Source organism: Primulina eburnea, chromosome 14, assembly GCF_022965805.1.
Source record: "Primulina eburnea isolate SZY01 chromosome 14, ASM2296580v1, whole genome shotgun sequence".
NCBI lineage: Eukaryota > Viridiplantae > Streptophyta > Magnoliopsida > Lamiales > Gesneriaceae > Primulina > Primulina eburnea.
In genome coordinates this window covers 5,385,100-5,457,188 of record NC_133114.1, presented here as the reverse complement: position 1 = coordinate 5,457,188, position 72,089 = coordinate 5,385,100, and the positions used below count along the sequence as shown (strand labels likewise).

Below are 72,089 nucleotides of genomic sequence, written 5' to 3'. Positions count from 1 at the left end.
TATCTTATCACGGTGAGCAGCCAACGTAGAGGCAAACACAAGACACCCGAAGCTACGTAGAGCGGAGTAATCAAAGGATCTGTGATAGAAAAGTTCATATGGAGCTTTATTTTGGGTCCTCGGTGATGGTACCCTATTGATCAAGAAAGTTGCAGTGAGAACACATTCTCCCCAGAACTTCTTAGGTACACGAGACTCGAAAATGAGTGATATAGCCATGTTGAGAAAGTGTTGATGTTTCCTTTCAACTACCGAGTTTTGTTGGGGTGTTTGCACACATGAATATTGATGTAAAATGACTTTGGCTTGACACAACTCAGTGAATGCAAGTTCTTTGGCATTATCGGTGCGAAAGACTTTGATCCTCTTCTGAAATTGATTCTCAACCATGTTGTAGAACCGGGTAACCACGTGTGAAGCATTAGACTTGTGACTAAGCAGAAATACCCAAGTAAAGCGAGTACAATCATCAACCAAAGTTAAGAAGTAACGATGACCATTGTAAATAGAAATATGATGTGGTGCCCAAATATCACAGTGCACAAGATCAAAAGCATTGGCAGAAATGTTTCGATAGATGCAAATGATAATCGTCGTTGTTTAGCTAAAGGACAAACATAGCAAGGCTTACACAGATCAAGTTTGATAGAACTACAGTTTAAATTATCCTTCAGCATCTCCATGACTTGAATAGATGGATAACCCAATCTCATGTGCCAAGTATAAACTGAAATTTGGTTGACTACAGTAGTATGAGTTTCAGTCCAAGCATAAAGAATATATAGCCCTTCGATTTTTTTACCCTTGCCAATCATCTTCGTGTCAGGGGCTCCTGGATAATGAAGAAATCATGGTAGAAGCATATCACATATCTGTTGTCATCTAGAAGAGAACTCACCGATATTAGATTGAACTTGAATTCTGGACATAAATCACATCCTAAGCACCAAGGAACTGTTAAGTTTAATGTCACCACAATACTTAACCTTTATGGAAGAATGATTTGGTAGTGTGATCATCGAACCATGCACTGTTCTATATGTTTGAAAAAGTGAAGGATTTGAACATATATGTCGAGATGCTCCAGAATCAACAATCCAACAGGTGGGTGAGTATAAGCTGCTGGGTTCAGATATAGACAAGCAAGTACCTGTGGGTTGAACATTGGATGGACTGTCAAGAGAATCAAATGTAGACAGATGTTGAGTAAACATTTCCATCAACTGTTCTACTTGAGCTTTGTTGAAATTCTGAAGCAGATTCTGTGGTGAATTAGTATCAAAACTTGGAGACTTGGACGGTCCAGATAGCTGATTGGCAACTGTAGATGAATATTTGTTTGGAGCTTTCCCTTTCATTTATAACTCGGAGGATATCCATGTATCTTGTAAGAAGTATCAACCAGTATGCCCATGAATGTTGCACTTGGTGCAAAATGGTCTTTCCCTTTGCATAGACAACTGCCCTTTGTTGGTAGTATGTCGCTGGTGTTGTTCATTCTTGATGGCAAATTCCATGCTTCCACCGGAGTTGTGCCCTGTGTATTGTGAACCTATGGACCTCTAACGCTCCTCTTGGACAATTAAGGAGAAAACTTGATTAATAGGTAGAATAGGGCCACGCAGTAAGATTTGGCTCCTGACTTGGGCCAAAGAATCATTGAGACCCATGAGAAATGCCATCGTATAATCCATTTGAAAATATGCTTCAAGTATTTTTACACCTTCACAACTGCACTTTCCACAATTACATACAGGCCGGAAGTTTGTCAATTCTTCCCATAGATCCTTGAGTTTTGTGAAATACACACTGACTGAATCTTGTTCTTGAAGCAAACTAACCAGCTCACGTTTCAATTGAAAAACTCTTGGACCGTTGCTCTAGGTGAAACCGCTCTTTGAGGTCTTGCCAAATGGCTGTTGCCGATTCAGAGAAGAGAATGCTGGCTGAAATTTCTTTGGAGACCGAATTCAAAATCCATGAGCAACGATATTGTTGTTTCGAGTCCAGTAATTGAGGAGATTCGATTTGGTATTCGAAGGTTTAGTTATCGATCCATCGATAAATCCCAAATTATTTTTGACAGAAAGCGCGATTCTCATTGCTCGATCCCAGGAGGTGTAGTTGTCTCCCGTGAGCAACTGAGAGACAATGTGAGCCCTGGAATGTCTGAATGATGTAGGAAATATGGGCTCATCGGGTCATCAATGGCGGACTGGCCAGAGGACCAGGCAGAACCTGTAATATCCAAGCCTGGTGAACAGTACAGTTTAAGATTTCATACGTTTATTGACTAATTGGTCAAGTTTAAGTATAGTTTGGATGTTAAGAGTTTCGATTTATGATTTATAGTATGGTTGGTTATAGATGATGTGTAGTGTTATAGTAGCGACGTTACAATTAAATTCATGATAATTTATATATTGATCCAAATGAGGTGAGGCCACTTCCATTAGAAAGATAAGACATAAGTCTATAACTTTCTTGTTTTGGGTTTTGTTCAAATCATTGTGGAAGATAAGCCAAAAGTGCCCTGAAGTGTGTCTTGTGTTTCGTCGTTCCTCCAGTGACACAAGTTGGGATATTTAGCATAACGTTTTACTCAGACCTTCAAATGACATGATGCCAATTGGAGATGCAAGCCAAGACATATAGCTACAACTTTCCCGTTTAACACTTTTCCTATTTCTGACAGGAAGAGGCGTTTCGGAACCGATCTTTGAAGTGGCTGCACGCAGAGTGCGCCCGAGCGGGAATAAATTTCCGCCCGGGCGGGCGTTGTTCGAAAATATGGTGTTTTGGCCGAGAGTTCCACGCCCGGGCGGAAAAAGATGTTCGCCCGGGCGGCCAGTGATTTTTAAAAACGTGTTTTTGGTGTTTTAAGGTATAAAATCGGTGGAGACTTCACTTTTCTCTTATTTCCCTCATTCCTCTCCACTCTTCTCGGTTATTCATCTCAAGGAGAAGCTAGGGTTCTCAATTTCTCTCTTTTCTTCCTTTTATTCAAGCTTATTGTTGGATTATTGAAGTGAGAACAAGGTTCTTTTGGGTTCAAGGAGCTAAGGTAAGCTTGTGGGTTTGGTTATTCTTGGATTATGGTGTTGAGAAATTATGAGATTCTTTATTGTGTTGATTTTATGGATTTTATGGTATGGTTGTTTGATTATTGGGTTGTTGATGGTGCAATTCATGGTTTATTGTTGTAGGAATTGTACCAAGAGATTAGAATCAAGATTCTTATTGGTTGTAAGTGGAATTCATTTCCTTGTGCTCACATGAAAGTATATGTATTGTATTTCAATGGTGTTACATGCTATTCCCTTCCATTTGATTCATATTATGTATAGATACACTTTGTTGTATATTAGAGACTTTTATATGTCTCAAATGTGAAAAAGGGAAAACAAAAGAAAAGAGTATGCAAAGTGTTTGTTTTAATGTCCAAGAGAGGGTTTAAATGCTTTATTAGATTGATAAATAGATAGTCAGAGATTGCATGCAATTAGTTGTTCAAAGACCATAAGCTTATATCCCAACAGAGTATCGATTTATATCGATGGGATATAGGTACAGAGACAGAGATACTATTTAAATATCAATCCACCAGAGAAAAGAGAAATACCATCGTTATTGTTATACTATACCATGTTATTCATGTTTCAAGAGTTGGATGGTATTTAATTTTCAAATTCATGTTTTACAGAGTATGATATATGTAGATTGTTATGTAAGAGTTCCACTTGCTGAGTTTTATACTCATTCCAGTTATTTCATGTGATGCAGATAAGAGTGACGGGCCAGGACGTTGATTGGAGCCGAGGTCATATGCATAGAAGATGGAAGGAAGAAGGCTATTTTGTTAGCATTTGACATGATCAAAAATGATATTTTGTATTTTGATGCAACACTTGATTGATCATGTATATACTTTTGATTGTAAATGATTTTTATGTCAAGAAAATTTTAAATCCTTCCTCCCTCTAAGTAAAATTTTTAATTTCCGCTGTTATTTTACGAAATCGGTCAGAGGTATTACAGAACCAGAGACATTCACAGGGGCCATAAATTAATTGATACAACAATGATGAGAAGCAACTGGGATCAAGAATTTACGAGAGAATGATAATCTCGGGTTCCGATCGACGTTGAATCAAGGAAATACCGGAGAAGTTTGAGTTCTGATCGAAGTTCGGTGCCGCGCGAAAGCAGCTCTGATACCATATTACAGAAGCGGAATTGTGAACGAGCAAAATTGTTCTTTTCTCATTAACTGTCAAAACCAAATTTCTAACTACTTATATTCGCTACTAATGTACGCTACTAATTAGCTCATCATTCTAATTAGCTCATTATTGCTTAGTATCTAATAACTCGGGATCGGAGGGGTTGAGTCCCCTCCTATCCCTAGTTTAGGATACTCCAAGAAAAAAAAGAAAGATATATAGATATAAAGTACTTTTATATGTATATAATTTCACTAGCATTAAAATTATTATATATTTGGCTTTGCACATGCCCGAAGTTGGATCATGTGGTGATTTCACGAGTCCACTTAAAATGACCGTATGGTGGAAGACTTGAGACTACGAATGATATTGATGCAGATGTTCTATATTAGACGGGGGCGGTCGGTGAGTGTGGTGGTCAAAAATTGAAGACAAAAAAATGTGTGAAAATAAAAATTGGTTATTTCACTAGTAGAATTTTTGGTTTTTACTTCATCACTAATTATTTCAGCGATTGTTAATTATAAAGTAGTAAATACCAATCAACTTCGGTAATAACATCGGCGAAGTAAAACATTAATTTTTACTTCACAATTTAAAAAACACGGGCTTCACTTCTAATTTTTTGTAACATTTTACTTCAAAAGAGTAGTTTTGATGAAGTAAAAACTTAAAAAAAATTTGAAATTTATATTTAGTGAAGTAAAAAAAAATGAACCATAATTTTAATTAATCTCCCTTAAGTTATCTCTTAATCCATCGATATCCTCATTGAAAAAAAATCGAGATTTGCGGATATATTCTTGTGGATTCATGGATATATACTTTTAGATTTGTGGATATACATTTGTGGATTCGTGGTATATATACTTGTGGTGTAAGGTCCAAAATTAAGACGACATAAACCAACTACATGCAAATCTAAGGAATATGGGAAACGGTTAATTAATTGATTTTAATTGCCGCTAAATTGATTATGTGACTTTTTATATGATGTTTTAGTACTTTTTCTACTTATATGCATTAAAATGTATTTTTAGGGGTTATTCGAGTTGCGATCGAGGAACGGAGACCGAGGGCTGAAAACTGGAAAATAATTTTATTAAATAATTATTTTTAATTATTTAAAATATTGTTGATGTTTTTCTTATTTTTGAAAATAACGAGTTTTGAGATGATTTTATACGTCGGGGCGTAATTTTTATTGGTGTTGAATTTTTAACAAAAATACGAACTTTTTGACATCCCGGTTAATAAATTCACAAATTTTATTAAGCAAAGATTTTAATTAAGCACTAATGGGCCTAATTAACCTTCTCAATGTGCCTAAGCTTGATTAGTATTTTAATTAACTATTTAATATACAAAACCTACCCTAACCCCATACCATTCACATGCACGCCCCTTCCCCAACAAATCCAAACACTTTTCTTGAAATACAACACACGGCACACACAAGAAATTGAGAGAAAAGTGTCGAGACTTTTTCATAGTTTGTCAAGCCAAGGTTTTTCTCGTCGTCGTTCTTCAATCGTCAACGTCATTTCGTGCGTAAATCACGCAAAGACACGCCATATTATTCTTTTAATCATCTATCACACCATAATAATGGTTTGAAAACGTTTTGCATGAAAAAACAAGTTGCATCATGTTTTGTTTTTGTGTAAACATCTTATGTGATTTTAAAGCTTGTATTTTCATCCAAAATCATGTTTAATATGATCTTAAGGGGCTGCCATGATTAGGGTATGGATCAAGGGTTGTTTTACACAAGTTTAAGGAGTCTAAGTCATCACAAATGTTGCACAACATGAATAGAACACAAGCTGGAACCATCTTTTCTGTCATGGTGTTTGTAAGGCTCGGCTTTTAGGGATTTGTGGCTATGCTTGGTCGCGGCTGGGGCCAGGGCTATCTAGGGTACGTGAGGGGTCAGGGAAGGAGTCCTAGCCATGATAGGACTTGAGTCGAGGGCTGGGGAGGAGTACCGAGAGCACATGCAGTCGCGCAGGTGTGCAGCTTGCGCAGGGAAGGTTGGCTCTGGCAAGGGGCTTTGGGCTGGGCTAGGTTGACTCACTAGGGTCCTAAGAAGGTGCACAATGGGCTGGTTCAGGGTCTGGTTCGGTTGGCTAGGTCCTAGGATCACAAATGAAGACTCCATGCCAATAAGGGTTCTCGGTCATGAGCTTGCAGCTGGGGTTGGGGCTTGCGGTTGGGGCTAGGGTCAGGTTCTTTGGGTGCTTAGGGTCCAGTAGGGTCCAAGGGATGGATGGCTCGATCATGGCTCAGGTCGGCTCGAGCTTGGCTCGAGAAAAACATGAAGGTGGCTCGAAGGGGCTTGGGTCGAGGGACTAGGGTTTTCTCCTTTGAAAATTAATTTGAAACATGGCTCATTGGGGTCGAGTCATGGTTCAAGAGGGCTTAAATAATATAAAAAGTCAAAATTTTTAATTCAGCAATTTTATGTTAAAGTTTGAATTAATTTGAGATTAAAATGCATTAAAAATGAATAATTAATGATTAATTGAAAAGTCTATAATTTAAGCTAAATAAAATATGAGAAATTTAATTTAAACTTAAATAATTATTTGGGACATGTTAGAGTCAATGAAATTAAGAAAAAATCAAATTCGAGGATTTGTACGTCTAGAGGTAAAACGGTAATTTTACACTTAGAAATTAGTAAACGTCATGCCAGTACTCTGAATGTTGTTTTATATATTAAAATAATTATTTTAAATGTTTATGGATTTTTATGATTTAATATGGACAATTAAAAGATATGTTGCAAGCTTGGTTTAAAAATAAAAATGATATTTTTATGCATGATTTTTGTAATGTTATGATAATATGAAACGTTGGAGTAGGTGAAGTAATTGTGACTATTATGATTATATGATTGGAGATATCGTGAAGGAAAAGGCTCCATAGGGAGCCTATTTACGGGAGAAGTCCCAGATGGAGCCTATTCGTGGGAGAAAGTCCCAGAGGGAGCCCGTCTATGGGAGAAGGCTCCGGAGGTAGCCCGACGATCGTACTTCCATATGATGATGATAGGCCAAGGCTCAGTTGACGGATGAAAGTGTCGATGATCTCCCTGCCGCCTAGTACTGTGGTTACATGATAAATGGATTCATCGACCTTATGATGATACGAAAGTCATAATTAACAATCCAAATTCAATCAAAGGAAAATGTATATGATTATGATGAAAAAAAGAAAATGTTTATGATAAAATGATGAATGATATGGATTGATGAAAAGGAAAATGTTTATGTTTAAGTCTATGCATCTTCATGACAATGTTAGTTTACGTAAAAGTATTTTCACTGTTGCATATGATTTTATACGTAGTATTTGTTATCAAGAATATGTTGTGTTGAGTCTTTAGACTCAGTAGGTGTGATCGATGCAGGTGAGTTTGATGTTGAGGGTAGTAGAGGTCTTGATGGATGATCTGACTGGACTGAATGTGCACATAACCCGAGGGCCTGCGCTTTTAGTCTTCCGCATTTACGTTTATGATTTATGTTAAAGATTTTTACGACATTTTATTTATGTGTTGAGTGGTTTTTGAGAGGTGCTAGTATGGGCTATACTTTTCAAATATTATTTTTAAGTTTGGTAAAATGTTGGATGATTTTATGTTCTGAGATATTTCCTCTTATTTTAATATATTATTTGGTTGGTTTTATTTTAAAACTGGTGTCAAAATATTTTATGCATGTGTATGTGATTCGGCTGATTCTTAGAGGTTTCAAAAAATCTAGTACTTTTAAAGAACACGAGTAGTGGACGTTTCAGTTGGTATCAGAGCAATAGTTCTATAAAGGGTTGTGCCACCATCAGTGCCGGGAATCTCAGTCGTCAAGCCTCAAAATCTGTAAGTTTACATGCTTTATATGATTTATATTATGCTACCTGCATGATTACATGAATTATATGTTTACATCGCATCTTTAATAGCTTTACGAGAGTACATGTTTTATATGTTTAAAAATTGCTAAAATGAATTAGGATATAATGCTTGATTAGAAAACTTAGATTTAAATGCATGTTGGATAAGGTAGAATTTGGAAAATGTTCAGATAAAATGCATCCCTGACGTGCCCCTGTTATTGAGAATCAGGCTGAGAATAATGAGAACTGTCAAGAGAATCCACCCCACCTCCGGATGGGGATGTTGTTGTTCGTGCACTTGAGGGCATGACCCATTTCTTTGAGCAGTTTCAGCATGCTCCTAAGCACAGCACGATGTTTATGATCAGTTCCGGAGGCTAGCACCTAAGGAATTTTCTTGCACCACCGATCCCTTTGTTGTTGAGGTTTGGATTCGTGCAATTGAGGTGCAATTTTGTTATCTGAATATGAAGGATACTGACCGTGTGAGGTGTGCCACTTACATGTTTAGGGATGATGATTCTTTATGGTGGGAAGGATCCGAGCATGGTATTGACATCGCTACTCTTACTTGGGTTCGATTCAAAGAGATATTCTATGAGAAGTATTTTACTGCTGATGTTAGATGGAGACTGAAGAGGGAGTTTATGAGCCTCCGTCGGGGAGACTCGACTGTTGCTGAGTTTGTAAGAAAATTTGATAGGGGTTGTCATTTTGTACCCCTTATTGCGAGGGATGCTGCGGAGAAGCTTAGACACTTCATGGATGGTCTACGACCTACCATACGACATGACGTGATGATGATACATCCCTTAGTTTGCACAATAGTTTACCATTTCGGATAAATACTGTCAGCTAAATAATATCTAGTGTCATATTCTTTTGTTCCAATTGTATAATGAGCTAGAGGAGCAATTCCTTAAGCAAGATTGGAAAATAGACCGGAAGATTCTAAAACATTTATATCATATTGGTTCCCGACATACCGAAATATGCATGTCATATCCAAAGATCTTAATCAGCTACCGCTTCTAAAATGATTGTTGGACAACCACTACGACCTGCATATTGCCCCGCCCAAGTCGTGGGGAAATTTTTTTGCATCCAATGTATACAGTCGAGACTTCCCAACATTCTAGGAAAGCCTAGTTGTTTGCCAATATAGAGAAGCCTAGCAACATCATTGGCAGTAGGTGATCTCAAGTACTGCTCTGAAAAAACTTCCACTATAGCTCGACAAAAGCATTGCATATACTGAATTGCTGTAGATTATCTTATTTGGATGTATTCATCAGTAGCATCCGCAGGTAAGCCATATGCTAGAATTCTCAATTAACAGTTGCTTTTCGATTAGCCGATTGCACGAGCCGTCCCAAACTATCACTTCTTTGTGTGAAATAAATATTGTGATTCTTTACGACATTTACTATCCGAAGGAAAAGATTTCGAGACATCCGAAATCTTCATCATAACATTGCTTCATTATAGACTAAATTCTCAGCAAAATAGTCGTTAAACAACTTATGATCAGCAATTTCACGTTCGCGTCGAATGAATACGTGACTTGGAATGGACCCTTCATGTGTGACTTGTTGCTCTTGTTGGATGATGTAGGCAGCAACTAAATCTTGTGATGGATCGTGTGTGTTAGCGCCTTCGAAGGCATTTCGCACACAACAACCTTCAATGAGCTTCAATAGCTCGTGTTCTAAGAATATTAACACCAATGAATTAAATCGAGTTTTGGTTTAAACCAAGCGGAAGAAACTCGAAGTAATCCTTCGTAAAGAAAACTGAAATGTTAGAAAATATTTTGACCTGTGTAAACTAACTAACTAAAAGAACACATATTACTTTTTGCATTCTTGTATTTCAGTTATGGTAACAAGTGAACACACGAACACTCTAACTAATCAAAACAATTTTAAAGCGATAGTTAATCAGTTAAATACACAAGATATGTTTATAGATCTTTAGAGACTTCAACTGCTCCTACGTCACCCCTTCTATCTGCACGGATAGGATACACTAGAATACTTTGATTTATACAACTACGTGTACAAGTCCACTCAGCTAGGACTTATCTACTGCCTAAACTGAACTCCTAGCTACGGCTGAAAACAACACTTTAAGTCAACACTTATTTAACGGCTATGTGAGAAAGACTATATACACAATTTTAACGTCTTTGTGCAAGACTGTATTTGGGTGGTTTTGAGAGTGAATGTGTGTGAGAACTGAACAGGAACGCTCTCACAAACTGAGGGATAAAAGGCTTCTAAACTAAGAAGATATCACGATGAATAATTCCCTCTGGGCTTAAATGCTTCGATAAGCTGATTTGCAACTGAACGTGCCCTTCTATGTTTTTCTTTTCACTCTCAAGAATGTCTCACCACTATATGTATCGTTTTTTTTGTTGAGTCTTCACTGATCCTCTCTTTATACAGCCGAAAGAGGCTGATCGTACAGTGAGACTCATTAATTGTATCTGTTGCATTTGAATCGTCTTCTTGGACTATGTGTCTCGTCTTTTTGACTGTCCATCTGAAGCGTTTTGTCTTTAATGCTCTGATGTAACATCCATTATTGTCCTTTGACTGGACTATGGCTTTGTACCTTCTCGCACAGCTGGAATCCACTCGAAGGAATCTATCATCGTCCATAACTGAAGGATTGTAACTGATGATTCGAACTGGTCAGTTTGAACTGATCTTTCAGTTGGGCTGGTGAAATCAGTTGACTCGTCAGTTGAACTGATTTCACACTCGTTCAGTTGGACTGATCAACTAGGTTTCTTCATCAGTTGAACACTCTTTTGGCTGGCCAGGCTTCTGAGATTTTCCTGCTGAATTACCTATCAACTGGTCAATCAACTGTACTGCTCAAATGACGTAGCCAGTTGAACTGATTCATTTGAGCGATTAGTTGGGTCTTCAGTTTTGCGATGTAAACAACTCGTAGGTGATCCTAGATGCTGCACAACTAAGGTAGATTATTAGTAACACAACTAACAAGTTTTGTTACCATCAAAATCAAGATTGCGAACTTGAAAAATTCCAACATCTTGTTCTCGACCTATAGATGATAGTATTGCTCTTCTTATATTTCAAATTTTTCAACATATTGAATATCATTTTCATTATCTGACAATGAATATGAGCTAGATGAGTTTGCATCAAATAGAGAATACGGATTCATTTTTAATTTAGAAAGAAGGTAAAATCTGTATGAAAGTATGATAATATAGTTACATTATATAGATGTCTTGTAGATGTATTTTAGATGGTAGATGAGTTTTGATTGGTGGATGAGTTTGAACTGCTATATAACTTTTGACTTGTAGATACGTTTTTATCGGTAGATGAGTATGGACTAGTAGATGAGTTTTGACTAGTAGATACGTTTGGACTAGTAGAGGAGTTTTGACTAGTAGATACGTTTTGAATGGTAGATGGGTTTTGACTGTTAGATATGTTTGGACTGGTAGATGAGTTTTGAGTGGTAGATATGTTTTGCCTGGTAGATGAGTTTTGAGTGGTAAGTGAGTTTTGACTGGTAGATGCACTTTTGACTAGTAGGTCACCTTCCCTCTATAAATAAACTTTTTGTTGGTTGATTAAATCATAAATATTACAATCTACAGCCAAAAAATCTCTTTGTTCAAAGAAATTCAATGGACTCCACTTTCGAACAACTAATTACGCTATTGAAGAAGATAAACTCATGTGTCATGTTTATCTTGACGTTTCGCAAAATCCTATCAGTGGTATAAACAAATCCAAAGAACGATTTTGGAGTCGGATTGAATAAGCTTTCAATGCCGGAAAATCGAATAACATGCAAGTATGCAATATCAAATAATTGGAATGTCACATGCAATTTATCCTCCGCATGTTAGAAAATTACGTGGATGTGTTAGTATAATTGAAAAGCTGAAGCCGAGTGGCGCATCTGAAGAAGATATTGTAAGTATTTATTATTATATTTACATGAATACTCTAAGTCTATTTTTTATACGAGTAATATATTTCTCTGCAGTTGAACATGGCAAAAGATTTAATGATGCATGATAAAAATTTCACTAACGGATTCAAGTTTGATCATGTTTGGCCTATAATGAAAGATAAGGAGAAATTTTCGGCCAACGACAGTGCACTAATGCCAGTATCCAAACAACATGTCACAAATTTGGATTCATCACAGTCAGATACTCAAGAACCAGAATATCCAATATCAGGTTCCTTGCAGTAAATTCATTTCAATTAATTTAAGCAGTAATGAAAATGCAGGGGGGAACTTCATCTCAACAACCTCTTGGAGTGAAAAAATCCAAATTAAAGAAAAAAAGAGAAGAAAATGTTTCGGAATTAATTTCTACGATGAAGGAAGGACATCGCGAGCTTATCAATGTATTGCAAAAGGGATCTACCGATATGCAACAAAATTATAATATTAAGCTGTTAGCATTGCAAACTGAGCAAAAAAAAACTAGAAATTCGTCAACAACAAATAGAATTGGCTAAAATTCAGGAGGAGAATAAAGTTTTGTACATTGATCTAAGCACAATTAGCCATCCAGAAATGCGTCAAATTGTTCAAGATGAACGAGCAAGAATTATACAAAAAGAGATGCATAAAGTTGTAAACATGATGGCAGCGCATTTGAAAAATATTTTGATGATTTTGGAGGATCTGTATCTGGATCCGATTTTTCAAATTATCGATGATTTAGTTTATTTATCTTTTTATTATATTTGCATTTAAATTATCTGAATTCGAATTCGTATTTGTATTTTAACTGCGTGCTTGAATGTTTAAATATTATTCGATAAATTTTTATCTTAGATGTTTTTTTTAAAAGAAGGCTTCCCCTGCGCCAATTTGGCGCAGGGGTTCCCTTGGTGCAGAGGGAAATGGAGCTGCGCTATTTTGCAGCTCCCGTTGAAGAAGACCCCTGCGCCAAATTTATGTCATTTTGGCGTATGAGTTAGAGATGCCCATAAAGTAATTTTAATATGTTTTTTTTACCTCTTCTATTTTTTTCGCTGGAAAAATTAAATTCATGTTTCTTATATTGATTTTGATTTAAATTTTTCAAATTTTATTTTTTATTTAACAAGAATGCTTGTATAAAAGAAATTGATTATATAAGCTCACAATGCATATAGAAAGACATAAATATATGAGTATGTCAAATATGAGATGATTTCATTGATCTATCTAGATAATCGACTCAGTCCGTACATGGAGCGAAAAATAATATTTTTTTTTATAAAAAGTAATATTTTTCATGGATTAGGTCGGATAGGAGAATTTTTTTATAAAATTGATCTGTGAGACAATTTTAATAGGAGCTTTTGTGTTAAGATATATAGATTTGGTTTTTAGATCAGTATTTGGAAAATCGAAAGCAAACCAATCCAATCCAATCCGAAGAATCGGACCAAAGTGAGTTGGACCCTAAATATAAATTTTGGGTTTGAATTATTGACTTATCCCGACTCATTTAGTAACACACTTCAATGAAGGTTACAGCCTTACAGGCCTTGATACGACCTAACCCAACTCAAATGGGTGTTAATCAAAGGTCCAGAGTTTTATATTTTTAATGGGCCAAGAAATTAAATTGCTAAGTAGGCCCACAGTCTTTCCTAAATGAGTCGCGGGCCCATAACCTACCCCAGCTGCTTTTCGTCTCGAGCAAGTTCGATCCCAGCATAGAGTTCAAATTCCTTATTCGGAGCAATATCGGCGCTAATCGCAGTAGCACACGTGAAGAACAGTGACAAATGGCGCGCTACGACAGAGCTATAACGGTGTTCTCGCCGGACGGACACCTTTTCCAGGTGGAATACGCCCTCGAAGCCGTTCGTAAAGGTAACGCCGTTGTAGGTGTTCGAGGCGTTGACACCATCGTACTTGCCATCGAGAAAAAGTCTACTCCGAAGCTTCAGGATTCTAGGTCATATGATTTAATTTTCACAGATTTTTCAAACAATTTTGGGTTATAAGTTTGATTTTTTTTTTGTTCCTGGTGATTTTGTGGTTTAAATTATACTAACAAAATGTGTATGCTTAAGATTTTAGGCGTCTGGTGGTGGAAATTATGTGTTTAGGGTGATTTGCTGCGACTTTCCCATTCGAAATTAACCGTAAAATGGTAATATTGTTGAAAGAATTAAATCCTCTACGAGGGCACCTTTTTAAATTAGCCAGGCTCTTGAGAAAGTAATGAGAAGTAGTGAAATTGACATAACGCGTGAAGTTACTAGTTACTTTAAACTGCCCCGTAGCTTCATCCAATTTTTCGAAATATTTTTAGAGAATATATGACACAAAAATATTTTTCTTAACTCATCATGCTTCACCTCCCAAGTCTCAGCTTATATGTAACTCAAATGGCTTCTTTTTCTTGATTATGACCATTAAATAATCTCTGAAGTTCTTTAATTTATCTTATTTGTCGTCATTGATGGAGAATTGCTACCCCTGTGCTTTGAAGCGTATAAGATTGAAAGTTCTTTTTCTGCTTGCATCTTTCAGATCTGAGAGGAAGATTGTGAATTTAGATGATCACATTGCGTTGGCATGCGCTGGACTTAAAGCAGATGCTCGTGTCCTCATCAACAGGGCGCGTATCGAATGCCAGAGCCATAAGCTTACTATTGAGGATCCTGTGACAGTCGAATACATCACTCGGTACATTGCTGGGCTTCAGCAAAAGTACACACAAAGTGGTGGTGTGAGACCTTTTGGCCTCTCAACATTGATTATTGGGTTTGATCCACACACAGCTACTCCATCACTCTATCAGACAGATCCATCTGGGACATTTTCTGCATGGAAAGCAAATGCCACTGGGAGGAACTCAAACTCTATACGGGAGTTCTTGGAGAAGAATTACAAGGAAACATCTGGGCAAGAGACGGTGAAGTTAGCCATTCGTGCTTTACTAGAGGTAAATTATTCATTTTGGCATGAATTCATATTTATAATCTTACAGTCTTCTGTTCATATTCGTTATTTAGGCTCGATTGTGTTATACTTGCTACTTTTTCCAATCTTTGATAGTTTTTATGGATTCATTCTATTACTACTGTCTAATACAGCGTCGAGCTTCGTCAATTTTTTTCCTTAAAGTTTCTAAGTGTGGCATCCTATATTCTATGAGATTATCGGATAGGTCTTATACTTGTGTTTCCAACAGCAGGGATAATTTAAATCCACTCTAGTTTGAAGAACCCCATTGAAACAGCTGTAGGGTGCAAATTAATCCATTTTTTATCCCATAGAATTTTGTGGCACTGCATATGGTTCATCTGTTAACAGGATTTGGTTTTGCAAGAACCATCTCCACAGAACTATTTATCTATATGTTTGGAGGATATCTTGTACCTCCTTTAAATCGCACTGTCAAGGTTGAATTTTCGATTTTCCTCAACAACGGATGGCGTAATAGATTTGGGAGATTCTATTTCTAACTATTTGTTCCATGAGTATTGCTAGGAATGTCTTCACTATAAACTGCCTTGAAAATAGGTTACGAAGCTTGATGATCTTCCTCGTCTGTGAAGATTGTTATCGTAGAAAGAACCTGACGAGCACTTGACAGCTTCTATAGCGAGTCGCATACCCATTACGTTGTTTCCAATTAGTTTGGTGGTCTTGTATGATCGATCCCCTGCTAAATTTCTTGGGCTTTGCTTGTATCATTTATTCTACTCAAATAATACTGTGTGTGAATGCATATTTTACTGTATTTTATTTTATTTTTTGATAGGAAACGATGATGCTACTCTATTTATACCGGTGTGAATGCTTTCTGCTACTTGATTCTGTGAAACACGGCTTTTGCTCTGTTTGTTTTGGAGTGTAATTCCCTATTTTTTGGGCATAAATAGATCGTTGGTTAACAATCTTTATTATGGGATTGAAGGTTGTCGAGAGTGGTGGAAAAAACATTGAAGTGGCGGTGATGACTAAAGAAACGGGACTGCGGCAGCTTGAAGAAGCTGAAATTGATGCCATTGTTGCCGAAATTGAAGCTGAAAAAGCCGCTGCTGAGGCTGCTAAGAAAGCCCCTTCGACAAAGGAAACTTAGCACCTGTACACTTTTATGACTTCAATCTCGGATTGTGATGTTGTTGCATGTAACAAAAACGATTGAGGCCATTGGTTGTCAACTATGGTTTTTCTCCATTCCTTGCCAATTTTTATGTTATTTCATAAAATAGATCAGGTGAGGTGAGAATCACCGTGTATTATATCATGAAAAGAGTCGAGCGATGAATTTCAAATAAAAATTTTCTTGGGTGGATTTGACAAAATTTATTGAAATTGCATATAATTTGATATTGAGTGAATTTAAATTTTATTTCAAATTTATCCATCTAAGCAAATAAAATATCATCATCTCATATCATCCATACACGAACTAATGATTGTTGGTTTGAAAAGTCACAAAACACCAAAAGTTAGAAATTAGATTAACTCTCTGTTAAAACGTTAAAATATATATTTAATATTTCCAATATACAGTAGCTTTTGAGAAATGTTTAGAAATCATATTAGTAACCGATGTGTTTTATCATTTAATGTTCTGAAAACGAGTCCAGTCATTGACAATCAATGACTCCTGGAGGGTATTATTCGCATTATCACAGTATCATATGAGTAGTGTCATTATCTACCCAATACATGTGTGTTGAGTGAATAAATCACGATCACTCATTCAACCATCATAATATATAAATGTATTGTCATGGTTCATTATTCAAAATACATATCAAACATCAATCATATGAGTATCACTCTACCAACAAACCATAAATGAGAAGCTGGTCCGAATCGACTCTCTTTAGTTTTTGTTATAGGAGTAATGATCGTATGCTTCGGGCCTATGAAGCGGTGATAGTCCGGAAATCCATTACCATGTAAGGCCACATTTGGTATTTGGGACTAGGGTAGGATTACACTTTTAGTTAAGTGTTTGGTACGTTTTTCACTCAACCACTAGTAACCATGGGCCTGGGAAATGTGCATTGTTCAACCGTGAAAAAGCAAGAATTATATCCCAAATTGAAGAAGGTATTCTCCGTCCTCATTTCCACAGTACGATAGACAACTTCTTTCTTTTCCAAAAATATCCTTCTCCCTACTTTAAACGAAACTTCCCATTTCTCACATATTTGTTCTCTTGTCCTGAAAATGGCCGCCGTCGTCATTGGATGAGGTTTATGACAGAATGTCCATTGAAGTCCACTTCCACCTCGCAAACTGTCTCTGAATTCCTTACTATTACCAGGTAAATTTTGTATTGAAGAAAATATTATTAACTTATCGACGAAATTTTTTTATTTGTTACAAGTTAATTACCTTTCGAACTTATTTTGAAACAAAATGTAGTGAGCTCACCTTTTCTTCAAGTTGTGTTTTAGCTATTGAACTCCGTCAGCGACTTTTAAATGCAATCCAACATTTCATTCTTCAATCGTAGATTAAAAGTTTTATGTGATAATACATTAGTTAGAGAGATTGTCAAAGGCACGACGAAGAGGACGGCCACAGAGCATTACTCCCCTACTGTTTTTTTTTTAAATTTCTTACTTCTCGATTGCGATTTTCATAAATTTTTTTGATAAATTGTACTGCATAATTTAGTTTTGTTCAATTGTAATCAAATGCATATGATTCCTCATATCCCTCAAAGTGCATAGTTGGCAAACACGCTTTCCCTTGAGTAACTGTGGTTTTATTCATGTTTTCTTCATATTCCTTTTTTGTGCGACTAAATTTGAATGTGTTGTCGTTTGTTGAGTGTTGTGGCAAGATGGACATGAAACGTAGAAACCTTCTACTGGTTGTAATGGTACAACAACTATTGTTTAGAAATTTATTGATGTTATGTCTTCTAATCCGACCACGTCCGAGAATGGTTGCCCGTCGACATCGTGCCACTCGTAATACACATGTTTCGTACAGCATGACACAAAGAATCAATGCTCAATTTAGCCATTTGAATATGATTATTGATGCGGGTGATGTTCAATAGTGTGTTGAACTTGAGAATGAATCGAAATGCATTTGGAAGTTGTGCTATCTTTTAATGCACATAGGAGGACTAACAGATTCTCGATATGTCCGCGTCCAAGAAAAGGTTGCAATGTTTTTGTCTATATTGGCACACCATAAGAAAAATCGGGTAACCAGTCACGATTACATGCGTAGTGAACAGACAGTCAGCGCACATTTTCATGAAGTTATGCGTGCTTTGTTGAAGTTGTATACGTTACTTCTTGTGAAGCCTACCCCTGTGAATGAGACATGTGACAGCGATCCTTGGAAATAGTTTGAGGTATTATTTTGTTCGAAAATTGTATTGGTTTTTATATTGTCGATCAAATATGTTTGAGTTAAAGTAAGTTTAGTTAACTCTTATTTACCTCATATCATATTTGTTAAAGGGTTGTCTAGGTGCATTGGATGACACTCATATCGGCGTACACGTTCGTGCCAGAGACAAAGCGAAATATAGAACCATAAAAGGAACTATTGCGGTTAACGTGTTGGGGGTTTGTAATCGAAATACGAACTTTATTTACGCTCTTACTGGTTGGGAGGGATCTGCCACTGATGCCAGAGTTTTAAGAGATGCATTAACTCGGGATGATGCATTCAAGGTTCCAAGAGGTTATCTGTGAATAAATTTCTTGTCTACATGTCTTTATTGTTTAGCTATGCGAACTTTTTTATTTCACCATTAATGGTTTCTCGTGAGTCTCTACTTCATTCATACTTAATCATTGTGCATGTTGTTATTATCTTTGTGACATGGATACGCTAATGTGGAGGGTTTCTTGACATCGTACAGACGAGTAAGATATCATAGGGATGCTTGGGGGAATCGTGCATCCGCACCACAAGATCACAAGGAGTTATTCAAGGCATTCACAAGCAAGAAACATTATTGAAAGAGCATTTGGTTTGTTGAAAAAGAGATGGGCTATCCTTCGAGATCCTTCATTCTACCCCTTGCATGTTGAAAACCAAATAATTTTTGCTTGCATTTTATTACAGAATTTCATCCTTGATCAAATGCCCGACAATCCTTTAGAGGAATACGAAGAAGAAGTTGGCAGTTCCATTCATGATACACATAATGAGTACATACGCAGTTTTGAGTCGTCGAACGATTGGGTTAATTGGCGAGATCAGTGTGCAATGTCCATGTGGAACACCTACAATTGACGTCTTTTTATTGTAATAATTTTGGATATGGAGTTGCACATATTTATATATTGTATCTAAATGTGCTGTTGTAATTGTTTTCATAGTCAGCAGTGTGATTTCCAGAACTTTGTTTCCAGCACATTGAATGTGCAACAGTTATTAATGTCATAGTTTGGGCTTTATTTTGTAACAATCGAAATTATTCAATGACTACTACTACTACATGTACTTATATAATGTTTATTTCGTGACAGAATTACTCCACGCAGCTTTCATCTAATCATCTGGTAGCGGCACTGCGAGGTGCAAGAAACCAGACAAGACACGGCGAAGTTGGAGTGGCCGTGATGAAGATGTGTTAATACAGTCACTGAAAGAAGTTATGACAAAGGGTTGGAAAAGTGAGAACGGTTTTAAAGAAGGTTACTTAACTTTGTTGGAGAATGCAATGCAGACGACAATACCAGGAACAAATATACGTGGGAATCCTCATATAAATTCAAAAATACATGTGTGGAAGAAAACATATAGTAGTTTGGTGACGTTGTTATCCAAGAGTGGAGTTGGTTGGAATGATACTGATAACACGATCGATGCTACAAACGAGACTTGGGAATCAATTGTGAAGGTATATATTGTCCTGTACTTTGACCTGAATTTAAACAAGTGTACCGATTACTCCTTCCCTTCATGATTGATGCAGCATGACCCAAGTTTTAGAGCAATGCGGCATAAGCAGTGAACGCATTTCAATGATTGGGCTGAAATCTTCGGAAACGATCAAGCTGCTGGAGAGCATTCAAAAACTTTTGAGAATGCTTTACGACAAGTTCTTAACCTTGGTGAAGAAGTTCCAAACGGAGAGTTCATTGGCAAGACTCGTACATATATCCCGTTAGATGGTGTTGATGATTCAATATCTGAAACGGATACGTCAACGTCTAAAACAAATGCAGGTACGTCTTCTAAAAGTAAGAAAAGGAAGCACATTAGTGAGCATGATGAATCAATAGTCCAAGCAATCAACAACCTCGCTCACATAACGAAAGACACGATGTCACAATTGATCAAGGAATTTTCCGCCGACGACAAACTTTCCAATGTTCAAGATACAGTTTTGGATGCATTGCAGGGTCTTACCGACCTTTTAGAAAATGAACAAGTTGTTGTAGCTAAGTTGTTATTCAACAACCATAACGACTTGGCACTATTCAAAAGAATTGGCGACCGTGGAAGGATTTGCTTGGTTAAGAGGTTGTTGCGTGGTGAGTAATGGTTACAGATTTAAGTTTGTTTTGGAACAAAGGTTTTTGATTTGATGATGAGCCATAACTTAATTTTTGGTATTGTTGGTTGAAAGGGATGTTGTAATCTGTTATTTTGTGTTGAACTAAAAATGAGTCATTTAAAACTATTTTTGTTTTTTTATGTATGTACTATTTGTTACATAGACTAATGCAATTTCAATTACTTTTATCTCATACCCTTGTGCATTTGCAAATAAAGTTTACTTTGTAGATATTTTTCGTAGTACAAATTCGTAATTTGCAATTGAAAATTCCAGATTGTTTAATAGAGTTTTTGATACACTTTTTAATACATACTTGAAATTTTTGTAACTTAAAGTAAATAATCTTAAAAATATTTCATCCTTCAGTAATGTAATTCGAATAACAAAAATAACAATAGAACATATTTGCGGTTATGAATTTACAAATGTCTCGTACAACAAAAACACAAGTCAATTACCATTACCATTGGTTATTTACATACAATTACACTGCACGTAATAAAGACTTCCATATTGGAGCACCATACAACCACTTTTACATACATCAACATGGAAAACACATCACATATAATGTGCGCAAAATGGAGAACCGAGTACACAGTTGTACATACATTGATCCAAAATAAACATTCGATAATCAGATTGTAACGTACTCGGTCAAGAGAACAAAAGGCTGGTGACATAACTGTACATACTATTATTAAGCACTGGAGTCCTCTGATGGCAACTCAACAACAACAACAACCTTCTTTGATCTTTGGTCGTGGGATTTGAGGTGGTTTGCCTGGACTCGATGTTGACATCAACATTCGAATTCAATGCTTTATTCGTGTGCGGAGCATGACACTCATGGACAGAAGCTGTGTGAAACAACTTCTGCTTCTTCCTAGCGTTTTTACAAACAACTTGAAGTTGATCGGCAGCTAAGTACTTCACTTCACTACCAGCTACTTCATTTCACTGCACTTAAATTTTTCATCGTCAGATATGAGATCAATGACAGGTACCTGATACTTGCTGGTCACAGTTTCTTCAGAGGTATTTTCACAACATAAAGACATTGTGCACCACAGAAAGAAGCACCGTACAATGTGGAGTTTTCTATAGTATCATATCAAGCATCTTTCATATTTATAACAATAATAATTTAATGACTTCACATCTCCAACTACTTGTATTCAATGATCTGCAGTTCCTAGATATTGTATTGATGCAAATCTGTACTAGGTCAACAACTACCAAATATGTTTAAACAAAAAAAGTACAAAAAATAAATACACTACAACACGAAAACAATAAATACTATTTCTTAACTTACGTTAACTAAAAACATAGTACACAAAATTAATTTTTTGGAACAAGAGTACTTTAGAGAAGCACACACTTTATCAACATAAAATTATAAGTAAAAAAATGACGTACCAAGAAAATTCATAAGTAAAGAACATAAGTTAATGTTTTGTCAACCTGAAATTACGAAACAACCACCAATAAATCCTTTACACAACAAATTCGAGTTAAAGAGAAGCGTGATAAATTTACAATTTGAATGGACGAGGAACGAAATTATAACATACCTGCATCAAAGAACTATGTGTGACACAATGAGTTGTGGTTTTTCGACATGCAGAGAAGAAGGTGCAGCAGGCAACACTTTGACATATATGTTACTTCAAACTTTTGTACGCAACAAGGCAATTGAAGACTACCATGAACATTGAAACAATAATTTAGAACATACGAATGAAGCCTAGTGTAAAGAATTATCTATGGCACATAATTAATTTCCAAATCCTCCAATAACTTTCCAATCTCGTCGGACAACTTCTCCATTTTCATACCTACGTTGCGATTCTCACGAACTAAATCAGAACTTCCTTCAATAACTCAACTAGTTTCTTACTTTGACTTGTTGTCGGCGCACATTGTTCAGCTGTAGTAGAAGTGGAGCTACTGGACTCATTAAAATTTGGAACCTCAACTGGTTGTTTCAAAGAAAAATTAAAGGCTTCCTCGGCAGCTTCTCTACTTTCGAAACCTTTGTAACAAGCACCAGGCAAACGATAAAATTGTGCGTTCGCCTCAGGCCATCTATCGTACACTCCGGGTTTCCTTCCCACGAACACGACGTATGTTTTGTTCTGCGTTCAAGAGAATATGTACTTAAATTTTTAAACGAAATATGTGCGTACAGAATACTTTACTCAGATTAAAAAAGTGGATGAAGTTAAATAAGTTAAGAAGTATCACATTTCAACAACAAGTAATGTGATCCGATCCTTAACGCGCACGCAAAAATAATGTAGTCGAAGACAGAAAGAATTCACCATCTCATATACTTTCACACCGACTGCGCTGTTGATGCCTTTGTTTCTCCTCCAAAATAACCTTGTATGGTGTACAACGACAAATCAACGTTCCATGAACCTGCAAAAGTTTCTTTCACTGAAAACTAAAGAATCAAAATTACTGAACAAACATGAAAACTGAAACGATTTCCTTCTTCACATTTACACCAGATCGTGAACTTATAAAAAAATGGCATAAGATTTATTTGTAACCCAGTTCCTTACCTTTTTTTTCACAGATCTACTTCGGTTCTACATCAGATGTGGGATCTAAGAAATGCCAAGGACAAGAGTTGAGTGAGAGAATAGTTACGACGATCTGCACTTGGGGTAAAAAAGAAAAAGCCTGCTATGTACAGTTAAAGTGGTAAAATTGGGAAATTAAATAATGTAGTTGTGTTTATCGTGAGAGAATAAGTGGTACCAAACCAGAATGAAGTTTAAGGAGTCATACTAAAAGTCCACATTCTCAACTTTGTTATCCTTTATATTATCTTTCAATTATTAATCCCGTTCTACGTATCAAGCGGTGCCTAAAAGGATTTAAATCAAACCAAGGATATATATGTACGATGATTAATGATATCCAACATAGATAGAATTACAATATGATTTTCCCGGTGGCATTATCAACTAAAATCTGAATTAAGACAGAGTTTATAAGTTATTTTAGAGTTTACAGCGTATAATAACTATTATTATTATTTTCACATCTAATAATAAGGGCTACAACATGAATTTATGTTTCTTGGTTAAACTCGAACCTTGTGTTTACCTATTTTCTAGTTTTAACCAAAACATTTATATTAAATCAAAATCACAGAACTTAATTAAATCTTTTATTATTTTATTAAAATTTCAAGTTACAAAATAAATCATGTCATAGAAAAGTAATGATCTAGCACGAATGAGTTAGCCTCTCATTCAGGCTAATTTATGAATATAAAATTAAAAACAATAAATTAAACAGAAAATAAAAACAATAAATTAAACTTAAAAGTTTGTATCAAGAACTTGAAGGCTTTTATTTAATTTCTTAGAAGAGTTATCTACATAGAGGGAATAAAGGGAAGCAAACTCGACCGTGCTTTTCTAAGAATACAATACAATAATCTATATATAAAAGGAAGAGCCAGACATGAAATCTCAGATTCCATCTCTATGACTCGTTATTTTATGACTGGTTATTTTATTCTTAATATATATACATATATATATATACATATATATATATATATATATATATATATATATATATATATATATAATGAAATTTATATACTTCCAAATAAATATATCACTTTTGAATGACATTTTATGTTCACCTTACAAGATACTTTGTATTTTGTTCACAAGACTAAGGACTGGTTCATAATTCCTCTATGTACGTGGCGAGAGACTTCAACTACGACTTAATTGTATTACATCTTGAAATCGTAGTAAGCCGATACAACTTATAATTATTCGTAGGGAGACAATCCTTGCTTCGATCAGCAGTATCGATCTTATATTTTTTAATAAATACAAATAACATTAAAAAAATCCTCAGCCGTACATATTTGGTATAAATTATTCATTACTCGGTCAATTTGTAGGAAAAAAAAAATTAAAAAATAAGGTAGTGAATGAGTGAAGAAATTCAAACCGCAATAATAATAATAATAATAATAATAATATGAGGTAATTAAGGAAGAAAAGTGACTTCAAATGGGGTCCAAGTGTTGGCCAAACGCCGCAAGGGAGAACATGATGCCTACGTCGGGCGGCTGCCGACCACCGCCCTAAGAGTGAGGAGTTGGTGGCCGGTGGGTTCGACAATGACATTCACTCTAATAATCTCACAAAATATCAAATATTTTGATTAAATCCCAAAATATAAGATTACCAAGTGGTAACTTTTTTTTATTATAGTAAAGGATTTATTCAATGATTGAGTAAAATATATAAGCTAATTTAAAGAAAAGTAAGAACGGGAAATTTTGATTGGCAAGGGATCGGAGGAGTGTATATTTATATTTCAATCAATTTCAAGAAAATATGTGAAATGTAATTAACGAAGAAATAGATAATAAGAATGACTTCATATTTTTAGTTTATCTTTAAAACTAAATAAAATGTGAATTTTTAAGTAATTTGATAAATTGGTCCCACGGGGTTAGGAGTACTTAAGATTGCATGCGAGTTGATAGTAGTTGGGGTTGGACCTAACACTACCAAACACTACAATTTCCACTTAGAACATATCAATAATTACATCACTTGATAGAGATGGGTGTATATAGTTTTAAAATTGAAGAAAGGAATATATATGTAATTCGTGGAAGCTTCCAATGTTTCTACCTAACACAAATTTTTTTTAAAAAAAGGTAATGACACAACAAGAAAAGGAATATATATTTTGTTGAAATGTTTGAGCTTAATATTTAGAAATTAAGCAAAAAAAAAAAAAAATACAAAAAAAAACTCGACCGAACAAGAACATTCAAATGTATGTCCTTAAAAACTGCGAAGAAGTTTTCCAAACAGCGAGGGAGGCACCTAAACAAGGTGCCTCAGTGCTAGGCGGCTCCCTGCTGCCCTGGAATAACATTCAAGGGAAGAGAGGAAGGCGTCTAGGCGTTCGTAAAACAGTGCACAGGCGCTCGGCGGTGCTAACTGACGGAAAATTACGAGTTTTCATAATATCTTCCATCCAAATGGCATCCTTTGATGTTTTTCTTCAGAATTTTGGATGAATGAATACCTCTAAGATGAAACATGTCCCTAATAAGTTATATATATAAATACATGATCAAATATAGTAATAAAATATTTTTTCTATCATCATATTTTTCTACACATTTGCATTCATTTTGACTTTCTTTTTCTTTCTTTAAAAGAGAGTAGAGTCCATTTTCTGGTTATTTTTCTTACAATTTATAGTGTGGTTATTGTAAGAAAGAGTTGTTGTAACTTGGAGAAGAATTGTCATAACTAAAGCACCAAGGCGCGGCAAAATTTTTCTTAAAGAGAGAGTATTCAACACTTGTTTCAACTCAAATTCCTGCATATTTTTCATTGTCATCTCGAGTTTAAAGGTATATCACAAACAACAATCTCAAGAAGAAGTTTTCATATCTTGAAATTCGAAGATGACGTCATCATCTATTGCTACATTTGTTCCAATCACACAAGGTTAAAAATCGAAGAAGTTCAATGATGAAGATTTCAAAAGATGACAATCGAAAATAATGTTATATCTTACAACTCAGAGTTTGAAAAGATGTTTTAAGCAGGATCCACCCACCTTTGCATAGAAAAATGTCGACGCTAATAAGAGGGTTGCACTGGATATATAGAACTAAAGTTATTTAATCTATAGGAACTACATCTTGAATGGATTGGACAACGCACTTTACAATGTATACTGTCAAGTCAAGATTGCAAATTTTTTTTAGAGATGATCGATAAAAGTACGGGGCGGATGATTCTGGTCTCAATAAGTTCATTGTGGGAAGATTTTTGGGTTCAAGATGGAAGACTCAAAATCTGCTGTGAATCAAGTGCAATACTTCAAGTATTATTGCATGAGATTCATGCAGAGTGAATGAGTCTGAGCAGTCTTTCCAATTTTTTCGATTATCGAGAAAATCTCTCTTGTGTGGAATGATTTCAAGAATTATCTTAAACACAAGCAAAAAGAGATGGGATTGAGACTTGATAATGAGATCGAGGCTAGAGAAGGACAACCAAAACACTGAAAACAAGGCAAGTAAAATGATCATGAAAGTAAACATTGTAGAATCAAGTAACCAAGGCAAAGAGAGAAAGTTTGATAGGAAACAACCACCACCACCAAAGAACCATAAGAGGTTCAAAAGAAATTGTTACAATTGTGGTAAAACCAACCATATGGAAAAGGGATGCAGAAAACCAAATAAAAAGAAGGAGCAAGCAAACGTATTTCAAAAAAGGTATGTGTCTTTTGATTTTTCAGAATTTGATTTATCTGCAGTCATTTTTTAGATGAACATGGTGGATAACCCAAACGATTGGTGGGTTGATACGGGTGCTACCTGACACATATGCTCCTATAAAGAGAATTTCTCCACATACATACTAACTTCTTGGAGAAAATTGTAAATGGGGAATTCTGCTACATCGAAGATAATTGGACTTGGTTAAGTGGTCTTGAAGATGGCATCAGGGATGGAAGTGACATTTAATGATGTACTTCTTGTTTCAGACATAAGAAAGAACCTCGTGTCGGGATCGTTGTTGGTCAAACATGGATTTATACTAGTTTTTTAGTCTAATGAGTTTGTATTGAAAAAAAATGGTCATTTTATTGGGAAGGAGTATCTTGGTGAGAACATCTTCAAGATACATATAATAGCAATTCGCCGCAATGTTGATGACAATAAAGAAATAACTATATTTAATTATGTTTACTTGCTCGGGGTTGTTTTTATTTATGTCAATTTCATTTAAGACACATAAATTTTAATATTATGCAACATTTGATGAATTTAGAATTGTTTCTTAAAAACAACATTGATCCACCACCAAAATGTTATATATGTATTGAAGTAAAATGACCAAAGATCTTTTCCATTCCATCGAAAGATGTACAACTCCTCTATAATTAATACATACTGATCTTGATGATTTAAAGTTTGTGCAAATTACATGAGAAAAAAGACACTAAGTAAGGTCTATTAACGATTGTACAGGGTACTGTTACGTATATATTTTAAGATGTAAAGATGAAGCAATTGATGCATTCAAAACATACAGAATCGAGGTTGAGAATCAACTAGGTAAACAAGTAAAAAGAATTTGCAGCGACAGAGGAGAAGAATATGGAGCAACGTTTGATGAATGTTGTTCATCCTTGGGCATCATCCATCAGACTACCACACCATATTCAGATTAGTCTAATGGCGTCATTGAAATGAAAAATCGAACTCTGAAGGATATGATGAATGCCATATTGATGAATTTAGGCTTGCCCCAAAACTAGTGGGGGGAAGCAATATTATCATCTAGTTATATTCTAAAAAAGATATAACAAAATAAAAATGATAAAACACCATATGAATTTGAAAACGGATCGGTTACGGTGTTCGGATACGCAACAGAAGTTTCAAAACAAAATATTTTACAATAAAACCGAGCACCTCAACTTATTGTGTGTAGCAAATACCATAAAACACAAATATGCCGTACATATAGTGTTTTAGAAATTTCTTTACCTATCAATCACAAAGATTGATTATTGGCATCAACTAAGTTGTAAACAACTTAGCTCTTGAAAGGTTGACCCAATCTACAAGCTTTCTAGAGCACTCATTGCTCAAATGGATTATTTCTTTAATATTAGGTCCATCACTAGCTTGGAAGATTCAGTCTAATTTTGCTAGTGCAAAATTAGAGTATTTTGCATTGAGAATATTACGCTTTCATCAACAATTGAAGAAGCAAAAAAATTTAGGAACACACACATTGAAGAATAAAATTTCGGCCATATGCTAGGAAGAAAGAGAGAGGAGAAATTTTATTGGTGCTTGAAAAAGTGAAAAGTGCATGAGCATTTCATGCCTTGTTTATTGAAAAAGTAGCCTCAACTCTTCACTTCCTATGCGTGCATTTTATTTGGGCTTGTAAAAATTACAAAGCTTGTGGACTTTAATTTAAATGTCTGAAACAAATTTGAGACAAATTAAACCTTACTTGAATTTACTCAAGCCCACTAGTTTAATAATTATTTCTAATTGGGCTCTACAAGACCTAATGTTATTTAATTAATTCAACACTTGCATTAATTTAATTATTTAGACTCTACTAGGTCCACTAATGTTTAATTAATTCAACACTTGATAAATTTAATATAGTCCATAATAATATTTATGAAAATCACAATTTTCAATTACATTATTTATTTGAGTCATCTTTTAGTTTAGGGACACTTCCTCAAATTAAAAGTTATATTCCCCATAATTCTCTTATAGAAGTCATACTTCTATTTTTCTTTGTGCTTATAAACTCATTTATAAGTCGTTCAACACATTGAACTATTTCCTTCTCGAAAGGATCTAGAAAGTTAGCATTTGTGTGACCCTCAATCGTTCAATGATACAACTAGTCATGGATTCACATCTCAATATGATTCGGGACTAAACATGTCTTTATATGAGCATACCTCAGTTGCTCCATTCTTACTTATCAACTGCTTGATAATAAGAACGCCAGAACTCAAGTCTGATGGTACCCAATCAATCATGTTAAACACCTAGCAGCATCGCTTACATGATTCCCTAGGTATCAAATGATTGTTTCTGCAAGAACCAATCTATTATGGTTAGTGTACAGTACAGTCCCTTCATCTCATATATCCCGACCGATTCGACAACTATTGGTATATCGAGAGCTGTCAAAGAATCAATACTATGTTTCATGTCGTAGTTGCATCTATTGTGTAATTAAGAACCCCTTTGACCGAGCCGGTGTACGTACGGTTTAAGCTTATTGGTTAATTGTTATGATATCGTTATAGCTTGTTTGGCAGATATGGTTATATTATTGAGGTATTAGTTGGTGTTGATTGTCGTGTTCGCGTTCGATCGATTTTAGTTGTGTACTTTCATTGCCGTGAGTAGAGTGCACCCGCGCTCTTAGATGAGTGCCCCCGCGGTGTACTATTCATCATTTTGCATTTTGAGGGCCGTGGCATGACCGCACCCGCGGCAGTGCAAGGACCGCACCCGCGGTGTGCACCGCACCCGCGGTAATTGTAGCACCGCACCCGCGGTGTTCGTGCATGGGATTTATTTTGGTTGCCGTGAGCTTAGCGCACCCGCGGTGCTTGTGGGACCGCACCCGCGGTGTAAGTATGGGCGAGTTTTTAAGTGACTTTTTGGGAGTTGTTGGCCATACCTACCTTATCTTCTTTCCTCCATTTCCGATTTTCTCTCCATTGGCAAGGGTTTTCATCCATTTCTTTTGCTTCCTACCTTTGATTCTTGGCTTTGTTTGGATTTCCGACTTGAGATCATCGTTCTCCGTGGTATAAGGAAGCTTAGGTAAGTTTTTGGTGCGATTCTAACGAGGTTTTGAGTTAAGGGTTATTTTGGATTTGATGTTTGAGTTGTTTAATGGATTATTTGGCTTGTACTTGTGGATCTAGAGTTGATATTGGTGTTATTTATGGATTATTGTTGTAGGTGGTGTACCAAGAGCTTATTTGAGGTGTTCTATTGGTAGTAAGTGGAATTTCATCCTTTTTGCTCACATGATATTATATGTATTGTGTTTTAAAGGTTTCAAAGTGTTATTCCCTTCCATTGATCCATTGCTATGTATTCATTTCATTGATTATCTATTGGAGGCATTGTATGTCTCACCATTGTTATAAAGGGAATACAAGAAATATTATGAGATTGCGAAACGACGGCCTTAAATGCTATTGAGAATTCAAATGTTTTATTGGATTGATTTATCATAGCCATGGCATTGCATGCAATTAGATGATCATCGACCATAGGCTTTTATCCCCTCACAGTTATCGATTTATATCGATGGGATATTGGCAACCACAGTTACAGATACTATTGATATCAATCCAACCATAGAAAAGAGAATACCATCGTATTGCTATCTATTGCCATTGCTATTGCTACAGTTATTGCTACGTTATTCATGTTTCAGAGTCGATGGTATTTATGATTTAAAAGCCATGTTTTACAGTGTATACTATGTATCATTGCTATGTAAGAGTTCCACTTGCTGAGATTTATTCTCATTTCAGTTATTTTTCATGTGATGCAGATATGAGCGACGGACCGGGACGTTGACTGTGGATGGGGGTCATATGCATACAAAGATTGGAAGGATGATTATTTTGTACCATTTTGTAACATGATCACACTAATGATATTTTGTATTTTGTTATGTCATTGGAATGATCATGTTGTTATTTTGTAAACACTTTTATAAAAATGTATTTTGAAACTCCTTCCATGTTTGAAAGAAAATTTTAAATTCCGCTGTATTTTAATTGTATCGGGTCAGGGTGTCACACCTTTCTTAATTACCACCTACAGTCTGATCAGATATTTCAAATTACATACACGTGAAATCACATAGGATATCCATACCTGAAGGTAAGCGGCGAATCTCTGACTACAATGCATAGACTCCTATATGTTTCAACAGAACACCCAACCTTGCCACCTGATGACCCCATATGAGTAGGTAAACAAGTCAAAGTGCAATACTAGCATATAGAGTCACAATGTTGTCCCGGGTCAGAAGGATTAATGGTGTACAACCAAAAACTAGGACGTTTTCACTCGATAAGTGAGAACAACTTGAAAAGTCCTTTATGGAGAGTTGTTCAGTGCACTCTATGAGGAGCACCTATCTGCATGTTCGGACATCACAATGTCCATTACCAATGAAACATGGTACTCACATAGCATATACTAGTCTCAAACTCGAGCAGCCTTTATCCTTCTTAGTGGCGGCTGAATCGACTAGGAACTGTTTAGAATATACAGTATTTGCAAATATGAGTTTCATGATACTCATCATATGAGCATCTCGTATTCTTTCTACTATTTGTATATTCAAAAACTTTATCTATGCAACTGGCATGAGTATACAGATAAAGATTTGCCAAAACAATAATTTCAAATATAATTAAAATAAAGATGGTTTATGCATAGAGTTTCAACATGATCCCTCGGCCAACACTTGGCTCGACGGGCACCTACTCTAACAGAATTGTAGAAAGGGCATAAATCGTCTTACAAATACTTTAAAGTGTGAGGGTATTTAGTCAATGTTGAAATACCAAAGCCAAAACAAGTCAGAATTGGACCAAAGACAATCGACTGTATATTTATTGGATATAATAATAACAGTAGTGACTATATATTCATAGTTTCCCAAATCTAAAATTTTTGAAATGAATATAGGAATTACAATTGGTTCAAGAAATGTCATTTTTTTTTAAATATATTTCCTAGCAAAGAAGGGCAAGAATAAGTTTCTAGCAAAAGAAAAATAGAAATGGTGGATGAAGATTCTGCTTCTACTAATGGACTATCGCAAGATAAAAATGCTAGGACAATTGAAGGCTCTACTTAAAAAAAGAACCTAGACGAAGTACAAGAGCTAGAACTTTGAAGTCTTTTGGTCCAGATTTCCATACTTACATGGTGGAAAATGAACCAAATAAAGTGAATCAAAGAACTTACAAGATGCATTGTCTAGCCCTGAAGTTATTGTGTAAGTACTATTGTTTGGTTTTACATAAAACACCAAGAAGTTCAATACATCAAGTTCACTTTGTAGGCCAATTATAGTATTCTACTAATGAAGGTTCAAGGTAAAAACCATATATCCTGATGTGATAATATTTTGTATATAATCTCTTTTGATATCACGCACATTCATACATTAATTTCATTCATATGTGGGATTGTTGGAAATTTTAAGCTTAATAAATAAAAATTAAGCAAAAGAACAGATAAAGAAAATTTGATCGAACAAGAACATTCAAATGTGCGCCTTAAAAACTGCGATAAAGTTTCCCAAACAACAAGGGAGGACGCCTAAACTGGGTGAATCAGCGTTATTCGTGCCTTGGAAATATCAAGGGCAGTAGAGGAGGCACTTAAGCTCCTCCCAAAGGCGCCTTAGCGTCTCCCTTGTTGCCCTGGAAATTCCAGGGCAGAGAGCGAGGTGCATAGGCACCCGACGATGCCGATTGACAGAAAGTTGAGAGTTTTCATTATATCTTTCATTCAAATGATGTTCGTTGACGTTTTTCATCAGACTTTTGGATGAAATGATACATCTTAGATAAAACAACAATCCCTAGTTTTTGTTGTAAGAAGGAGTCATCGTATCATGGAAAAGAACTGTACTCAAAAGTTTCAAGGTACACCACAACCAACATATTTATGAGAAAGAAATATTAATGCAAACTTAATTAACACTAATGCGGGATTCCTAGGAAATGGTCATTAAACCTGGACTCGAAAATTGCTTTTGGAGTAATATTCTTAACCCAAAATAAAACGAGAAATAAAATTTTTTATCATGTAATTTACACATTTTCCCATAAATTTACATCAAAGCTTCAATGTCCTAATGGTTGATATTTGTAGGTTCAATATTTAAAAGTTTACGTCAAGGTGAAATTTAAGTCGTACAGGCAATTTTCTCTTAAAAAACTAAGATCTCCAATTTTAAATTCCATGTCAGAACATCCTCTTTACAAATAAGTATTTTTTAACGACCCAATAAAAAATGATTAAAATTGAAAAAAATTATAAAACAATGTATAAAAACTGAAAATTTTGAGATATCAGAACTAAAAACGAAAAAACAATTGTACTTCTAGCTCCCTCATACCAAACTCAAAACGTAAAAACGAGGGCATTATATAAGATTAATAAACAATTAATGCGAGTGAGTCGAAAATAAATAACAAATCCCACATTAAATTTAAATAATGCAAAGTTTGGTATGTTACGGCTAAAAAGGCCAAAACGTGAAGCAAGTTGGTGAACGGATGGTGCTGTCAATGGTCGGCATTATGAGTTTATTAAACAAATTAATATTAATCAAAAATATTATTATTTAATTATTGGATATATATTAATATTAAATTTCCCAACGAATTTGTTATCTAATCTTCTCCCGTTGCTTATCCATTGCATCCTTGTTCGTGAATATGAGGTCTTGAACTACGTTGTTTATATAATCTGGGGCTTAATTTAGGTAGGGATTGTGTAGGAAAAATCTATAAATATGCGTGCAAAATCGATTATTTATTTGATAGAAACCTTTATAAATAATGTAATAATTTTATCAGTATATTTCGAAATGTTATGATAAAAAATAAAAATACACTATTTTTATTTAAATTAGTGTTATTTTTTTTCCCACATAAGCGTGTTGAGGTGCAATAATTGTTCTTCCTGAATAGAGCGATCGAATCATAAGTTGTTTTTTGGGTTGAACAGATTCTACTGCAACATTACCATATGTTATAGCTTATAGGTCTATTGGTAATCGTTTTATCCTAACAAAGCTTACACAACATATATATATATATATATATATATATATATATATATATATATATATATATTAGAATTGATATGATGTACACCTATCGTATACACCTATGTGAACACCGATGAGGTGTCACTCACCCATTGTATGCCCAATTTTTTATATATTTCATCACATCCAATAGATGAGTGACACATCATCGGTGTTCACATAGATGTGCACGGTAGCACTAGTAGAAAAATCGCTTTTTACTTCGCGTATTCAATGAAGTAATAAGGTAGTTAAGTGCCGAAGTATATGGACGTGAAGTAATAGATATACATTTTACTTCGCATAATAACCGAAGTTGTATGATTGAAAATACTGAAGTCTTTGGCCGGTTTTCGAAGGAAAACCGGTCCAGAATTGGACCGGTGCCGAAGTAAGAAATGTGTTTTACTTCATCGATTATTGTAAGTAATGAAGTAATATATTATATATAACTTCGTCTTAATTATTATTTAGCGAAGTATTTTATAATATTTTACTTCACAATTTACATTGAGTGACGAAGTAATTCATCTGAAAGACTTCGTAGTTATGTATTTTGGTGAGGTAATAGTCACAAACAACTCACAATTTATCCTATTTGTTGAAGTAAATATAATCTATAACTTCAGCATTTATCCTATTTGTTGAAGTATTTTATATTATGTTACTTCACAATTTACATTTAGTGACGAAGTAAGTGGTTCGAAAGACTTCAATAATTTGTATTTTGGTGAAGTAATTGCGCAAAACAATTTCGCTTTTACAGAACAATGTTGAAGTAAATTAATTCTATCACTTCGTCTGATTTCTTATTGAAGAAGTATTTAATATTATGTTAATTCACAATTTGCAAATAACAACAAAGTAATTTACCTGTTACACTTCATTATTTTTTATTTTGATGAAGTAATTGTTAAAGAAAGACTTCGCAATATATGACTTAATACACTAATATAATTAAATTCATAAATTATCCATCTAAAAATGATGAATATCCACGAATCCACAAATAACCCAAAAATGTATCAACAAAACCAAAAGTATATCCAAAAATCCACAATGACAAACAAAATATTTATCCCAACATACACCATCCATTTAAGCACCTACATAAGAGTAAACAAATTCACTCCATTCACTTCTGACCTCGTCATATTGAGATTGGGTGTAATATTGGTTCTTGATGCATCCTGCAAACTGAAATTTGAAAAAGAAAATACATTAGATTCTTCTATTTCAAATAAAAATTGAAAGATATAAAATATATCAGTACTGGTAGAGGCAGGTTTCATTTGAAAGTACGGACTTATTTCATTTGCATCTTGAAATAACACCGGATAAAAATTCATAACATATCATCACTCTCCAAGCTGAGATAGCGCCTGTTGTTTCCATCTGGTCTACATCCATTACAGATTACCCCAATTGCATGAAGAAAATTGCACTTACTAAACCAGAGATCCTAATCTCTGTTGAAGCCAACGCAAGAAAGAGATTGGAAAAGAATATGCAGCTCACGAAAAAACATATTACAGAAATCAGAAGGAAAATTATCAAAAGTGCAGAAAAATTTCGGCAAAAATCAATTCATTAAATTAGTCATATCATGTTCATTCAAATTGCAGAAGAAGAAAATGCATATAGAATATTTTTCTGTGGCCCGGTTAGGTATGGGAGTTGTCATATAAGTATACTTGCGCTTGTTCGATTCTCCACCGGCTGACGAATAGTGCACATCATCTGCCATTTGAGTAGATACGGAGGAGCAAAAACCCTAGACGACGAATGGAGAGGAATAGATAGTGATTAGTGTGTGGACATATTTTTAATTAAACTTATCGGTTCATCTTTTTACTTCAGTATGAACCTATTTTCTTTATTTTTTACTTCATCAACATTGATATGTCGAAGTAAAATATAATAAAAAAATATAGTGAAGCCCGTGTTTTTAAACATCCGAAGTAAAATATATTATTTTACTTCGCTTGTATTATTACTGAAGTTATTGGTAATGTATTACTTCGTAATTTATTATTGCCGAAGTAACGCTTGCCGAAGTAAAATCCGATTTTTCTACTCCTATAGGTGTGAAGCATATCAAAACTGTATATATATATATATATACAATGGCCTCTAACAAATAAATAGGTCTTTTGTAAGACGGTCTCACGAATCTTTATCTGTGAAACGGGTCAACCCTACCGATATTCACAATAAAAAGTAATACTCTTAGTATAAAAACTAATATTTTTTCATAGATGACTCAAGTAAGATATTCGTCTCATAAAATAAGACTCATGAGACTGTATCACACAAGTTTTTACCTAATAAATAATGACTTGCTTAACCAAACTCAAATTATATATATATATATATATATATATATATATATATATATATATATATATATATATATATATTATATGACAAGAGTTTACATGATAAATTACTATTTGTGGTCATTAATTCAAAGCCAACAATCTTCCTATATTTGTTCCACAACGCCAAGAAACAAAAGGCCATAGGTCGTGCGCTATTTATTTTCAAGGAATTAATTTTTTTAAAAAAAATTTACCATTTTAAATATGTCCAATTATTTTAAATATTAATTATCATGCAATACCTATAATACAAATTTTATTTCCTTAAATTAAAAACAAATTTATAAACATTTTTCTCCGATTCTTTCGCACAAAAAGGGGCAGGCCTAAATCCTTTTAAAATATATTCACGAGCTTACACCATCTTTTGGCACAAATTAAAAGTATTTTTGGACAAAAAATGAAAAATCAAGAGATATTTATTAAGACCTGAACTTGATGGCAACCATCGGTTTATTAATTCTACTATGGTTTTTCACATAGACCCGACATTGCTCACATAAAAGATTATATGTGGACCATTTGAGTCGAATAAATGGCACACAATCTACACACTCATGGGAACAGGGACGGAGCCGCCCTTGGGTTAGGACGAGCTCTAGCCCCACCTATTTTTTTTAAGAAAAATATTTGGTATTTTTTTTTATTTTTTTGGTCTCGTGTTAAAAATTAAAAATAGAAGAATACTACGAATCACATTTCATTATCGCATATTGGTTGCTTTTTTAGATTTTGAAATTATGTTATTTTTGTGTAAAATTCGACAATTCTAAAATTATGTCCAATATCTAGTTGTGATTATTTGAGTTGCGATAATATTTACTTACGATGTGCATGGATTTTTCAGTTTATATTTTTACCTTAAAATCTATTGGTGCTAATTTTGATAAAATAATCAATTAATTGAAATATTTGAGAATTATTATAGTGTTTGTATTGCGATTATTTTAATTAGAATAACAGAGTTTTTAAATAATTATGAGATTTGGAAGAAAAAAAAAACTTTGTTGGACATATTTGGGATGACTGAAATTTTCTAGTTAGGTGGCTAAGGGAATAAAGAAAAAGAAAACTATAAAGTTATTTTTAAACCAAAAGAGCAAACATCAATAAGCAAGTAATATACATTAATTACAATCTAGAGTAAGTAAGATATCGATTTCAACCAAATAACCAACCGAACTAAAATTGATTAGATTTATTTTGAAATTCGGTTTTAGTTTTTTATAATATCAGTTAGTTCGATTCATTTTCAATTTTTAATATAAAACTTCAATTAACAAAACAAACCAAATTTTTATTAAAAAATTAATATTATTAATTTTCTAATAAAATTTATTAGAATATAAATATTACAAATTTCTAAGTAAATTTTATTAGACAATAGAATTACAAATTATTTGGTTCGATTTGTCATAAAAAAAAAAGTTGGTTCATTCAATTTTAGAAAGTCGGTTCAATTTTAACCGAAAAGTCACGCTTCTATCACTGTAACATAGAGGCAAAGCCAATCTCATATATTTTTGAATCATGGTTCTGTCTGTACTGAACATGTGAGGCTCGGGGTCGAAGAGAGCGGGGGGTGATCGTCGGTGTCATGAGGTTGCACGGACAATGAGCGGCTCCTGACAGGCTTCTAGGTGGAGGGAACATGAATGAACCGACCCATACGGGAATGAGAGGGATTCCGAGACTGTTCAATGTAATGGACTGTACAGTTGAAGATGGCTTAAAAGATTTGATTGGTACTACTCATATCACGAAGGTGCATCTTCTTTTCGGTAGCTCATCACATAAGAACTCTAAAGTTAAGCGTGCTTGACTTGGGGCAATTTTGGGATGGGTGACCTCCTGGTAAGTTTCCTAGGATGCGTGTGAGTGAGGACATAAGCTGAAAGACTCATCTTGGTATAGTGAGGACAGTCGTCGAATCTGGGACGTTACAGAATATTTCTCCCTAGTATTTTGATTTGGGAAACTATATATATTTATATAGTTAACAAAATTTAAATTTAAATTTTAAATTTTTTAACTCGAAGACCTGATACATGTAATTACTACAAGTATTTAAGCAACCATACACAAATTAAGCTAAAATATATATTCTTACGTTATATACTCATTAAAAATAAACACTAAACCGATTTGGATCTTCTATTATGTTGAAAACACAACATCAATTGTTGTGCACCTTTTACATGAGATGATCACATGATGATCTCGTTTAATCAGATAACTTTTTAAATTTACCTCATATGGTGTGATGTCCACAAGATGATCACGTAATCATCTCTTATAAAAAAATGTACAGTACTAAATATTGTGTTTTCAACACAGTAAAAGATCCGAATCTAACGCTTTAACTGCAACAAACTCAGACATATCTCACCAAGATTACTCGTGCACTCTGGGGAAAAGACAAAAAGGAAGAAAGGCTCAATTTCCCAGAACAAATTCTCATTTCATCTCCAAGCTCCTGTATTCCAAAACAACATGATTTTTTATCCCAAGAAAATCATAACCAGATTTACCGCCACTCCCACTAATTAATTTACCATCGGTACAATTGCAATCTTTGCTGTTCTTGATCCCCAGGTTACATCCAAAGCAAAGCGTGGTCTCCAGTGGTTCTTGTTGATAAGGAGGGCTGATTCTGAGCTCGAGATTCAAATCTGGGCACCGTTCTTGAACCACGTTCATCAAAATCCCATTTTTAGCTATGTTTAATTCTTCTTTCGGGTTCGTGACACCAGAGAAAGAAATAGTTGTCGTTTCCCCTGCTGCAGCTGCAGGTTCATTTATTGGCATGTGGGTTGTTGGATCAATCCCTCTGCTCACAAGTTTTCTTCTTATATGAGTGTTCCAGTAATTCTTTATCTCATTATCAGTTCTTCCTGGCAATCTTCCGGCGATTAAGGACCACCTGTAACAAACAAAAAACGGGGAAATTAATGATTTTATTTACTATCAGAACGAGGGTTTTTAGAATAAAGTAGTATATATATTATATTGGTCGACTTACTTATTGCCAAGAAGGCTATGGAGTTTGATAATGAGTTCATCCTCAGCTTCTGTAAAGTTTCCACGTTTGAGGTCGGGCCTGAGATAGTTGATCCACCGGAGGCGGCAGCTCTTGCCGCAGCGTAGGAGCCCCGCGGCCTTAGGCAGTGACCGCCAGCATCCCTCGCCGTGTCCCCGAATATAAGCAACGAGACGATCATCCTCTTCTTTAGTCCATGCACCTTTGTTCGTGTGAGCTTTCTCACAACATGGAGACCTCCCCATTTTGATGAATGGCGATCACTTGTGCTAATATATAACCCTTAGCTAATCAAGCATGCGGGTTCTCTCCTTTTTTCACCTTTCTTTTATTATTTCTTCTAGTCTCTCTTTTTCTATGTCGCATATATACGCATATAATATATATATATATATATATGTATGTATGTATGTATGTATATTTTGGGGATTGAGGCTTGAGGAGGTAATAAATTCTTCTAGATGTGAGTTGGTGGGAGAGGAGAGAGTGGATGGTGGCAAAAACTTTTGATGATTTTATATTAGTTGTATGGAATCATTGTATAAGTACTAAAATCGATGTGGCACTACTATACGATCTCATACCCTTCAATGTAGTTTGAAATTGCTTGTCTTTTTTTTTTTTTTTTTTTAAATTGAAAAATTAATAATTTTCCCGGAGAAAAGAAATGTTCATATCATTAACAAATTAATAATTTAAAAAATCAAAATTGTTGATATAATATATTTCTGGTTAGTTGTCTCACACCGATAAAATAAAATCTCTAAGAATTTTATGTATGAATTTGGACAATCTTTTTTATTTGAGCTAGTTTTTGGGGTTGAGTTAAGTCCAAGTCTCAATTTTAACATGGTATCAGAGCTCAGGTTCTACCGTTATTTGTTAGATTATCCATAGTTGAGACATTCGTTCTGCATATATTTGGGTCATTTGTAAACTTTACGCTCTAAATATTCATTCTTAGGCGTAGAGGTGGATGTTAGTTGTCTCAGATCAGTTAGATAAAATCTTGAGTGTTTCACATATTTGAACTTGGACAATCTCTTCTCCTTAAACTAGCTTTTCAGATTGAATTAGATTCAAATCTCAATCTTTAACATTTCTATGCACTCAACTCATCACATCCACTACTTCAAAAGTAATGTGATTTTCCACCCTCCGGATCAATTAAAAAATCGAACTAATTTCTGCAGGTACGGATGGAAATGAGGAATAATCAATTAAAAGTGTCCTTAGCCATGTAGTAAACTTAAATTGGTAGGTGTAAAAGTAAGGTGTGACGTACGTATTCTGAGGCTTTCTTTATCCAGCTCGTAACCACCTTCCATTAATATGATCCATAGTTAAAATTTAACCAATTCAAAGTCTCTCCTAACCTCATAAATTAAATTTGGGGCCCTTTTCTATAATGATATCGTGTTGTTGGAACTATATCATTATCATCGTTAATGTTATTTGTGGTAAGGTCTACCTAAACATGGACAAATATGTATGCATCATTTTACAAAACAACTAGAGCTTTTCTTGGAGTTTTTTTCCTTCAAAAAGTAATATAAAATAAAATTAAAGGAATTGAGATTTGGCTAAGATTCAATGAATATAAAACTTGAGGGATGCAAAAATTTTGGATATGTTTTTTGTAAAACGAAAAGTGGATTTTAGGATTGAGTTTATCATATATTTTAATGTGTATTCAACAATTCATATTTATTCTTACGTATCACCAGGTCTATGATTCTTTATGTGGGCCCAACATGTGAAATTAGGATCATGCTAAATATACAATTTGATTTACATATTGATTATAAAGTTAATTTGAAATGATTGCATTTTGTAATTCTCATTGTACATATATTGTTTCCCGTGAAATTAACATACATTTGATATAACTTTAGGGTAATAACTTAAAAGTAACATCACATTGATTGGTTTTTAGTAAAGGTCACGTTGTATATGCTGGTGTATCGTTTTATCGGTCCCAAGATGCAATAAAAGTTTAAAATTTTAAAGAATTTTAAAAACTGAATTTGGATGTCGTATGATTATAAATTTATTCATGAAGTGTTTATTTAAAGTTTTTCGTTAGTGTTTAACGCTTGGTACCGACAATTCCGAATTTTAAGCTGAGATAGATTTTATTGTAAATCCCTATGAATGATCTAGTTGTTTGTTAAGATCGAGATCTTATCACTAAGCGACAAGCTATAGCTGTTAGCCAAGATCCAACTTTATTTTCTTATACTTGTGATAGAGCAGATTGCACCTACTTGGGAGCTAATGTTGGGTCAAGTTGTTAAGACCATGAGGTCGAAGAGGTTCTTGTCTATTTTCCATTATTGTCTCATATTCCTTAGAGACAGTCTTATCATTTTCCTATCTTCGGTCATGTCTCTAGCAGAGACAATATTACCTGCTAAAATCTGGTGTCACTCTTACGGCCCATCTAATCAACTAGATCAAGCGGCGTAATGTCGTAAGCTTGACACACGAGAACATTCTAGGAGGTCACTCATCTCAGTACTACCCTCACTTATACACGCTTAATCCAACATCCACCACAAAAAGTATAGAAATATGTTTTTTTATGAAACTTGGACTCATGACCTCGCTCTGATACTAATTGTTAGGATCAAACCCTTACCGTTAGGCCAAAATATATAGTTGTTAACCAAGACACAATTTTATTTCATTATATTTGTGGCAGCGCGGAGTGCACTTACTTGGTTGCTAATGGTTTGGGTTGTTAGGTTCAGAAGTTTGAGAGGTGCGTCTCTATCTGCTATTGTTGTCTCGTGTCTCTTAGAGACCGGTCTTACTCTTTCCCTCCCATCGTCTCTGCCCCCAGCAGAGACAATATTCCCGTTAAGATATGGCTTCGCTCTTTTAAGGCACATCTAACCAACAAGATTAAATAGTGCAACATCAGCAGCTTCACACACGAAAACATCAAAAATGTTGGATGGCTAAATCAACTAACAACGAATTTAGAATATACGGTAAATAAAATGCGTTTCATGATGGACGTGACATGTACGACCTCATTATATCATTGTATATTCAAGGTCTTTATCGATATATGTTACACGAGTACTATCAAAATGAATTAAAACTTAAAATATTATTAAAACAAATATTATTTATTATATAATAATAAATAAACTCAAACCACAAGTTGGTTTCTCGAACATATCCTCTAACAATATAACCCATCGTGACATCTTTTGTAAGTTCATTCTGAACTTTAATTAAGCGCTTAGAACACAATTTGTATATATATATATATATATATATATATATATATATATATATATATATATGGGGGGTAGTTGTGGCGCCTTATATATATTGTTGGTGTCCCAAGATTCACAAGATAGATATATTATTGTCGTTATAGGCATTCTAGAAGACAAGTTGGGGTTGGGTGGAAGAAAGATGACAAAAAAGAAACAGCAAAAGCAATAAGTTATGGTTAAGGGTGTATGTGGGATTTGGTTCACTTTCCACTTTGTCCCTTTTCCGTCACCAAAACCTTGTGGTTAAAGTTTTGGCATACGAAAAGGTAAGTTTTAGGTCTGGAAGGTTATTACTTACGCACTGAATTTCATTAAATTCATCGGCCTAATTAGCTCTAGCATCACATAAAATGTGCGAGCTTAACATTATGAGATGTTTAAGAAGTCACTTTACTCATTAATTTGATTGCATATATCATTAATGGTAACCAGCAGCAGCCACATGTAGCTATTTTTTTCTCCCCCAACGAACCACAAGCCCCGTGACCTTGAAAACAACTTGAATCTATGAATCACCATCCTTTTTACGTTCCCATCAATAGTCGAGTGGGTCTCATGTGAGACCATCTCATGGATTTTAATCTGTGAGACGGGTCAACCTTACCGATATTCACAATAAAAGTAATATTCTTAGCATAAAAAGTAATACTTTTTCACAAATGACTCAAATAAGAGATCTGTCTCACAAATATGACCCATGAGACCGTCTCATATAAGTTTTTGCCTTGATATTGATGAATGAGACTTCGAGATAAGGGATAGAGGTAAGGTGTCCCACTTTTGTAATTTCACGTGTTTTACTTACCAACCTGAAAACCTTAGTGAACTCCCAAGTCCCAACGTTTAACGTCAAAAACAAGGTTGCAGTTTACTACTTTGGTCGACTCTTCTCTTTAGACCAATGAACAAAGGAAAAGGAAGTGAAGTTCGGTACTTTTATTTGTCATAGAGTATTGGTGCATAAGTTATACAAAACTCGGTATAATAGATGATACAGGTCTAAACTTCATTTTGTGGCATTCATTGCACTCCATGTAGTCTACATTTTTTATCATGATTTTCGGATCCACCTTTGAGTTTGACTCGAGTTTTACAAAGTATTATAGTTATTAATTATTGTGCGATCCATATATATTACTTCATCATTCCTATATCTTGCATCTTTTATTATTTCATCTCGCGAGCAAATTGATTTTATGTAAAACCCATGTAAGTAATTACATTCAACGGGTATGTTCAACCTAAGAAATATTATTCATGTAGCATTAGTTAAACCAAATCATATCAACTCTCTTGATTTATTCTCAGCTTTCTTCTTTTTTTGACAAACTCAGCAGATTTCATTCCCCTCACAAATTAGAATTTCGCAATACCAATAGGTTAGCTAGACTAGAATTTATGTAAGGGTGATGTTGAAGGTAATAACATGAAGTTGGGGACGTTGGAAGGGTAGGCAATAATAGTACGTAATTGGGTGACAGCCAACTCAATACATTGTGAATATCATGTGCTTTGGCTGTGAAAAAGGGTTGTCCTAAAAAAGACTTTGCCTACCTATCAAATTTGGCAGTCAAAACCGCTGTCAGAACAAAAATCAGGCAGAGTAGTAACGTGCGTTCAGTTGAGCAAACTGAGCCATCGTCTCTATTTCAAACCAAAAAAAAGGTTGTATATACAATTTCACTAAGATTGTGCTAGGATTGACGATTTGATTTGAAAGAATTTAATTTGAGAAATGACGTGAGTAATAAATCTCAAATGACGCTGATCTAAGATGTATTTAAAATTCATCACATCCATCACAATTGCTTTACACAGTTGATTTGAAATTCATAAAAATTTTGTCCGTTCAAACAAGTCAAAAATTTAAAATTCATGAATTTAACAAGTATAACAAGTTTCAGGGTTGCACGACACATCAAGTAGACTTGTTGCTCTATTTTTATTCTGGTACACCCCTTAGTCTCCAATTTATTTTTCCATGTCGACTAGTATCAAATGAATGCGTGCACAAACCACAACTTACCCTCAAGTTCTTTGAATGCCACCTATCCAACTCAGAACCCATTAATCATTTAGGCTTTGATTTCGTCAGTTCATATATTAACGGAAATGACAATAAAATGACTGGCCATTACTAGTGATCTGTATAGTCACATACAGCTCCATACATGTTATTTGAACAGGCACAGTACAGAATTGGATATGGAATTACCCGGCTTTGTGAAGATAAGAGCTCTGGTTGATGTTATAACGAACAGATTTATTTTGTCTTTCTACGGACTTCATATAAGTAACTGAGTACTACCACCGCAGCAGCAACAGCAACTCCAACCGCACCTTGAGCAAGCACGGTGCCATCTTTCACGATTGCCCTCGAACCAGCGGGAGTTGGATTAAACCCAAGTTCAGAAAGTTTTTTGTGTGATTCTGCATAATCTTTGAAGAAGGCATCTTCATCCTGCAGGTTCGAGCATGCAAGGGTATCAGTATAATTTAGATTTTATCAACCCTCGTACACTGCACTAGATGTTAAGTTTGCCTCCCTCGGTCGGAATGTGAGCGGACAGCACATATTGCATGTGATAATGTGAGAATGATAGAAAATTGTTGCCAAAGCATATTAATATCAGGAAATAACATATGCTAAATTATTCATTTTTTAAAAAAAGAGATGTGCATATATTCAAAACAGTAGAAAAACTGTTATTAAAGCTAAAGCAAAGTCAGTAATCACTATTTCTTGAAGGATCAGCTGTTATGTAAAATGGAGGAAGTAAAAATGTAAAATTGCATCTAGCCTGCTACTGCCCATATCTATTTGGATTATAGTATCAGATCTTCCTATTTCTCATGGGTGGTCATTTACATTCTCCAATATAGGTTCTCCAAGAAAAAATAATAGACACATAACCTTGGATTCAGAAAGAACTAGTTTTTGTATCATCTTTATTTTTCTCTTTTTCCCAGGAAATGGTGGCAAGTAGCTGATAACATTTTTAAATACCAAATTAAAGACATCACTGGAAATCAAATCCAAAAGAAAGACTCCAGACTGACTTGTTCTTAAAAGAGGTTATCATAGATATTCTTTAGATTTTTCCAATCCATTAAACCAGCTCTAAGGCCAAGAACAGAGTAAATTGACACTAAAATACTGCTTCAGTTTGCTAGATTTTGACATCGCAAAATTGTTTGTTTGAGATTGTCTGAAAGGTTACAAAGCTCCTAACATGTAGAAGTTAGAGCCTTTGAATTTGCCCTAAATAAACTTTGAGCCAATTTGGTAACATCCAACATCATCAAATCTGCTGAATCTTTGAGCTTACAAAGGTGACCATCTAAACAAACACAAATGAGAAGCTTATCGTAGTTGAAACCTGATACCTTAGCATAGACCTCAACATGGTGCCGGAACACAGGATCATCCAGCAAAGCAATGTCAGTTGGGAGTTTTAGCAGGCCCTCACTTTCCCCCTTGAGCAGCTCCCTGGTTTGGTTCAATTAATAAAAACGAATAGCAAATGAAGAAACGTAAACAACGGCAGTTTCAAAAACAAAAATTTGTTGACTTATAAGACGCACACAAAATATGAATTGTCGAATTTCAGTGGCTCTGCAGTCCAAGGCCCATCAAAGCCCGATCTCTCAGGATGTGCTCTTCCCTATGATGCAAATGTTAACCAAAATTACATCAGATTACGGTTTTTGTAACAGTCCGCACCATAGAACTGAAAACAAATTACCAGGGTATGGCCACCAGATAGGGCCACAATGTCTTTGTCAGATAATCCCATTCTATAAAATATCTCCTTAAGATGTGGTACGCCTGACATCAGAACCCAAAATAATCAGAAGTGACACTTAAATTCACAGGACAGTGCATTTTTTTATGGGTGATTCCTTGGGAAATTTTAACAGGGCATTTGTTTTTTACACAGTAAACCAAGATTGTTCTCCACATTAAGTCTATTTCTCAACAAATCATCATTGAACAGATTCTATCAATTTAAAGTCAACGAGTCCCGATCACACAAAGAAAGCCTGTGAAAAGAAATATATATACAGAAAGTTGCATGAACTCCAGTGCATTTAAAAAATATTTGAAGTTTACATCCAAGAAGTATCGGAAGCATCTCAACCAATGGTGCATAAAAGCAAAAAAGAGTGGTACTTAACAGAAAATTAACATCCAAACATAGCAGGTTAAGAATTACAAATGCTCAGAATGTGTCACCTTTTTTAGCATCCGGAAGTCGACCTTCCTTTGGAGAAATCTTTGAATCCTGAATAAACATGAGGTGGAAAATATCAGAAATCTTATGAAGATAAGTAGATAACTATCCAATATATGGGAATCTAAAAGCACCGGGGTTGAAGTCTTCACTTCTAGAGGAAGACAAGATTATTCACAATAAAAAAACACTGGCCACACCTTTCTACCGGGAACAAAATTAATTGTGGGGCCCCCAGTGACCTCAACTGCCACAACACCTGCAAGCTATAGGCATCAATGCTTTGTCAGCACAGAACAACTTTACCTCCATATATCTACCATTTTTTATCTTTTCTGGAAAGATGTTGATAAATTCAGCATCATCTGAACTAAGCAGGCCAGGCAAAGTAATCGTTGCAAAATCAATTATGTACCCCGTTTTTAATAAACCATCAACCATCTTAAAGGAGTTCAATGTTCCATACTCTTCCTCAGTTGTGAAAAGGCAGGCATATGATAGAATAAAACCAACATACAAGTATTACTAACAGCTATCACTAAATGTTGAATTAAACTCGTTCTTTTTGTCTGTATCATTTAAATGTTTTATTGAATAATGCACCTAAAGATAAGACGTGAAAAGAAAATTCCAGAGTTAGAAACAAAGTAATTGATTTTCCCATCCTTGAGATAAACCATCAATAATGTAATAATAAATCAATAGTCTATAAGCATGGTTTCCTTTAAATCATTTGAAACAGAAAGATTTATTCTGGATTTAACATTTTAATGAGTCTATCGCACATTAACAACCAGAGAATGAGTAATATACCTGATACAAATCAGCATATGTAATCTTTGGACATTTGGACTTCACTTGCTCTGCAATCAAATACCCAAACAAACACTAGCAGTTTGCAAATGTCAATTCTCAAGCAATAGAGAACAACTAAATATTACTGTTATTTATACACCAAAATCACACACAGATAAATGTAACATCCCAAAATCTATAATTGATATAACATATCTGCATGCAGATAAATTTTCAAATCCAAAATTGTGGAACTTCTCATAATATAATAATAAATTTAAAATACACCAGAATTACGAAAACCATAACCTTGTCAAAGAAATAAATTCGTCATATGAAAAGTACTCCTAGGTATAGATCAAATATGTTCAAACTTTAATGATTTCCAAGATTATCCATTTGCAAGCGACAACTTGTATAGTTGTATAATCCAGGAAGCGTTTACGACTAACAAATAAAATTAAACCAAATCCTGCCACCACATTGAAAAATCCAAACATCAATTATACGACAAGCAATCGACCAAGTTATGAATCAGTAACTCCTAGATTTCCTCATCCTACACAGGAATACTGTTAGCTGATTGGTTTGGTCAGTTATATACATCTTTTCTCAACCTATTATTATGCCACAAGCTGTAGAAGCTAAGCACAACAGCAACAAACGTAATAATGCAAGGATAACCGATGTCACACAAACACAACTCCTCGAAAACTTCTATTAATCAGTAAACACAGGTGATAAAAATCAATTACGAAAATCAAACTAACCGCAAAAGTCGAGAGCGATTTTCAATCCGTTGTTCGAGCTATGAGTGTACTCCTCCTCATTCCGAATGGAACCGTTCGGACCTCCGGTCTTCGTATTCTTATCATACGTCCCCGCATCATGCCACCTGATTAAATTTCAACAAAAAACAGAACATCATCGAAACCAACAGGAGAACATTTCTCGAAAGTATTGCGTGTGAAAGGAGGGGAAAAACAAAGAAGATACGCCAAGCGGAGCATGATAGGCGCGCAGTTCTTATTGGAGATGAGCGCACGGAGTTCGCGGCGAGCTTTCTCGATCTCCTTGAGGTATTCGGAGTCGACGATTGGCTTAGCCATTGCAAATTACAGAACTTGAGCCACTGAATTTTCTCCTCTATATATATATATATATATATATATATATATATATATATATAAAAAAGAAAAATATACGATGCTTTGAAAATTGAGTAATGAGTGGTATTAAATATTGTGCCAACAAAAATATTTAAATATATATGTACTTAGACAAAATTTACGCGAAACGATATCACAGATCGTATTTTGTGAGACGGAATTTTTATTTGGATCATCCATAAAAAATATTATTTTTTACTCTATCGGTGTGGTTGTAGCAGGAAAATAGAATATAATATTTGCGCGGAAAAACTGCTATAAACAACCTATTTTTTTCATAAAAAAAAAAAAAAACTTATTTTTGGTGATTCAGTATATATATATATATATATATATATATATATATATATATATATATATATATATATATACACTCGTAGACACTCTGAATTCATAAATAAATTATATTATATAATTGAAATATCGGAGTGGCGGCTTCGGAAATGAACGAGAATTGTGGGGCAATTGAAAAGCGTGACATGATATGATAAAAAAAATTATCATATGTATACAAATTTTAATATTTTATATTCCTTTGTAAATAAATAAATAATGCTCATTTGTCATTGCATAGTTTACGTTTCCGTCAGAAATATATAGGCAATTTTCCACATGTAATAAATAATTTTTTTATTATATATGTCATTATTTAATATATATATATATATATATATATATAATATTCAATTTTCATTTTTAAATATCATTAATAAGGGACCAATAAAAAAATTTAATTTGTGAGGAAAAAACAAAATGAACTATATAACAAAGACATGACCTTAACGAGTGTCTTTAAAAAACAAAGAACCATTCAAAATAGTGAAAACATAATTTATTTTTACTTTAATTAAAAAAAAATTCATAATTTTTAGATACAATTAGATCTAATTATAAGATTAAAATTTCAAGAAAAAACAACTAATGATAGTATGCATATATATTTATATTCCAAAAACATATTCTGTCCAATTTTTTTATAATTTTAATAAGTTATGACTTTTAATATGAATAAATTTCAAAAGAAAATTATAGGAAAATATATTACATATTTTGGTTTCTTTCCTCTGGTGTTTTGAAGACGGGCTTAAGCAGTTGTTTTGCAAGCCCAGTCTCTAAACAAATTGAATCAAAACAAACCTTACTGGTTTGAATTCGACTCAAATTAAGTATTCAAATCTAAAAAAAAAATTGGCTCAAGTTGACATTCCCCTCGAAATGAAGTTCGAGTTCACATTCGACTCGAATTGTTCAAACTCATTTGCTAGTTATTCAAATAATTGCTCGGATATTAAAATTCGAATATGAAAGTTCAAAAGCTAGAAGACTCCGAAAAACTCAAACGTATATATATTTAATATGTAATAAAATTATATTAAAAAATATTAGATTTCGTGAACAACTCACGAACTATCGAAAAAAATTTGAACACGTTTCAGTACAAGAGTTCGGTAAATTCAAATAAATCAAATATTTATCGACTCAAAGCTCATGAACCGATTTTACAGCCTAATTTAGATGATTAAAAATAGGTCACAATAATGTAAGATTGCAAAAAATCAACAATTTTATATTTTAAAAAATTACAGAGATTTGACATTTGGCTGGCACAATGCAATAAAAGCATACGCAAGAAGAGCACGTGAACCAGTAGGTGAATTAAGCGCAGAAATGTAACTCAAAATGTACACAACCAACATACACAATGACGGGAAACAAGCTAGAAACATTTTCACGAACTTTTCTCTGCAACACCCATAGAACTATGCATGCAAAAGTTTATTTTCACTTCTCCAGAAGGAAACAGAATGGTGAGATTAAGATGTTCGCCACTGCAGCTCGATTTGGAGTCGTCCATTTTTGGAGTCTATGAGATGGAATTTCTCGTTTATTCGCTTATTGGTGACGACGTCTGCCAGCCCAATATCGACATAGCCCAGTGTTTCCTGAGTTTGGATAGCAAATAAAGATGTGTTCAATAAATACAAAGAACTCTCAAGAATACATGTATTCATGACTTCGGTTTTTGGTCTGATTTTTTGCTTTGATTTCACCTAGAGATTGTCAAGGAAATGGCTGTATAAATTGCATTCCAATCGAAACACTCGTGGTGCAGTCTCAAACATGAAGAGCAGGAGAGTGTGGATTCTCCAAAATAGATTTCGAAACCATTCCTCAAATTATCAAAATAGATATTGATAATAACGGTGCAAAGCAATGTATCACAGTTGATGCATGCTAAGCATTATATGTTTCGAAACTTTGTAGTTTATGTACTTGGATAATTTATCATCTGTAAACAAATTATATTTTCAGTAAATATGAGGTCACGGTTTAGCATGTAGTTTCGGAAGTGAAGCCAAAAAGTTAAAACGTAAGCTCCATATCAACGAGAGAAAGGTGCCTAAGATACCTTGGGATGCAGCAAGCCAATTCTAGACGAGGTGCTGCACACTTCCACATGCATCCTTTCTTAATAGGAGGTTCACCCAACGTGAATGTGAACTCTTCCTCCCATCTCGGATCTCTGCTCTTCTTAAGTTGCTGTATCAACGAACATAAAATATTTTAACAGCCAGACCAGAATATAGTTTGTCCAAAACCGAGAAAGAATCAGAGTATACAGGCTCAACGTATAGTTGGTTCTCAGAAGAAGAAAACTTTTAGATTCAGTGTATTTCATGGAAAAGAACTCTGTTACCATTCCACGTACGCTGGAAAATATCTTCTTCACATAAAGGGCCAAAATTTTAGATTTTAGAAGCATCAATGGAATGTAATTCAGGTAAAATTGCTCCCGGAAAATAAATTATGCGTTTTCAGAGGATAAACAGGCAGAAAGCTAGGATGTGGGGAATATCCAGAAACAGCATTTAGAATTATTAAGTAATTCCAGTTCAGAGTTCTGATCAAAAATCGTGTGCAGAAACTTCTTTCAGCATATGCACATAATAAGGCAACTATAGAAGAAAAAGTTTTTCCAAACCTTTGTTTTTCGCTCCTCTCCTTTGAAATTGATACGGACATAAGGGTTAGTGTGGTGTTTTCCCTCAACATCTTGAGCTTCATGCACTATAACTACAAGTAGCCCTCCGCCACTTGGCGTGCCTTCAGGAGCCTTCTGTACTTCACCTAAATTTTCAGCATTGTGCGGCATATCTTCCTCCTTGAAAGGTTTGTATGTCAACTCTACCTCAATCTTCCCACGCATCTTATCATTCTGAACATCGTTTGAATCCATGTTCTTGAAAATATCCAGTGTCTTAACTGTTGTTTCATCAGGGGGAAGTTCCTTCAAAGGAACTACACTCATACCCATCTTCTCATGTTTTCCAACCTGAACAGACATTAAACCTCAAGTTACCCATACAAGCAATAGCAACAATATTTTCAACTTGGCACTGGAAATGTATACCTGCTCCCAATCATAGACGAGGATTTCTAATGCTTGTGTTTCTGGATCTTTTACAACCATGCTGAATTCTTCATTCCACTCAGGGTTCAAATTATTACGCCTCACTGCTGTTTTCTTTGATGGAGCCTTTGATTCTGTGAGCTTCAGTTTTACATACGGATCTGCCCCACCCAATAAATCTTTCTTTCTCAGCTTTGTAGCTCGCAAAACCTTTACATGAAGAATACCAACAGGCTTCTTCGCAGCTCTGAAGGTTGATGATGAAAAACAGAAAATAAGACTACTGAAGGCAAGACTTTTAGAATGAGTGTATGTGCATCTGTAATACAAAAGAGAGAGACTGCTGACTTTGCTGGATCCAGAATTTGCACATCAAGGGTTTTAGGCCACAGATACATGTTAGCAACCTGATCTTTGATAAGCTCCTGCAAAAAAAAAAAATCCCCCATGAACAGTATGGAAACTCACACCATGATTAGCACCCAACACTAGATTCTCTAATACTTCTAGAAATTAACAATAAATTAATCGACAGTTCTTCTGAAGTCACTTATATCTTTCTTTTTTCACTTTGAGTATATCACTGCACAAGAATCCACAGGATGAATAAGAAAATAGTAATACGTTGAAATTGAGCCAATTGTAAGACCAGAATCAAGAAAATAAAGATATAATGCCAAGAAACTACATTATTAGCTGCATGCATCATGAAGCATGAGTACCAATGGAAAGCAAATGAAATCAACATTTTCGATAGATCTAATTTTTTCCCTCTCTCACATAATACACACAAAAGCTCTCACTTATTTCCATTAAGATGATATTCCAAAAATTTCCACTCTTTTCAGGATGACAAATGATTGATTGCGCATTTTTATAGAAGCTTAATTGAGTATGTTACAGTCAGTTTAAAGGTCTGATACCTGTACAAACCGGTATAGACCAGGTATTGACATGAGATCAGCACCAAAAAGCTTCAATCCAAAGTCAACATAAGGCTGCAAAGCAAATGAAACCCAATCAAGTTTTCAATTGAGTCCCGGAAAACCTATCTGCAGTGGCACATGCCATAACTCATAAGAATTTCTAGGAGGACAAAAATAAATTCAACTGCCCTCCACTATACTTTTGAAGATACTCAACAACAATATGCATCCGAGTGTGTTATTCTATGAACCATCTTTTATAACTAAATATTTCATAACCAACCTTCTCCATGAGAGTCACAAAAATGTTAGCGAAACACGGAAAGCTGGGGACTAGAGGCTTTAGGGTGATCCGTGGTTGAGCAAAGATCTGTAAATCTACAACCTGGGACATTCAGAGAACTTTCTTCAGAAAGAAAAAAGTAAGGCTTTTGTACACTATTCAGGACAATTAAATAGCAACTAGCAAGCAACCTGAACTGTTGCTTTTAATCCATATGCTTTCACAGCTACTGTAATGTTAGGATTTCCTGCCCATTTCAGGAAAGGCTCCATAATCAACTCCTTTTCTTCAGTCAGATACACCTTCACACCTGGAATGAAGAAAAACCGACAATTGTCTTCAAGTTCAGCAAGGTAAACAGTTTCCACACCACTCTCGGTCAAATCAAAGAAACATAACAATGCAGATTATTATCCGTCACAAGTACACAAACATCACACAAACATGAGATAGAAATACATCCAAATCCATCCAGAGATGGAAATGTGCTGATGTCAGGCCCAAGCCAGCCCATCATCACCACTAATATTAGAGAGTTGCTTTAGATAAACACAAGAAACTCCAACTCTCAGACACCAAAAGACATTTTTATCATTGAATCCGACATTAGCATGACTCAAAATTAATTTTACAGGTGAGGAAGGAGAAGTTTCTGCAGTTAATTTTTTTTTAAAAAAAAAATCATGCACTAATGCATTCATCAACTTACGAAAAGTTTTTCAACAATGACGGCCCAATTTCTAAAAGTTTTTGAAGTGCAAAATGGATGTAACCTTTTCCACGACATCATCAACATAATTATCGCTTCTCAAAGCAATTTCTGAATGGGGAAGATACAGTAAAATATTCACAATAACTTAACTGACCTTGAAATGTAGGCGGCAGTGACCCTAGAGTTAGTGACTCGAATTCAACAGATTCAATTTTATATTTTGCACTTTGCTCAGCAATGATAGGAGCAGCAATATTTTTTGCCGTCCTGCAAATTGCCTGCAAAATGTGCAGATAACCGGTGCAGAAAAGTTGATGATCTGTATCTTAACACACCATGAGAGTAATTGCAAACAATATAAACTCAAATGAATACCTTGTCCAGGTAAGGCCACATAAGTTGAATAAACCTATTGAGCCAATCGATCTTTATTCCAGTGGACAAAGGTTACATAGAAAACATAAAAATCAGACAGAAATTTCAAGGGAAAATCAGAATGCAAAAGGTGTTCATTTAAGCCACCAACAACTTACTCGGTCATAGTCTGGATTTTTACCCAAAAGGGGATTTCAGGAAGCAATCGATGTAAATCGTGAGAGCCATGCTCGACCAAGCGACGAACAATAGGATCCTGATCAAAATAACAGTCAGAAACTCTTGCCATTTCCGTCAGAATTCTTCATGTTATGTTAATTTCCATTCGTAATCAACTTCCTCCAACGGAAATGCTACACCATACTTCTGCTGCCCACTAGATATGACCAACAATTCATACATATTAAGGTTTGCAAGCCTCAATTTTGTTCATTTTCTCACCCACAGACGAAACAAATTGGTGAAACCAGACAAAATTGCTGATGGATTCATCACAACATCGGTAACAGAAATTTCAAAAGATCTAAAGTTGGAACCATTATTAAACGAACGACTGCGTCAAACCCGAATAACTCACAGATATACCAATTTACATTAAACGAAACAAAAAGTATATAATCGTAATGTCAGTGCAAGACAAAAAAAAGTGGGGGAGGGAAATTAACACACGCCTTCACATCGATGGGCTGAAAGTAAATGAACAAATAATATCCTATCACCAGACCAGCTGAAACCCCAACACCAAATCCCAAAAACCCAAATATCGTGCTGAAAAATCCCATCTCCGAATATGCTATCTACCAAATTTCCACCGAACTTGAATTCGAAACTTGAACAAGCAAATTACTCTCAAATCATCTCAATAATTCGACCAAATATCTTCCAGAAACTCCATTTTATTTGTTTTACTACAATTAAAAGTACTTTTATTCATCCAAGATTAGCAAAACAGTATAGCCCTTGAGTTTAATTTGCCGCCATCGATTTGACTTGGATTTATGTACCCTTCCCGTAATATCTTCTTTTGATCTCCCGGACCGGATGAGCATTTTGCGGGTTGAGTGTGTGTGAGGCAAGGATATGTGTGTTTGGATTTTGTTTTGGGCCTACATGCTACGTGTTAGCTAATTAAATGTGAGACGTGTCCTCTAGGAATGTATGATTTGTCTTTTTTAATCAAAGGTATATGAGATAAAATTATAAAATTATATATATATACATATAGATAATTTTATCTCATTTATATTTATCTATAATATTCATGAATTGTTAATTATCTAATATTTGATTTTCTTATTATGGTTTCTATATATAAATTTAGCTTAAATAAATATTTGTGGATGTTGGTGTTTTATTGTATTTTAAATAATTGTGAGGTCGTGACGATGTAAATAATTTTAGTTCTTTATTTTTTGTAACAAAAATAAAAATGTATTGTGATTTCGCTGACTTATTAAGAAAGACATAATCATATAATGTTGCTATGATGTTTGTTAATTTGATTGGTTCATATATGATTAATGTATATTCTTAATTTTCTAAATTTCAAATTAAATGAACATATAAATTGTTGTTAGATGTTGAGACTTAATTTTTTAAAGTTAAAGTTAAATAAATTTAATTTAATTAATTGATAGATTGATAAATCATTATGCATATATTTTTTACTAGAGTGAGTCTCATGTGAGACCTCGTCTCACAGATACTAATCTGTGAGACGGAATATGTGAGACGGGTCAACTCTACCTATATTCACAATTAAAAGTAATACTCTTAGTATAAAAAATAATATTTTTTCATGGATGAACCAAATAAGAGACTCGTCTCACAAATACGACCCGTGAGACCGTCTCACACAAGTTTTTACCTTTTTACTATGCATTATTTCACTTGAAAAAATGAATTGATTGATGTTGATATTTTTTAAACCTACAATATCTTTTCTAAGTTTTATGCCAAAAAATGGTTCGAATATAGTTTTTTAAACTTCAAGTTAAATAAACATATACGATTTATAATATAAAATGGTTCGAACTTTGTTTTTATACTTCAAATTAAATGAACATATAAATATGTAGTTAGTAGTTCAGACTTTACAGTGATAGAAAAATTTAAAAAGTGATGGAATAAAATAGAAATCAAACAAAGAGAAGAATTTTGTTTTAAAATATATATATATATATATATATATATATATATATATATATATATTCTTTATTGAGCAATAAACTTTTTATAGTCAAATACACCAACAGAAAGAACTATAAAAATAACAATAATATTTGACCACTAAAACCATTCAATATCAAATATGCAAAGATAATTATTTCATGTAATATTTTATTACTGATAAACCATGACTAACAAACTTCATTTGACAAAGCAGATGACTAAAGAATTGGAAAATATTTAATAATTCAACAATCTCTTCTTTAAACCTATAAGGTCAACATGGGTCTAATAAGAGCACCTTCCCTAAAACTTGTTCTATGGTGTGCTAATACCAAGTAACTCCCTTATACTCAACTCCAAACTCTTGTTTGTAAATTTTTGCTACCAACCGTGACTTGAATTTGTCGACTTTTTTATTTTCTTTTAATTTACTCTTGTAAATCCACTTCACACATATTGATTTTTGACCTTTTGGAAACTCAGTCAGTTCTCAAATTATATTTTGAATACGATTTCAGCATCCATTGTCTTTCACTATTTTGTTTCTTTGACAGCGTCTTTGAAAGTTACTGCGTATTGAAATGTGTTGATTAATTGTTGGTTGTTGCTCGTTCTCTGTAGATTGTTCATTCTCCAAAAGATGCTGCATTTTTTTTCCATTTTTTCAATCAAAATCAGCTTGAATTAGATGTATAACATTGTTTTCATCATCGCAAAAGCTACTGAACATCGTGAATTTTTTTTGGCATCGGTATAGATGACTCAGCCGATTCTTGTGTTAGGATCTATTTTGTTCTACTTTGAACATATTTTTTTGTGCATATATTTTACTTTGTCAACTTGTATCTCAACCGAGTTGAGATAAAGTGATTGTGTTTTGTTAGCCCAAACCAATCATGACAAAATATTTACTAGGTCTTCATTCATCCTCCCTAAACACCTAGGCGATCCTAAAAATAAATGAGATTTATTGCATGTTGATAGTTATAGACTGAACAATGAAAGCTAGAGAATTCTATCGTTCATTGCTGTAATTGCAATTATTAAATAACAAAAAGACACTTGATTATTGCATATTGTTGAATTACTTCGATATAACTCGACATAATATATTCATAAAATAATGAAATGGATAAGATCGATTTTAACACAAATAGGGGTGTTTCAAATACAATATTCTCAATGAGCTGCAATAGCTCGTGTACTAACAATATTAACATCGATGAATTAAATCGAGTTTGGTTTTTACACCAAGCAGAAGAGACTCGAAATAATCATTTATGAAGAAAACTGAAATAGTGCAAGGATCAGTTTGAGCTTGTATCAGTTCAGTTACGGTGAGAACTGAACTGATATCAGTTGAATAGATCAAATCAGTTTTAAAACAGATGCAATGCAAAACATGTAAAAAGCAAAATTTGTTTATGGATGTTCGGAGGCTTCAACTGTCCGTACATCATTCCTTCTACCTCACGGGTATGATACACTAGAAGACTTTGATTTATACAATTCTGTATACAAAAATCATTTCAATTTAAGACTTATTTCTACCACATAACTGAACTCCTAGCACTCAACTAGATTGAAGGCATCACTCTCAGCCCGCACCAGTTTAACGTCTTTGTGTGAATACTACAAATACATTGTTTAACGTCTTTGTGTCAAAACTCACTCAACTGAACTTTAAGACTCAACTCTCTGTATATTTGTGAGTGGTTTGTGTGTGCGTGTGTGAGAACTGATCTATGGATACAACACAAAAGTGTTCTCACATATCGAGGGATTTGTGCTTCTAGTATAAGCTAATAAGACTTGAGCATGCCCTCTCTTGTTCATCCTCTTGTCTCTTTGATGATCTTCATATTGTATTTATAGAGGCAAAGCTGATCGTATATCAAAACTCGTCAATTTTGTAAGTTGCAATTTGAATTTGTTTTCTCGAAATGGTGTCCGTTATTTCTGAAAGCAATTATAGAAACTTTCTACTTTAAGCATCATTGTCCCTTTGTTTGGAGAATAGCTTGTACCTTTGTGAAAAGCTAGATTCTACTTGAAAATCTTGCTACGATATGCGAATTGGTCTACTCCAAACTGTTGCTCTGAAGTGGCCAGTGGAACTGGTTCTCAAACTAGTTTTCGACTGGTCAATCGACGGGTCCTGAACTGGTTCTCTGAACTGGTCAGTAACTGGTCTGGTGAAATCAGTTGGCTCGTCAGCTCGATTGATTTCACCGATTCAGTTGAACTGGTCAGCTGAGATCTTTATTAGTTGAACTCTTTATCAGCTGATCTAGTTTCTGAAGGTCTTCTGCTGAATCACCTATCAGCTGAACAATCCGTTGAACTGGTATTTCATATACGAGTTTGGGCAAGCAATTGACATTTTCCATTTTGTGTCTCGATAACTTTGATTTTGGGTCAAGAATTGATCAGTTCGAATCCTGATCAACTTCACCTTTCTGTGCACTTAGATAAACTTGTTAGAGATATAATAACAAGTTTTATTAACATAAAAATAAAGATTGCGAACATGAAATATTTCAATAAATTCTTTCAAAACCACTGCTTAAGAATTGAAATTTAATCATTATAGAATATTAAAAGTATGTGTATTAACTGATATTCTAACATGTGTTTAATTATTATTTTACTTTAAATTATTTATATTGCGTTTGTTTCATCTTTTTATTTTTATTTCAATTTAGATTATTAATTTATTCAACATTTTGTTAAAGTTGTTTTGATATAGATTTGTAATATATCCACTTCTGTCTGACCATATTCGTAGTTGTTATTAAAACTTGACATACAGACTTGCAATAATATTTTGTTAAAAGATATCAATTGCTATAAATTATGGTGCTGAAAAAGCTTAATCAATTAGATTAGACAGAAAATCGTTATTTTCATACATATATATATATATATATATATATATATATATATCTCGTAAAAGTAGATAATAGATATGAGAAATTTTTTTATTCAATAAGAACTTAAAAAAAGAAGAAGACAAATAACAAACAAAATAATATAACGAAAAATAAATTATTTAAAATAAACACGTGAAAACATGGAAATTTCATATATGTGATTAATATAAATTTATAAAAAATATAATTTTTTATTTATTATCTTAACTAATTTTATCTCAAATATTTGTAGACTTGCAATAATATTTTGTTAAAAGATATCAATTGCTATAAATTATGGTGCTGAAAAAGCTTAATCAATTAGATTAGACAGAAAATCGTTATTTTCATATATATATATATATATATATATATATATATATATATATATATATATATATATATATATATATATATATATATCGTAAAAGTAGATAATAGATATTAAATATAATGAGAAATTTTTTTATTCAATAAGAACTTAAAAAAAGAAGAAGACAAATAACAAACAAAATAATATAACGAAAAATAAATTATTTAAAATAAACACGTGAAAACATGGAAATTTCATATATGTGATTAATATAAATTTATAAAAAATATAATTTTTTATTTATTATCTTAACTAATTTTATCTCAAATATTTGTATGTTTGTATATATTTTATCAATAATTTACGTAAGTAGACCATCTCCTGCCACAGTTTATCAGTGTATGGTCATCTCTAACTTCTCTAACTCATTGCATCACATTATGCACTACATTAGTGATACACCAAATCTTTAACCTATTGCACTACATTTCGCACTACAATAAAATATTTTCATAATATTTTTTATTTCAATATTTATATTTTCTAATAACTCTTTATAGTTTGATAATACAACGATAATTAGATTTTTATATTTATATATTAACATTTTAATTAATTATTTTGTATAAAAAATTATTTAAATTAATTATTTCATATAAAAAATTAATAAAATTAATCTTTGAATAAAATAGAAAAAGACTTGAAACTGAACGTCGAAATAGTTTTGGTTGAATATACTAAAACTCAACAATAGAAAATTTTGCGAAAAAGACTTGAAGCTTGAACGTCGAGATAATGACAATTTTGGATCTTATTTCGAAGATATTGGAGGATCGGGGTTTGATTTACCTAATTACTAAAATCTATTTTTATGTTTTGTGATTTTGTTGTTTGTTAATGTTTTTTTGTGATATTTGTTGTTAATCTTCCGTAATTTATACTCTTTTAAATGCATTAGTCATTTAATTTGGATTTTTTATTAAATTTTTCTTTTTGTAGTAATATAATTTAAACCTAAAATATTGAATTTTTATAATAAATATTTCAAAATTTTAAAAAAATTAATTTATTATTATTTAAAATTAAAACAAATTAAAAAACTATAAATTTATTATTTAATTAAAATATAAAATAATTAAATTATACTAAAAGAATTTAACATGAAAAAAGAATATTTTGTGGCGCCTGCGCCACCTTTGGAGCAAATCTAAAAGTTTCTCCAATGCAGTGCGAATTTTGGAATTTGGTTGGCCATTGAAGATGGTCTAATGTCGGCAAAGTCAAAAGTGTAAGACAACATTGCATTAAATGAGTATACAATGGTGGTTGCCTTGCTATGCAGGAAAATTCAGACGGAAATAACGCGTGGGCCTTAGATACAAGAGATTGGTACAAGAGATTTGATTCTTATATCATGAGCTTTATATACAATAGATTGAGTGCAGTCTCTTGTGCATATTTCAAGAGGTCTGGTGATGATTATATTATTTTGCTGTTGCATGTGGACAACATGTTGGTAGCAGGCCCCAACAAAGATCAGGTTCAAGGATTGAAGACAAAGTTGGCTGGGGAATTTGATATGAAGGACTTGGGACCAGCAAGCAAGATTCAAGGGATGCAAGTTCACCGAGACAGAAGTAACAGAAAGATTTGGCTTTTCCAGAAAAGTTGTTTGAATAAAATCTTGCAACGCTTCAACATGCAAGATAGCAAGCCAATAATGATATCTCTTCCTGTTAACTTCCAGTTATCTTCCGAGATGTATCCTAAGAGTGAAGTAGAGAGGATGTAGATATCTCGAGTACCATATGCATCAGCAATGGGAAGTTTGATGTTCGCCATGATCCGTACAAGACCAGACATTTCTCAAGCAGTGGGAGCAGTTAATCGGTATATGGTGAATCCTGGATGAGAGCATTGTAGCATTGTCAAGAAGATCCTTAGATACATTAAGGGTACCTCAAATACTGCATTATGTTATGGAAGATCTGATTTAAAACTCAGGGGCTATGTCGATTCAGATTATGCAGGTGATGCTGATAAGAGGAAATCTACTACTGGTTATGTGTTTACACTTGCAGAAGAAGCTATAAGCTGGGTTTCAAAACTGTAAACTGTTGTGGCGTTATATACAACGAAGGCAGAATACATGGCAGTTATTCAAGCTTGCAAGGAGGCAATATGAATTAAAAGATTATTGGAGGAGATCGGACACAAACAAGAGAATGTTCCCCTTTTTTTGTGACAGCCAGAGTGTCTTGCACATCGTAAGGAATCCAGCCTTTCATTCCAAGACGAAACACATGGGAGTCCAATTTCACTTTGTACGAGAAGTAGTAGACGAAGGAAGTGTGAATATGCAGAAGATACATACAAAATATAACATAGCTGATTTTCTGACCAAGCCAGTGAACACTGATAAGTTTGAGTGGTGTAGATCTTCAAGCAGCCTAGCAAAAACGTAAGCAGCAGTTAATGACAAGATTGAAAGATTGTGTGGAGATGCGTTTGATTCTTAATCAAATCTCCAAGTGAGAGAAATGTCTGCAAAGCCAAAAGTGTCAGACAACATTGCATTAAATGAGTATACAATAGTGGTTGACTATGCAGAAAATTCAGATGGAAATTACGCGTTTTTAATGTGTATTCACACGGACAAGGAGCTCTATAAATAGAGCTCTACCTTGCATTCTGAAATCATCTCTTCTTCAAGTTTTCTCTCATCTCATAGTATTTGAGCACTTATTTCTATAATATTTGTGAGGTGTTTGTTCTCCTGTATTAAGAGAGTGTATGTTCTATTTGGAAACACAGTGAGTGAATTGTACACCATAAAAATATTATAGTGAAATTCTTTTAATATTGGATGTGGTTTTTACCCTAATAATTTTTAGAAGTTTTTTACATAAATATCGGTGTCCAGTTTATTCTTTATTTTCATATATTATTATCTCAAGTTGTCGCACGCGAGACCAACATCTAATACATACATGGAGCATGATAAAAGCTAGATAATGTTTATTCTTTATTCTCTTAAACATAAAGCATTGTATTGGGAACAATTAACGCATCGAATATTGATCATATTTATAGTGGATCGATGATCTTCAATCACGATTCTAATTGACAAGCACAGACAACACGGTTGTCGACTTTCTTGATGCTACCAAAGATTGCTCTATGCTACTTAAATGGATGGAATTAATAAAATGAATCGACACCTGCCATTTTTTCATGCAAATTACATAGATAGAGAGCGAGTTAATTAAGCACTGCTCTTCTTTGACTTTGATGAGTGCGCGCATCTGACTTGGATCGCAAGCGTCTTGGCGATATCAGGGCAAGAATCATTGTCAGCATCAACGAGCACTTCTCTTTGAAATGGAATCGTGCACTCGGTCTTGCCCAAGCATTGCTGTTCAAACCCAAAAATTAGTGAGTGCACACAAGCATCAACGGGATCCACGAGGCGAAAGATTAGAGTATGTCGTGAGAGAAAATTTTATACCTCTTCGACAACTTTGTGAGCTTTGGAGGAATCGCATTTCCCTCGTACAAAAGCACCGCATGCGCCTTCAGCCTCTCCGAAGCTCACGAATTCAACGGTACTGATGACTTTCTTGTCCGGGCAGGTCAGGTGAGCTGCCTTCACAGGATCCACCACCGCTCTAAATTGGTTGTTTTTCCTTTCCCATGTCTTTATGTGAGGTGGGTGGTACTCTGTGATCACACTGCATATTGTATCTCTGTTCACTGTCAAGATTTCTATATTATCTGGGTTCCCTCCTGTCTCCTCGAATATCACCAACAGATTCCCCTTTCGCTTCAGGTATGATCTTGGGATATGATACCTGAAAATTCGAGTAGAATCTTGAAGTGGTTGATGCTGTAAAATATAACCATCCATTCTTGTTTATGGGACATGGACACGCACTTGCATTGCGTGGGAGATAACTTACTCTTCTTGAGTGGGCTTATCAATGGCTGAGAGGTAAGAAACCCAGTATCGGCCAATGCTTTGGCCGTTGACCCAGATCATTCCCTTCGCCATACTCGTCATTCTGATAGCAACTGGGCTGGTACCTTCCGGGGCATTGAAATATCCCTGTCCAGTCGAAAGAAAATATCGTTTAATTTTTGTTCTTTTCTTGAACTTCGTGGTTTTTCTATTCATAATCGGTTACCTTGTACCAGGTGACGGCTCCACCGGGCCCCTTAGAAGGCAGCCATTGGACCTTGCTGGATCCTTCTTCTGAGTATAATTGCATCTTCTCTCCAGCTACACCAACCTGGACATTTATTTTCTCAACTCGATTTTGAAGTTGCGAATGAATTGCATAAACTCTACATGTCTAACTCATCACTTGTACGTTACCCGTTGGCCCCAGTGATTCATAGTGATATCAAGAGTTCCAGACATTAAACCCTGTAGTGTGACAGCTCTTGGCCCTGCAAACCTCCTCTCCATGTATGCTCCACTGTTCTGCGTTTCGAATTAAATTTAATTTTCTTAGAAAAACTCCTTGTTAAGAAAATTACATTGATTAAACATGAAGAAAAGAACTTTAATTCAAAAACTAGCATATTTGATGGAAAAATCCAATATGTTAACTACTAGTCAATCCATAGTGTATTCAATGGAAGACAAGTAGTTTGCCCACAACTTATAAAAGGCCAACATCCACAACAGCTCATTTTCGAGGAACATGTCTCGATTCAGCGTCTGAGATGCAGATATGATAATGTTGTCAATATTGATTTCATGATAGTTCTTTCACTACCGTGTTGATGATGAACAAATGTATTGATGTTAGGACACTTAGAAGAGTCGAAACCAGAAAGACTGGTTTATCAGATCACTTTATATTTACTTAGTAGAGAGAATATGAACGCCATGTAACTAGTAACTTACAGGGAAACCAACTGTCATGGCCAACAGTGTGATATCGTTAACTCCATGCTTCAAGTTTATAGCCTTGCTGAAAACATGGCTCTTTTCAATGTTGCTTCCATGCCCGAATCCTAGAAAAACAATAAAGAAATCCTTATTGATGGAAGAAATACTTTTATTTTCCGCAAAGAAATATAATGACTACTGGTTTCACATTAGATTACCAACGTATTCTCCATTGACGAACGCAAGCAAAGCATGTCCAAGACTTGCAATCTGAAGGACTGGAAGGATATCAGCACGCATTGGCAAGTCACGACTTTCAAATGAGATGCTGCACAATATCAACAATAAAGATCAACTCTTTTTCTTCGAACATAAAAGCATACATTCATTTCCTTGTGTACTTTTTATGAATGCATACCTGGTGCTGTACCAGGCATAATCTGATGTATCTCTTGTAAAGGCGTACAATTCCTTAGGCGTCTTGCTCTTTACTTCCATGTCCTTGATACTTGGAATGCTTTCCTTGTACATCTCCCATTTTGTGACCTTTGCTTTCTTTGATGCATGGAAATTTCTTGAACTATGCTGTGCAACAACCTGCATATGTATTGAAGAGGAGAATCAGGAGTCCTGAAATTAAACATTTCATAGCGAAGTGCACAAAAACATTCGAGTTTCTTTTACCGTTTGAGTGTTGAAAACTACGGTCTTGCAATCAGGGAGGATGCTGATGGAATCAGCAGGTAGGTAATAGTCCACGCCCCTGAAGTTGATTGTTGCAGGTGCCCTGGTGTGGTTATTAGTCAAGAACGCAGCACAGATGTTCGTCCCTGGCTTCTCGTAAGTCGTGATCTGAAAAGAGAAATGGGTGGTAAATCAGTGATCCGACGCATATTGGCACGTTGTGTCTCGAGTTTGTTTACCTCAAGATTCGGGCTGATTTTTTGAACGTGTTGAGTTCCCCAAAGCAAAGGCTTTTTGCTCAATCTGAAAGCTCTGTGCATGTCTCTCAAATGACCAAATTTAGGCTCCCTCTTCAAACCTATAAACAGAGAGACAAGTTAAGTGATCTCCTTTCTTGAATCATTCCCTTTTATTCAACTTTCTGTCTGATTACCATATTCATCTAGTGGAGCTTCATCATAGTAACGAGTGGTCACGAAAGATGAACTTGTTCTGCCAAAATTCGTTCCACCATGGTACTAAGAGAAGTTACAACAGCTTCAGCATCAAGATTTTATTCAAAAAAGAACAATTTTTTTTTAAAAATTTGGAATATGATACCACATGATAATATTCATACCATGTAGTAGTTGTTGAGGGTACCATTCCTTGCAAAAAACCGAGCAACAGCAAATGCTATATCTTCCGCTGCTCGCATGGATGGAGAGTCTCCAAATACTCTATACCTGAAAACCAATTTGTTTTAGTGAATCACGCAGCTTCAATGTGGAGTGATTCGAGCTTGTCTAAGGCTTCAACAACTTACTGTGCAGTCCAGTTCTCAGTCCAGAGTGAAGGCTTGTTAGGGCCGTTTGGACCAGGGAATGTATCTCCGCACTGTCTTCCGTTGCAAGTACTAATCTGAAGAAACAAAAGAAGAACATCATAGAAACAAAGAACCCATGACGCTAAATTAATATTCCATTAAACACACACAAAAGGGTAAAAAAAGGATAAAGTTTCAAGCAGAAACATACTACTGTTTGGGGGGCATCCCTTTGCTTGCACATGACCCAGGGGATGCCATTGTATAAACCAACAGCCATATCTGCAGCCCATTTGACATATTTCAACCCTGCTTCCTTATATGCTAGCTGGACGTTGTTATACTCATTTTCGATCTGCATTGTAATGAAATGGTGAATTAATGATATTCATTCAATTCTTGGAATGAATTTATATGATAGTAAATAAGGAAACATACTTGTGCCATGATAATAGGACCTCCCTGATCAGCAAAAAGTTTCTCTTTTTTCATCAAGTTAAGGACCATTTCTGTGTACTGCTTCATGTGGAACTGCATTTTGAAATCATGAGTCATATTCCATTGTTAAAGAAGACGAAACAAGTCGCGCTATGCTCGAATAGTTACCATGAAAGGTTCATTATAGGAGCGGAATGTGATGTTGGGAACCTCTTTTAGCCAGTATGGAAATCCTCTGTGAAGGAACAAGATTCATACATGAATTTTTTTAATTTGAAGTAAGTTGAGCAAAATCTGAGGTTATCATTTGTTGAAATAATTAGTACCCCATGTTCCATTCGGCCTCAACGTAGGGTCCAACCCTGAGGGTTACCCACAACCCATGCTCCCAAATCAATTTGATGAATTTCACCACGTCATAATTCCCTTCAAAATTGAACTGCAACACCAAGAAACAAGAATATTAACACCACAAACGCAAGATTCTTGGAAAAGAACCCTAAACTAATAAAAAATTCTACCATTTTTCAAACCAAGAAAAGGGTACTGTTTTAATCGGATTATTCACCTGTCCTTGAACAGGCTCGTGAATGTTCCAAAACACATACGTCTGTATCACGTTCAGCCCACCTTCTTTAGCCTTGAGTATCAGATCAGTCCACATCTAGATACATTATACACATAAATCTTCAATCTAACAAGGCCCCTTATATCCATGTATTAAATTACATACAATGAATATAATCAATCACTGCATATATACCTCGGGAGTGCTCCGCGGATAATGAATGGAACCCGAAAACAGCAACTCCCGGCTCCCATTTATGATCATGGAGCGCCCGTCGTAAGTCACCACGGGTCCGCCCTTCTTCTTGTGGCCATAGACATTGGCCACCAGCACAGAAAAGAAGGCAAACAAGAGTATTCTCTTGACCTGAACCATCTTTTTGTATTGCAAGTATCTTCTGACGAGCTTCGTTTCGAATATTATGGGATGAATTAAGCTATTCCCTCGCTCTCTCTATGCAGAGGAGGTGGGGTGGGTCGGGAGATGTGCAGAAGAATCCATGCAGAAGGAAAGGTAAATAGAGAAAGGCCGAGGATAAATATAATGGCCGGGAGGATGAGTCGGGAGATGTCGGCTATTTTTGGAAATGAGAGCGAGTTTTGTGATTGATTCAATGGAGCAAATTTTACGAATTGTCGATGGATTTTAGGTCTTCAATCATCTGCATGTTGACTATTGCTCGAATAATATAGATATAGATACATGAAATATTAGTTTTTAATCATATATTTACGCCAAAAGTTAATAATTATTGCTATATATGCACCTACCATATTAAAAAATAATTTCAAAAATTTTCGAATTCGTATTAAAATTCATAGAACCTTTAAAAAATAAAACATATTTAAATATTTGCATCAATTTTTACATTTCATTAAATATTTACTTTCGTTTTCTATTTTCTAGAATTTTTAATTTTAATTTGTTTTTAATGTGATGTATAATCAAGTTATTTGATTTGTATTTTAAGTAATTATTCAAACGCTCTTATTTATTAATTCTAATCATTAATTACATATAATAATATTTCGCATATCGTAAGAGTAAGATACTTGTATTGAATAAAATAGAGTTAGAAAATCGCAAATAGTGCTTTGATAGGCAAGAAATCAGTACTTTCTATTCTGGTCCTGGATTTCGATTAGAATTAATCATATTTATATACATAATTAAGAATGAATTTATAATGTATCAAAATTTTAAGTTTTCAAAAAAAAAATTTAATTATAATATTCTTTGTGGAATAATAATAAATGACAATACAAGAACTTAATTTTTTGGGTGTAATAATATAATTGACTTATTGAAAGAGAGATTGAGACGTTACATTTTGAATTGCTATGATTTGAAATATCGGAGTTATATTATTAATGAAAAATTAACCATTTGATCCAACATTATTGGTCAAAAGTGAAAATTGAAGCACAAACTACATAAGGAAACATCAGATAATGGGCAAAATTTGTGATTGTTCATCATCGATTGTTTTAGTATTGACAACATCAAAAGTTTAATTATGATATGATTGATTAATTTAGTTGGAGTGTTTAGAAGGGGGTTGAATAAACGTTTTTGTAATGCCCGAGATTTAATCATTCTAATCAGACGTTGATTAATTGACGTAATGGAAGTCACAGGAACTCAAATGACGAAGCCGGGCGTTGGTTTATGTTAAGCCAAGATGTTGAATCGAACATCTCAAGATGTTAGGCCGAACATCTCGCGCCCGAGCGACAGAAAAGCACCGCCCGAGCGCGCAGGTATAATTTGTGAGGGCCGAAAGTTCTTCGCCCTAGCGAGCAACTTTTGACCGCCCGAGCGACAGGAGATGTTCAGCCGAGGATCTCGACCGAAACTGACTCGCCCTAGCGGTAGGTTTTGACCGCCCTAGCGAGATACGTGTAAAATGAAGAATGAGCCACTTGCTTTTATGCATGTTACGAGTATATATATATATATATATATATATATATATATATATATATATGCAAGAATTCTTGGAGAATCAGAAATAAAGAACCGAGGGAAGCTCTTGATTTTGATTAAAGATTTTGTCAATCTGTCCGTCTGTTTTTGAATCCGATTACGGTATTGAGTTCCTAGCAACGCAGGCTTCATTTGGACGTAAGTTTTGTTACGTTTTGAGATATTTTGAAAATATGATGTTGCTAGAATTGAATGTGATTCAGATATGATGTTTCTGCTACCGTAGACATTATAGAATTGAATTCAGATTAAAGAACAGATTGTTCCTGTAATTGTTATGATTTTTGAAAGATATTGACTGAGATTTTATATCAGAATTGTGTTAATATTCAGAGTATGAATTATGTGGGCACAGATTATGAGTTCAGTATTATATTTGTGATGTTCAGATTGACGGGGTTATTCAGACTTGTATTATTATACCGTCGAAACATCAGTTGATTGATATTGATCAGAGTCAGTATTGATTGAGATTGATCAGACTCTGTAATTATTCAGATTGTATTGTAATGTCGATGACATGAATTAGATTGTATCTTGTTCAGATATTGATCAGATTGTATACTGATTTGAGTATTGGTCAGAACAGATTATGTATTGAGTTATTCATTGATACAAAGTATTCGATATTGTCATTTCAGAATCGAGATGGACAGAGTTGGATACAGGTCATCGTCTTCGTCAGACCGGGACGACAAAGGTATAATTCATGTGATATTCGGGAAGCCACAACTCAAATGAGATATCATTTTGAGTTTCCCAATAAAATCACATACTAGATTATTGTTTATATTATTACCTGATTATGCTTTGATTATAGAATGGTATTCAAGCATGTAAGTGATATTCAGTTATGAATATGATTATGCTTTGTTTACAGATTGTTATTCATTGCATTTAAGATAGGAAAGTCTTGACAGTCATTGTCAGACTTCTAGACGTTCGGTGTATCTCAACTTAGGAGCAGGTATTACTCCTATTGCCAGCCGTTGATACAGCTCGAACCGAAGTCTAGGAATAAGACGTACGGTTACCACGATTGGTTGAGTAGGTAACAGGCATTGACGTCTTATTCATCACGGGATCCCTAGAGTTATAGATCGAGTCAAGTCTAGACATGATTTGATTAGAACTGCATGCTTATATGGATGTGGCTCCTAGATCATGGGACCCATCATTACTGCTTTCGGTTGGGTTAGCATGTTTTATGATTAAGATTGTTTATATGCATGTTTATCTGAATTGAGTGGCATACTTATTTGATTAATTTCATAGACTATGAATTAGATTGTTTCTATACATGATAACATGTTTTATGATTTAGTTTGTTTATATACATGCTTACCATGTTTTATACTGGGATTTATTCTCACCGGAGTTATCCGGCTGTTGTCTTGTTTTGTATGTGTGCATGACAACAGGTGGGGCAAGATCAGGGTCGAGAAAACGACGAGAGAAGAAGAGTAGCGTGGTGATTCCGGACTTATTGTAGACTTGGTTTTATTACTTGAATTTAGTAACTGAACCTTAGATCTAGTTTGTACAATATTGTACTTTTCTACTGAAATGTAGTTTTTATACAGAGATGTATATTATTTAGATTCCATTACCTTCCGCAGATGCATTTTAAAAAGAAAAATTTTTAGACCCTGTTTATCAGAACTGATAATTAAATCCCAATGATGATTAAAAAGATGATTAGCATCCGGGTCCCCACAACAGGTGGTATCAGAGCTGATAGTTCCTTTAGCGATAGATCTTTTAGAGATAGATCTTTTAGGTTAAGATAGTCAGAGCTGATAGATCTTTTAGACTGAGATAGAAGAGAATGAGCGGGGTAGATTGAGTCTTTCTTACCTTGCATGTGATTGCTAGCATGAGATTTATGTTAATGTTGATTGGCATGGTGTGTGCTAGCATGATTATTGCTTTCCCTATTACATGTTGTTTGTATCTGAGTTGATTGCAGCATGTAATTGATAAGCCTGAATCAGAACCGAGTCTGGATCAGAAGTATATGATCAGAGGAGGGCTGAGACAGATTGTATAGAGTATGTACTAACCGGTTTGATTATCAGATATACCGCCTCGGAGAATTCCAGAAAAGGATAGTACTTCGTCTGAACAGATAGATGTATCAGAAACTCCGATGGAAGTAAAGTTGGCAGAATTGCAGTTATTTCAGCCGCCGATTTTGAGTGGTATTGAGACATCTGAAGATTGTCAGAACTGGTTAGATGACATAGAAATCTTTTTTGATCTAATCGACTGTACAGATGACCAGAAAGTTAAATTGGTATTCCACCAGTTACAAGATGCTGCCAGAAATTGGTGGATTACAATTAAAGGAGTGTTAGCACAACGTGGTATTGTGATCACGTGGGAAGTCTTCAAAGCTGAATTCTATCAAAGATTTTTCTCAGTTTCCTACCGGGAGGACAAAAGAGCAGAATTTGAAAATTTGAGACAAAGCCAACTGAATATTGATGAATATGCTGCTAAATTCTCTACGTTACTGCGTTTTGCTCCTTATTTAGCTGGGAATGATGAAGCTGTAGTGAATCAGTTCATCAGAGGATTGAATTCAGAGGTAGTTGCA

General features: G+C 34.5%; 5 protein-coding genes and 1 long non-coding RNA gene across 6 annotated transcripts; 1 reads left to right on the top strand and 5 right to left on the bottom strand.

Moving 5' to 3' along the window:
* Window positions 1–13,821: 13,821 nt before the first annotated feature.
* LOC140812824 (proteasome subunit alpha type-7-like) lies at window positions 13,822–16,328 on the top strand. The gene is made up of 3 exons (XM_073171190.1): window positions 13,822–14,091; window positions 14,673–15,087; window positions 16,066–16,328. Exons 1-3 carry the CDS (start codon window positions 13,919–13,921, stop codon window positions 16,228–16,230), a joined length of 753 nt encoding a protein of 250 aa, XP_073027291.1. The 5' UTR covers window positions 13,822–13,918; the 3' UTR covers window positions 16,231–16,328.
* A 5,860-nt stretch (window positions 16,329–22,188) lies between these two features.
* Window positions 22,189–23,316, bottom strand: LOC140813363 (uncharacterized). The gene is made up of 3 exons (XR_012113900.1): window positions 23,223–23,316; window positions 22,977–23,076; window positions 22,189–22,790 (listed from the first exon to the last, which is right to left on the bottom strand). It is a non-coding gene; the product is annotated as an uncharacterized lncRNA (long non-coding RNA).
* Window positions 23,317–38,727: 15,411 nt separating this feature from the next.
* On the bottom strand, window positions 38,728–40,018 carry LOC140812087 (myb-related protein 308-like). Its single transcript, XM_073170284.1, has 2 exons — window positions 39,498–40,018; window positions 38,728–39,398 (listed from the first exon to the last, which is right to left on the bottom strand). The coding sequence occupies exons 1-2, from the start codon at window positions 39,758–39,760 to the stop codon at window positions 38,933–38,935; spliced, it is 729 nt and encodes a 242-aa protein (XP_073026385.1). The 5' UTR covers window positions 39,761–40,018; the 3' UTR covers window positions 38,728–38,932.
* Window positions 40,019–44,921: 4,903 nt separating this feature from the next.
* On the bottom strand, window positions 44,922–48,984 carry LOC140812071 (L-ascorbate peroxidase 3-like). The gene is made up of 9 exons (XM_073170259.1): window positions 48,835–48,984; window positions 48,609–48,733; window positions 47,857–47,906; window positions 47,244–47,309; window positions 47,046–47,094; window positions 46,555–46,637; window positions 46,394–46,473; window positions 46,196–46,298; window positions 44,922–45,269 (listed from the first exon to the last, which is right to left on the bottom strand). Exons 1-9 carry the CDS (start codon window positions 48,945–48,947, stop codon window positions 45,072–45,074), a joined length of 867 nt encoding a protein of 288 aa, XP_073026360.1. The 5' UTR covers window positions 48,948–48,984; the 3' UTR covers window positions 44,922–45,071.
* A 1,544-nt stretch (window positions 48,985–50,528) lies between these two features.
* On the bottom strand, window positions 50,529–55,790 carry LOC140811704 (synaptotagmin-1-like). Its single transcript, XM_073169757.1, is given in 14 exon segments — window positions 50,529–50,950; window positions 51,418–51,479; window positions 51,482–51,548; window positions 51,991–52,341; window positions 52,420–52,666; window positions 52,768–52,844; window positions 53,343–53,417; window positions 53,629–53,730; window positions 53,820–53,938; window positions 54,495–54,618; window positions 54,716–54,766; window positions 54,874–54,896; window positions 54,899–54,971; window positions 55,387–55,790. Coding segments are annotated over 14 exon segments (1,611 nt in total). The 5' UTR covers window positions 55,498–55,790; the 3' UTR covers window positions 50,529–50,821.
* Window positions 55,791–63,367: 7,577 nt separating this feature from the next.
* On the bottom strand, window positions 63,368–68,007 carry LOC140813231 (beta-galactosidase 13-like). The gene is made up of 19 exons (XM_073171715.1): window positions 67,700–68,007; window positions 67,505–67,600; window positions 67,263–67,375; window positions 67,105–67,171; window positions 66,937–67,029; window positions 66,710–66,853; window positions 66,499–66,593; window positions 66,313–66,418; window positions 66,127–66,211; window positions 65,933–66,051; window positions 65,694–65,861; window positions 65,428–65,606; window positions 65,228–65,337; window positions 65,025–65,134; window positions 64,488–64,595; window positions 64,297–64,401; window positions 64,072–64,217; window positions 63,621–63,963; window positions 63,368–63,527 (listed from the first exon to the last, which is right to left on the bottom strand). The coding sequence occupies exons 1-19, from the start codon at window positions 67,877–67,879 to the stop codon at window positions 63,378–63,380; spliced, it is 2,517 nt and encodes an 838-aa protein (XP_073027816.1). The 5' UTR covers window positions 67,880–68,007; the 3' UTR covers window positions 63,368–63,377.
* Window positions 68,008–72,089: the final 4,082 nt, after the last annotated feature.

Excerpts from the sequence above, each read along its gene's own strand:
- LOC140812824 (XM_073171190.1), top strand. The coding sequence starts at position 13,919 with ATGGCGCGCTACGACAGAGCTATAACGGTGTTCTCGCCGGACGGACAC. Across the intron at positions 14,092-14,672 it reads CCGAAGCTTCAGGATTCTAG|ATCTGAGAGGAAGATTGTGA; the intron begins GTCATATGATTT and ends TGCATCTTTCAG. Across the intron at positions 15,088-16,065 it reads CCATTCGTGCTTTACTAGAG|GTTGTCGAGAGTGGTGGAAA; the intron begins GTAAATTATTCA and ends ATGGGATTGAAG.
- LOC140812087 (XM_073170284.1), bottom strand. The coding sequence starts at position 39,760 with ATGGGGAGGTCTCCATGTTGTGAGAAAGCTCACACGAACAAAGGTGCA. Across the intron at positions 39,399-39,497 it reads CATAGCCTTCTTGGCAATAA|GTGGTCCTTAATCGCCGGAA; the intron begins GTAAGTCGACCA and ends TGTTTGTTACAG.
- LOC140812071 (XM_073170259.1), bottom strand. The coding sequence starts at position 48,947 with ATGGCTAAGCCAATCGTCGACTCCGAATACCTCAAGGAGATCGAGAAA. Across the intron at positions 48,734-48,834 it reads CCTATCATGCTCCGCTTGGC|GTGGCATGATGCGGGGACGT; the intron begins GTATCTTCTTTG and ends AAATTTAATCAG. Across the intron at positions 47,907-48,608 it reads AATCGCTCTCGACTTTTGCG|AGCAAGTGAAGTCCAAATGT; the intron begins GTTAGTTTGATT and ends ATTTGATTGCAG.
- LOC140813231 (XM_073171715.1), bottom strand. The coding sequence starts at position 67,879 with ATGGTTCAGGTCAAGAGAATACTCTTGTTTGCCTTCTTTTCTGTGCTG. Across the intron at positions 66,052-66,126 it reads AGCTCCACTAGATGAATATG|GTTTGAAGAGGGAGCCTAAA; the intron begins GTAATCAGACAG and ends CTCTGTTTATAG. Across the intron at positions 64,402-64,487 it reads TGAATCACTGGGGCCAACGG|GTTGGTGTAGCTGGAGAGAA; the intron begins GTAACGTACAAG and ends ATAAATGTCCAG.